At 56.6% G+C, this 70,546-nt stretch overlaps 1 long non-coding RNA gene across 1 annotated transcript; it reads right to left on the bottom strand.

Moving 5' to 3' along the window:
• Positions 1-48,031: 48,031 nt before the first annotated feature.
• On the bottom strand, positions 48,032-50,831 carry LOC129626553 (uncharacterized). Its single transcript, XR_008702011.1, has 2 exons — positions 50,750-50,831; positions 48,032-48,926 (listed from the first exon to the last, which is right to left on the bottom strand). It is a non-coding gene; the product is annotated as an uncharacterized LOC129626553 (long non-coding RNA).
• Between the last annotated feature and the right edge of the window lie 19,715 nt (positions 50,832-70,546).

Genomic DNA, 70,546 nt, shown 5'->3' with positions numbered 1-70,546 from the left:
CCTCTACTTCCCTGTGGCCAGCCAGCCAGATGCGGAACACGGGAGTGAGGCCAGCCGATGGCACGCACACACCTGAACCCAGACATCAGTGGTGCAGAGACGGACCTTCTGGTGGAGTCCTGTTCACATGGCCCACTCACAGGATGGTGAACAAACGATTGATTGTTGTTCTAAGCTACTTAATTTTGGGGATAGTTTTAAAGCAGCACTTCACTTTCACTTTCCACTTTCATGCATTGGAGAAGGAAATGGCAACCCACTCCAGTGTTCTTGCCTGGAGAATCCCAGGGACGGGGGAGCCTGGTGGGCTGCCGTCTATGGGGTCGTACAGAGTCGGACACGGCTGACGTGACTTAGCAGCAGCAGCAGCAGCTGACTGATACATCTGAGTTCCCACTGCACTTTATTCCCACATCGCTATCACTGCTTGGATAATCCCTGTGATAGTGACATCACCGTGGTTAAAAGAACAAGCTTCAGTTCTGATGAATGCTTGTCTGTGGCCTGAACATGTGAATGAACGTCTCTGAGACTTAGATTCCTCATCTGAAAACGAGGACTAGAAACACGAGACCCCAAGCTCACTGGCCATTGCAATGGTCAGACTTAGGAAGGATTTGCAGTCTTAGCACACGGTCAGCAGCTAGTATCCTCCCCTCGTGGCTCGTCCCACGGTCTCTGGGACCTGGACAGGCAGGGCCTTGTCTGCCCACAGGGGTGCTGTGTCAAGAACGCCCATGGCTCAAATATCCTTGCTCCTCTGAGGCCCCTTCCCCCACACCCCAGGGACTCACCCGTCCAGGGCGAGCTGCTCTCCCAGGATTTCTGGGAAGACTTTTATTCTTTGTTCATCTTGGCATTTATGGTTGACATTCCAAGAACAGTCAGACAAGATGAATGTCCCATCTCCAGGACCCAGGGGTGACTTGCCTCCCTCGCTGTAAATTCAGTTCTACCTCTGGGCACCGTCAGGCATGCCTGCATCGGGTGGGGATGAGGGGCGGCAGGCGCTGGTCTGCAGGGGACCGGCTACTGGAGGCAGATAAGCCCCTTAGACCGGCGTGATGACGCCTGGCTTGGGGAGCCCGGCGTGCATGCACCACCTGTCCACGGCGGCCACGCCAGCCTGTGCATCACTGAATCTCGGGCCCGAGTCAGTCTGTGCAGCCTGGCTGGAGGTCGAGGGCTCAGGCCTGTCGCTGTTACCACTGCTCTTGTGTTGTGACCTCTGACTTTGGTTGCAGTTCCTGCTGGACGGGGTGATACCCTGTGGCTTGCACTTAGCCTTCACCCACCCGCACACTTGGATCTGGGCTGGTGGTGCAGAAAATGCATTTGCACACACATATGTACTCATAGATTCAGATACACACATACGTAATCACACATACAGAAACATGTGCCGTTATGTGAGCACAGTTGGTGGCCGTGGAGAGCCAGGATGCAGCCTTGCAGTGCCTGGCACATGTGCACAGCACGTGAGCCCACCTTGTAGTCTTGGGGGCAGCCTTTCCCATGAGGTTTGTGGGGTGAGGGGCCCTAAAGTTGCCTCTGGCCTCTCCCAGGCACACCTGCTTGAACATTTCCTGGGCCAAGAGGCCACCTCCCGTGCCAGCTGACTGTCCCTCCTGTTGCCAAGGGCAGGAAGGGCTCCTGAACCCTCCGAGCTGGCCTTTCCAGCCTTTCCCCGCCCAGCTGCCGGCCCCTGGGCCCTTGCCAAGCCTGGGCTGGCACAGGCTGGCAGCTGATGTGTTTATTTGCCTGGTGGCGGGGGTGGGCGAGAAGGCCCGGCGGTAATTGGTACATTTTGTAAGCAATCATCTGCTGGCACCTTCTGCCTCAGCGTGTGGGCCGCCCAGTCCCGTTAATCATGGTCTGCGGCCCCAGGCCCCTCTCCTGACAACCTCATTTCTCTCCCCTGGAAGGATAGAGCCATCCTGGCCCCTAATGGTATTATCTGTTATTCCTGGCCACCCTGCTCGCTCCGGGCATGTGGCCAGAGCCAGGGCCTGTGCACAGGGTGGGCAGGTGGGCGTGTGGGTGGGTGGGGGGTGGCAGGCAGGGGATGGCTCTGGACCGGGGCTGTGGCCGGCCAAGCCTGGCCGGGGTGTCGGAGACCTTGTCTTCAAGATTCTCTGCACAGCACTGATCTGTTTCTGCAGGTAGACAGGTGGGAGAAGCAGAGGCCCCCTCCCCACGAGGTCATGCAGCTGGGCAGGTGACATGGACCCCTGGTCCCCCTGATTACAGCCCCTGTGGTCAGACCGGCTCTGGAGTCTGCTCTCGCTGCAAAGTGAGAATCGTATTAATACTGTGCAGATGGTGAAGCTCCCCCTCAGCCTCCTCACCCCTGAGAGGGACCCAGGACACAGCCCAGAATGGGACCTGGGGTCCGGGGGCAGTGAGTCCTGAGGAAGTGTGTCTGGCATCGTTGTCAGTGTTGTGTTTGTGACGAAATGAGGGCATGTGTGGGAAAGACAAATGAACCCCATGCAATTAACAAGTAGTCCAGAGTGTTCCCATGTCATTAATTCCTTCATGCCTCTGCCAGGCACTCACACACACACATCAGCATCAGAGGTGCCAGGTCTTTGCAGGGTGTAGACCCTACCCACCCTGGGCCCCTCCTGGGTTCACTCAGACTTCTGTGTTCTCTTCCTGGACCACAGAGGCTGGGCGGGGGGTTAATAGGAGCAGAGAGAAGGAAACCGGATTTGTATTTCTGGGTGAGAAGTTTCCCACATCCAGCTGGCTCTCCAGGCTGAGACCACACCCAGCCTGGCTGGGTGCTGGCTAGACCCCTCAGCTGACCTCCTTGGGAGCCAGGGTGGCTAGGCTGATGGCCCCCAGGAGCCAGGAGAGAAGGGGCAACAGAGAATGAGATGGTTGGATGGCATCGTCAACTCAATGGACATGGGTTTGAGCAAATTCTGGGAGGTAGTGAGGAACAGGGAAGCCTGCTGTGCTGTGGTCCATGGGGTCGCAAAGAGTCAGACATGACTGAGCGACTGAACAACAGCAACAGCAGCAAGAAGCCGTGGTTGAGGGTTCAGCAGGCGTGGAGTTGAGGCTCCCCGAGCCTTGCTGGGCAGGCCCCCTGGGCTTCTCCCAATAGCCTGCTTCACGCACCCCCCACTGGGTGATGCCTCTTGGGGTCCGTGGAGCAGGCCTTCTGGGACAGCTTTGCTCCATGGGGCCGGTGGGTGGTCTGACGCATGCAGTCCCTCCCCTCCACCTCTGGGCTCTGCCTCAGTTTCCTCTGTGAGGACAACCACTGTGGCTTCCTCAGTGGTCCCCCGCCTGCAGCCTCATCTGCCCCCTCCACCCGCAGCCACAGCATCTTTACCTTTACCATCTGTACCTTCTCAAAGCTCCACTGTGCTGTTGTCCCTCCCTGGTCTGAAACCACCAGCGGCTGCTTGATCCCAACCTGGCGGCATCTGAAGGTGTGGGTTTCTGGAGCCGCTCTCCTCTTCCAGCCACTTCCTCCCCAGCCTTCCCCAGTGCCCTGCCCTGATGCTGGGCCCCCAGCTCCCTCATGCACTCCTGAAGCCCCTTTCTCTGTCCTGTGGGAGCAGATCTGAGTCATCTATAGCTCCCTAGCACCTTGGTCCTCAGACTGGACTGGAGGGACTCAGGTGACAGGCTCCCAGTGCTTCAGCCCCATCCCCCATCAGCTGCCTCTGCCCCCAGACCCTACCACAGCAGGTTCCTCAAACTGTGCTCTGGGTGGGAGGAGGCAGGGAAGGTGGGGCAGGTAAGCTGGGAATCACTGCCTCCTGGGGATTCAAGTGCTATCAGCCTGGTGCAGCCCTGCCAGGCCTGCAGTGGGAGTCCCACTGGAGTCAGTACGTTCCAGACCTCGAAATCCTGAGCTTAGGGCGTTTCTCTCCTGGCATAGTGGGTGGCTTGTGGCCCTCAGACCTACACACATTCCTGTGTCCATATTCCTGGGCTCCCTTCTCTCCCCAAATGGTTGCCAGGGGACTCCTGGGGTCACCTGTTGGAGGCCCCCAGAGAGTCCTTGTCTGTAGCTGAATCATCTCAAGAATTGAGTCCTTCACATTCCTGCTGGAGGCCTGAGGGTCCCCACTGGCCACAGGGGTTGATACTCTGGCCCTTGAAAGTGGGCGAGGGTGTCTCTTAGCTAGGAGTTTTCCCACTGTACCCAAAGATGTTCTAGGCCTGAGCTAGGAAGCCTGTCTTTGAGAGAGACAAAGGTCCTTTTGGTCCTGGCTTTGTCAGAGGGGTTCTAGGGAGCTGCTGGGGGACCAGGTCCCAGATCTGACCTATCACTGGTGTGACAGAAACCCCGACCAAGAACCTGGCTGCCTGGGTTCAAGCCCTGGGTCCTCCAATCACTACTGTGCGGCTTTTGGTAAGTTACTTAGTCTCTCTGAGCCTGTTTCCCTATCTGCAGATCTGGGAATCTCTACATTTGTTGTGACTTTATAACAGGTTCAAGGTGCTTAATATATAAAAGGCTCTTGGATTTAACTAGTTCTGTTGGTGGGGCTTCTGGGTTCCATCCCCAAGTGTGATGTGGTCCCAGCCACCAGGGCCAGGCCTGGTGTTTGCATGCCCTCTTCTAAGAGCTGTGGTCATAGCCTCCCTTTGGGGCTTTGAAAAAGAAAGGGACCTTGCTATCCTTTTGCAGAAGAACAAGGCTTTCTAAGATCAAACCGCAAGGCCCTGATACAGTCTCAAAGGAGTATCGATCTGTCAGACACGCAGGCTGGCAGCAGGCAGCTCTCTGCAGTGAGAGCCCCTGAGGAGGGAGATGAAAGCCCCACCTGGTTGCCTGTCTTGTGTTCTGAGTCGTCTCTTTGACCCTGTAAAGAGGGTCAGGTTCCAGTGCTTTTGAGGGTGGCTGCTGCCAAGCCCTTTTCCAGAACACCAGGGAGCAATTGTGGAGGTCACCACTTCTCACTGGTGGTCCGGGCAGGGTGGACGTCGGCCACCGGATAGCCTCAGAAAGAAGGCAGGGTTAGATGAGTCAGCACCATGGACAGCGCCATCAGAAGCCCGAACTTGCTGCTGGCTGGGAGCCGGCTGCCTCAGAGGGGGACAAGATGCCCGGGGCAGCAAAGGGTGGGACTGAGTGTGCAGGCCGCTTGTGGGGCTGTCGCAAGTGTAGAGATGCTGGGCGACCGATTTCTGGTCAGATGACCACTGGGGCAGGCAGAGTATCCTGCACCCTCCTAGGACTCCGTGAGCACAGTTAATCTGAGGCTGGAGGCCCAGGGCAGGACTAGTGGGGGAAGGTGCGTGGACGCCCTGGCTCAGTGGCCTGCAAGGGCAGTGTCTGTGTGCAGAGAAGCAGAGAGGGGGACCCCCTCAGCTGGAACATGCACTGTCGGTTGGGGGCAGGCTCCATGGGACCCCTTGGAGGGGACTTTCTTGCCCTGCACTGTACCAGCTAGGTCATGCTTATCCCTGGAAGCCCCCGGGACACCCAGCCTGCACACGGGCAACCTGGAGGATGGAGGGGTCATTGCTCCTGGGTGGGGCTCCATCTGTGGGCCAGGAGTGGGCAGACAAATGTCCAGCCTCCTGTCTCCAGGAGACACTTCTGAGGGTTGCTCAACTCCTGAGTTATAGCCTCTGAGACCTTGTGCATCCAAGATGACATCTCTGCTGAACTTGGCCAGCCCCTTACTCATGGCATGAATGAGAGTCAGACTGTAGATAGTCTAAGTGTGAATGCACCAGCTGGGTGATCTGAGCCTACTCTTGGCCTGTCTGAGCCTCGCTTGCCACATCCGTGAATTGGGGCAGTGACACTTCACACCCTGGGCTTTGCTGAAGCGTGAACAAGGTAAGGGGCTTCGCTGATAGCTCAGTTGGTAAAGAACAAGGTAAGACTGGATGAACAAGAGACTCTGCAGTTTGAGAGCTGTGTGCGGGGCCGGTGAGGGCTGACCACAGTGCTTATTCAGCCCCGGCGTCTGTTTTGCTAGGGGGCCCTTATTCTCAGGCTCCCCTCAAAGTCTCCCAGCAACTGTACCATGGAGGTAACAGCCTCCGCCCCGCCGTTTCCTCCTCCTCGCCGCTGCCGGCTGCCCATACTGCCTGGTCAGTCTGGGAGGTGGGCCCTGCTCTGGGCAGAGCTGCTTGCAGGTGCCGTCTGGGAGGGCGGGCTGGCTTGGATGGATGACTCGGCCGTGCTGCGTATGGAGAGGGGCCTGTGGGGAGACGGAGAGAAATATGGCCTCCCCTCTTAACGACCGCGTGGCTGCAGCAGGGCGCGCCGACCACGCAGGCTCTTTATGTGCCCTCATAAAACAGGGGCTGTAATTCTCTCCCGTCTCTGCCTGATGCAGCCTCGGGGATCGCACGTGCTCTCGGTCACTTCTGGGGGGCACGATTCCTCCTTGGAGCCGAGTGGCCTGGAGAGTAATGTCCTCCCAGGGGATGGCAGTGTCAGTGAGGGGGAGGGTCCGCTGAGGCCAAGGGGGTTTTCCAGTGGGGACAGACAAGGGGTGTGCCGAGGACCCGAGGGGTGTGCGGCCGGCTTAGCCAGCGGGGCTGGGAAAACCACAGAGGGGACAGCAAACCCGCTCCTGCTGCATGGCCCAGGGCCTGGCCCCTCCCTGCCGCGCTCAGGTGTGCCTGGGGTCTGACAGTGCAGCTCAGTGTCCGGGGTTCTGGGGTACACCTTCAGTGCCAGGTTGTTGCAGGGAGGGTCCTGCCCTGACCCAGGAGGAGTCCGAGTGTCGTGTGGTCTCACAGTGGGGTGTGCGTGTGTAGACGTCCCCAGGTCAGACATGTTTGAGCAGATGGTTTACGTCCATGCGTCTGTCCAGGAGAGGAGATAGGAGGCAGCGTCATCTGAGACCATTTCGACCTGGAGTGCCCTGGGAGTCTGTGCTTTGGAGGCACTGCTCTTCGTGCACCTTTTGATGACGTGGTTACTCAGAGGGGTGGTTGAATCTGTGCAAAGTCATGCTCTCTTCCTTGCCCCATCGCTACCACCCGGGGGTCAGGGGGGCCATGGGGCAGGGGCAGCCAGGCTCGACCCTGGGCAGAGGCCCCAGACGTGCCCAGGCAGAACCAAGGCAAGGGAAGGGGCCAGCATCCCCTAGGAGTGCGGAGGGGCCCAGCCGGGGGTGGGGGGTGGGCAGTCTGGAGCCCACTGGCCAAGCAGAGTCAGGAGAGGTGGCCAGGGGTCTGGGGTAGAAGCCCCTGCCAGGACCAAGTGCTGACCTGGGTGTGGCCACTGGGTCAGGGGCCCTGGAATGGGTGGGATTTGCCTGTGGAAGCAGGGAGGCCCCACCAGTTTACCCAATACCTTCAAGAGGCCCTTCTCAGCCTGTTTTTATGGAAGAGAAGGGTTACTCACACCATGGACTAGGTTTGGCAAGGTCAGGGGTGGTGGTAGTGAGGTAGGGCGGCCAAGGGTGGTGGCCTCAGCAGGAGGGCTGCAATATGTCAGGTCTAAGTTGGAAGCCTGGCTCTGTCCTAGTTATAAAGACCACACTCTTTTTTTTTTTTTTTTAAGATTATTTGATGTGGACCATTTTAAAAGTCTTTATTGAATTTGTTACAACATTGCTTCTGTTTTATGTTTTGGTTTTTTGGCCCCAAGGCATGTGGGATCTTAGCTACCCCCACCAGGAGTCGAACACTCACAGTGTGCATTGAAAGGCGAAGTCTTGACCACTGGACCGCCAGGGAAGTCCCGAGACCACACTCTCGATGCAGACCTGCCTGCACTGAGGCCTTGACCCAGGAGGCCGGCGCCCGGGTGTCTGACTTCCTGACCGAGCAGCTGCTGGATGTGTTGGGCTCAAGTCCCCAGTGGACTCGGTCTCCTCGATCCCCCGCTGTGGGGAGGCGGGGATCTCGCAGGTGCCCTGTGGGTGGGGGATCCAGCGTCTGCTCTCCTTTGGCACTACCTCACCTCCGTGGCTGCTCCTGCCTGTCTCGTTCTGCTTGCCCTTTCTGCTGTTGGCTCAAATGCTGCTCTTCCCAGGACTTTGCCTTCCATCTCCTACGACAGTTCTCCTCTCCTAAGACAGTTCTCCTCTCCTAAGACAGTTCAACCACAGCAGCATCGACAGCCTCAGGCTGCAGACCTACTATGTGCCAGGCACATGCTGGGTCCAGAGTGTAGGCTCCACAGCAACTGGGACGTGTTCTCTTGAGCCCCTAAGAACCCCTTTCTTGGCCGCAGGGCCCAGAGCCCAGGGACCCTCAACCTGAATTCTTGGGCTATCAGCCTTCCAGAGCTCTCATCTGAGTGGCTCACAGATGGTTCAGAGCGTCCAGGACCACCTGAAATCGTCTGCCGATTTCCTGTGTGTACTGTCTCGGGGGAGGTTCCCAGATCTCAGCAGGAGCTCAGAGGGGCTCACGCCGAGGGAGGACCAAGCATCCTTGTTCCGTCCGCTGGCCCAGGTGGGCACACCCACACCTGTGTCTTCAATGGCCACTGTCCTGCCCAAGCCCCTGATGCCAGGGCAGACCCCCAGCCCACTGCCCAGCGTGAGTGCCGGAGTTCCAGACAGCTTGTGGAAACCTCCAGACACTTGACTGGGGGTCCCCACAGCCTTCCAGGCAGACAGGTACAGTCTCAGGACTGGAGTCAGGCCTGAGTTCACCGCTGGGGCCTATTTGCCAGAAATGTGTTGGCGGAGGGCTCCAGGGTTTCTGGGTCCCTCCCCAGTGGGTAATGTCCAGTCTGCTCTGAAACATACTGCAGACAGGCCTTCCTGGCTTTTCCAGGGCATGGGTCAGTGGAATGCATCGACCGCCTCCGGGAGGCACTGCCCTGCTCCGTCTGCCAGTGTGCTGCCTCTTGGCCTTTTCATGGCCTCCAGGCCCGCGTTGGGGACGGGTGATGCGCTGAGGTCTGAGAACAATGCAGGCGTGTGCAGGGTGGGGGCGGGGCAGGGAGGGCGAGAGGGAGGCAGTGGCCTGATTATTATGGAGCTGGCACTGCTCATAAAGTTCAATCGATTTAAAGCCGTTTTCTGGGTATTAAACTTCACTGCCTGCCTCATAGCCTGGTCGTGAGCGTGGGAGCAGGTGTCTGAGCCTGAGCCACCCCCTAGAGGTGCCTGGCCTGAGGCCAGCAGGGGGTCTGAAGGTGCCAGGGCCTCCCGCGGGGATGCTGGGACCAGGTGGGCTGAACTTGGCCCCAAACCAAGGATGGGGAAGCTAGTTCTGGGCCTCCCTGCTGACCACTGTTGCTTCGAGCAGGGCTGGGCAGGTGGTCCAGTCCTCAGTGCCTGGGGAAGTCTGTTGGGAGGCAGGTGGGCAGAGCCAGTGGCTCCCCGGGGGTGGCAGCCCCTGCCCAGGCTCACTGTGCCCAGCAGCTCCTCCTAGCCTCCGCAGGGGCCGGGGAGGAACCTCCTCCCATCTGCGTGTGGGACGCGCAGGCTCCGAGAGACCACGAATGGGTGCGGGTCACAATGCTGTGATAGCGGACTTCGGTGCCCAGTGGGCCCGCATATCACACACACAATCACATGGGGTCCTCTCCCCACCCCTGCCCCGCGGAGTGAGGCAGCCCCGAGTCTGGGCAGAGGTGAGCACTCCTTTCATGACAACAGGAAGCAGCAAAGCTGCTTGCTAGTTCTGTTCCTCCCCATGGACATGGGGGCCCCTCTGAGCAAGGAGACTCCTGGAGTGAACCCACAGCTCCTGGCAGGGGTGATTCATAAATAGGGGAGGGATGGCTTTGGGGCCGTGGGGTCACCTGCTCCTTCCAGACCCTGGTGGTGTCCATCTGTCGACCCATACCAGTCTCCCAGCTCTGCTTCTGGTGACCTTGACCTGCTAGTTCACGGAGCCTGGAGTGGACCTGCCTCAACCCACTTGGCCTGGGCTAATGCCGTTTCCCGAGGAGGGGACGGGCCCTCATCCAACCTCTGGGGGGAGTGAAGGGGACAGTTTCCAAACTGGGCATGGATCAGGCTCAGGGAGGCAGCTCCAAGGTGCCCCATGGGCCCCCTCCTCCTTTCCTTCATGTAGCGAGCTTTCATTAGCCACTGCCTGTGTGATAGACCTGGTGACAGGAGGCAATGAGTAGGGGACATGTCTGTCCTGGAGGGAGAGAGGAGCAGTGGCCAGCCCTGGCCCAGAGGGGAATTTCCTATGATGGGAGAAGCCCTGGGGCTCATGGGAACCCAGAGAGGACTCTGGAAATGGGTGTTGAGGGATGAGTAGGAGTTTGACAGGAAGGGACAAGGAGGGGCATTCAGTGCATATTGACATGCCTGTGCAGTGGCAGAGGCACCGTCCAGCTGTGTGGAGCTCCAAATAACCCCACGGAGGAACTGATAGGAGGCAAGTGCACTGAGGGAGTCCAGAGCGGGATGAGAGGTGTGTATCTGGGAAGAGGGTGTGTATCTGAGAAGGCTTCCTGGCGGAGGCAACTCTGATTCAAGGCACAGAAGGGTTGGGAGTGTTATTGGTGGATCTTCCAGCTGAGGGACTGCATGGCCTTTCCCCAGATCCCTTCCCCTCCAGGTTTGTCTTCCCACAGGATCACCATAGCATCTCACCTCCTTTGTCTTTGCAACACAGCCTAAACCCACCCTGGTGGGACTACATCAGAGGCAGCTGAGACCTCGTGGAATTACGCACATCCTGCCCAGGAAACAGAGGGGTTTCCCTCCCCAGCTGGGGTGCTAACACCCTGCGGCTCAGCTGTGGGGGTCCAGGCCTATGGACAGGCCATGGGACGCCATTGTCGCTTAGAGGGGTGCATGGCCCAGCGACCACAGCTGGCTCTGTCCGCAGATACCTTATTGAACAACCACTGAAACCAGTGACGCGACGTGTCTCTAGGGCACGCGCTGGGCCCTGGGCCCGGGGACTCTGCGGTCCCCACTCTCTCTGATCCTCGATAACTGGTGTCCTAAGATGCAGAGGAGGCTGGATGAGATTGAGTGGCCAGTGAGGTGCCAGTCACACTGAGCGGGAGCGTCAGGACCTGAATCCGGTTCTCTGGGGCCAGATGCCATGTTGCTTCCAGGCTCCTGGGTGGACTGGGTCATGCACTATGATCTGTCATCCCGGGCCTTGGTTTCCCCACCTGTCAAGGGGGAGGGGGTGAGCTGGTTGCTCTCTGGGCCCCTTGCCAGGGCCCATCTGCCCTCACACCCCGGGCAGGCCCTGCCTGTGCCCCTCAGCCAGAGCCTGGTCCCCGCGCAGCTGGCAGTGTCCCTCTGCCTCCAGAGCCCAGGCTGGCCTCCTGCCTGGGCCTCTGTGTCCCCCGGAGGAGAACAGGCATCCCAAACTCCCTCCAGGAACCTGCCCTGGAGCGGGGAGAAGGCTCTGCTCTCGCTTCCAAAAATCCTGGCACACTTGCCTGGAGTCATGGGTGGCAGATGGAAGCTGACATGTTGAATAAATTAGGGCCCGATCACTTTTTAGCAGACGTCACATTAAACAGCTTGAGGCCCCATTAGGAAGGTGTATCAGGCAGCGTGTTGGGCAGAAGTGGTCTCTCTAGGGTCCACAGACGACTCTCGAATGCCAGAGTGTTGCAGTGTCTCCTGAGGCTGCTAGGATGGTGTTGCGGTGGGGTTTCAGCTGCTGGCCCCTTGGTGGGGCCTGGTTGCCATCCCTGCTGGGGGTGCAGCCCAGAAGCTCCCCCTTTCACTGACCCACCTGCTTTGACAGCTGGGGACCCTCAGGCAGGGCAGCACCCTGGGACGTGTCTGCCAGGGGCGAAGTTGGCCCAGGGGCCCTGTGGCTCCTGCCCCGTGGCTAGATGAAGCTTTTCCTCGTGAGCTGGGGCTTATGGTCTCAGGATTCTGAGAATCCAGGTTTGTCCACTCATTTGAGAAACGGTTCCTGGGGACTCTGGGAACCAGACACTGTTCTGTCCTGACAGCCGTCACTGCAGCAGAGAGAGGACTGTCCTTTCCATTTCACTCGGCCCTTCCCCTGTGCCCAGCCTGGGGTGTGCTGTGCTGTGCTGAGTTGCTCAGTCGTGTCTGACTCTTGGAGACCCCATAGACTGCAGCCCACTAGGCTCCTCTGTCCTTGCAGACTCTCTAGGCGAGAATACTGGAGTGGGTTGCCATGCCCTCCTCTCAGGGATCTTCCCAACCCAGGGATCGAACCCAGGTCTCCCGCACTGCAGGTGGATTCTTTACCATCTGAGCCACCAGGGAAGCAAGCGCTTTGAGGATACGTAGGCAATCAGTCCCGGTAATGACTCTCGAGACAAGAATGCAGTCTCCACTTCACGGGTAAAGAAGCTGGGAAGTCAGGGAGCTGTCCTGTGAACCTAGGCAGGCTGGTTCGGAAGCCCCTGCTCCCAAACCCCACGGGATGCAGGCAGAAAGCAAACAGGAACATGGCCCCCAGAAGCTCTGAGACACAGGGGCAGAGATGCTATGTGGCTCTGCTGGCCTGGCGGCTGCTGCGGTGGCTCTCAAGGGAGCGAGGCTTTGAGCCGAGACCCTGATAAAGTGAAAACATGAGCCCCTCTGAAAGGGGGCAGAGAGCTCCGGACAGAAGGGGCCCCAAGCAGAAAGGCCCTGCCAGGAGGGTGTGCTGGAGAGGGGACAAGGAGGGCGTCAGCCCTGAGCCCCAAGGAGGGGGCAAAGGGGTGAGCGCAGGGAGGGCTGGCCCTGGAGGGACAGGCGGACACAGCCAGGAGCCTGTCCACGTTGGCACAGCTGCTGGGGCGGCTCCCAGTCTTCGACCCGGTGACACAGCCCACTGGGACCCCGCGTCTCCTCTCAGACAGGGCCTGACTTCTCGGGGACACGTTCTGGGATCTGTCCTCCGCAGACTTCCAGCCTCATGCCCCACCGTTAGGATCCCATCACCTTGACTTGTGGTTCCACAGGCACCCCTTCTCTCCAGTGAGTTAGCGGGTGCCAGGCTGTGACCACGTCTCAAGAGCCTGCTGTGTGTCCAGCATCTCCCTGGACACTTGTCACTGTTGTCTTGAATGCTCCCGCATCCCCTAAAGCAGTTCTTATTAAGGTTGCCCCAAGGGGAATCAGAAGAGCTGTAGGGGTGGACAGGCTGAGTTTGAGGGGCTCGTGAGATCCCCAGGAGTGGGGCCGTCTGGGTCTGGAAGCTGGTGGGGTGGGCCAGGCTGGAGGTGAGAGCCCCAGGGATGGACTGGTCACTCCCCAGGAAGGGGAGCCATGCCTTTGGCCTTCTCAGGATGCCTGGGTCAGCCTCGTTCTGATGATGGGCAAACCAAAGTCTGTGGTCTCAGGGTGGTGGTCTGGCCTGGACCCCAGTGCATGGGCCTCAGCTGCCGCCATGAGCAAGGCGCTGGGTTCTTCTCTTTGGTCAAGTGGCTCTGGAGACGGCTCAGGGTGCTGTGAGAATCCTGATGAACTGGCTATTTGAATTCAAGCCCCAGGATGGAGAAAAAAGGAGTCAGAGCTTGCAGTGGGGCATGGCAGGGGCGGGGTGTTGAGGGGGCGGGCAGCTCCTGTCTCCTCTTCTCGTGGGCCCCCAGAGAAGGCTGCTCCAGCTGGGGGGCTAGGAGGGACTAGGGGCTGAAAGTGGGGGGCCTGCAGGAAGGGCCCCTCGAGTGGACACAGAGCAAATGGTGGGGGGCTGTTGGGAGGGCGGGTACCAAAGTTTCTCCCAGTTTTGTGGAAGTTTCCCCTATAGGAGGTGCTGAGGTCACTAGCTCCTGAACCTGGTCACACTCTGAGCTCCGATCTAAGCCCCATGCTGAGCGCTGCCCCCGGTCACAGGCTGTGTCTTGATCCCTTCTCTCCACCTCCACCCCCACTGAAGAGATCACAGTCTGGCCCCAGGGATGAGGTGGACGTTCCAGACATAGTTAATTATAACACAAGACTCGGTTAATCTGTGCTCAGCAAGTCCGGGAAGCCATCCACTCAGGACAATCCACGAAGTTTCCCTGGAGGAGGAGGATCAGTGACGTTGAAGCTGGGCCTTGACAGTCACGGAGAACAGCCAGCTTGGTGGTGAGAAGCATTTGTGAATATGGAGGTTGCACAGACGGGGGTTTCTGGTCCCCAGATGTCAGGCTGAGGGAAGGAGTGTGAGTGCAAGTGGGAAGCTGCTTCAGTCGTGTCCTTTGTGTGACTCTTTGTGACCCCGTGGACTGTAGCCTGCCAGGCTCCTCTGTCCATGAGATTCTCTGGGCAGGGATACTGGAGTGGGTTGCCATGCCCTTCTCCAGGGGCTCTTGTCGACCCAGGCATCGAGCCCGCATCTCTTGAGTCTCCTGCATTGGCAGGCGGGTTCTTTACCACTAGCACCACTGAGGGAGGGAGAGCCACACGAACTCTGTCAGTCCCTTGGACAGCGCCACCCTGCATCCACCAGCCTGCCTCGAACCTCAGAGCCGCAGCCCCACCCCGTCCACCTCCAGTCCTGCAGCTCCAGGAGGAGAGGCCTCCAGCCCTACTCTGCAGCCGGCCCCCCTCTCTGTGAGCTGGCGTGGTGGGGGATGAGGGGCACATGGCTGGCATAGGATCCTGGCCCTTTTCCCGGCTCTGGGAGCTTTGGGAGAACTCCTCCCCCTCCCTGGCCCCACTTTGTAATCGGGCGGTTGGACTCAGCAATGTCCAGCCTAGTGTTTAGTTAATCCCACCGTCTCCCACGTGGGTGGGTGTGAGATACAGGTCTTGTGTCCCAGGCTCTGCCCTGGATCTGAACCCCCAAGTGCAGTCCTGGTGCCTGAGACTCACCTTCAGACCTGGCTCCACTCCAAGGTTTCCAGCCGTGATTCAAGCAGCCAGGAATGCTGGGTCCAGAGGTGCAGGAGTTGGGGCTGGCGGGGTGTGGACAGGAGAAGGCAGGGAGGGGGGTGGGGGGGCCTGGCTGTCCCCTGCGACCAGGGAAGGAGCATGCCTGCCTGTCTGTCGCCGCTCCACGTGGCACTAATTACAGGGACATCCCAGAGTGGGGTTCATTGCTGAGCCCATCAATACAGGATCTGTCACGGAAGAAAAATGTTGCATTTTGTTTCAAAGACCTTTGCTTGATCTCATCTTGCAAGGAAGAAATAAAAAAAAAAAAGAGAATCACATAACAAAACAAGCAAAACCGAAGGTGGCCAGAGAATGAGTTTACGAAGACCCTGGGACGTGCCACCTCCTGGGGTGACTGGGCCCCCAGTTGCCTTCCCAGGTGTTTGTGCTGCTGAGAGGCGGCCCTGGCTGGACCCCAGTCTGTCCCAGAACACAGTCTGCCCCTCCTCCCCGCTTTCCTGCTTGGGGCCCGGGGGGTGAGCCCTCTGGGTGCTAAGAAGTCACTTGTTGGATGGAACTGCAGGGAGCCCATTGCAGGCCAGCCGTTTCTCTGAGATCCCCAAACCCCAGCCCTGTGGCTCCCTCCATGCCTCCTTACCGCAAATGGAGGGGTTCAGATGCGGGTCCCCGGGAGTGGCACCTCCTCTGGGCCTGTTCCACAGTTCTACGACTCAGCTCCGTGGTTAGACCTAAGTGTGCAGTGATTCTATTCTGGGCGTCTAGGGCTCCGTTTTGGTTCCCGTGATCCCATTACTTTATTCTATGATCCAGGCGCATATTCCATTACTGTTGTCCTTGAGTCGAGGACTCTGTGGGTCCTGCATAGAGGCTGGGCTTCAGGGGGAGGAAGGGAATGACGAGGGGCTAGACCGAGCAGCCCCATCGCTCGACCCCTGCGGGCTTCGCTCCACCTCAGGACGGCTCCTGGGGCAGCTGGTGTCCTGCCACTGTTCCACCCAGTGGGGGCAGATGAAGCCTCTCTGGTGGCGGGAGTGGGGATCTGCACCCTGAGGTGGTGCACGTCTGTGGGGTCCATGCTCCCTCCTCTGTCACCTCCCAGCATCACCACCCTGCCTTTTGGGCTCCGGCCTTGAAGGCTCCTCCCACTCCGAAGGGATTAAAAACTTCAGGTCATTTTTCTGGCTAGGTGAGGGAAGGCTGGGCGACTTACCCTCCTTGGCTCTCACAGGTGTCGGTACACTGGTGGAATCTGGGGTGCAGGGTGGGCTGGTCCAGGGAGCCGAGGTGAGGAGGGTGCACACCCCCCGGCAGGAGCTTCCCTGGGGGCTCGGGAAGTCTGGGTCTGGCTTCCAGGTTCAGTAGGTGTCTCGCTTCCCATCCCCAGGGGAATGGTCCCCTGCTCTGCAGACGGCAAGGGCACCCCTTCCTTCCATCTGCCGAGGCAGCCTCCTGGCCAGTCCAGGGGGGCTACAGGCTCTGTGTCCTGAGGGGTCTGCAGGAAACTTCTGTCAGTGGCCCCAGAACCGTTTTCTTGGGGGTCTTGGGCTCGGCTCTTCACGCCTTTGCATGACCTCCGTCCCGGCTCCCTGGGGTCTTTGGGGAAGGATCCCTCCAGGGCTGTAGACTTCCCTCCCGCCTCCACCGCCCTCACAGAGCCCCTGAGCAGTGGACAGCCCTGCTGCCCACAGGTGGCCCTCCTCTCCCCCAGCCAGGTCCCCTCCTCATCTGGGAGGCCAGGCTCCCCTGGCATGGAAACTGTCCCCATCACTTCCCCCAGCCAACAGGTGGGCAAAAGCACAGAAGGCCGGCCTCCCAGCCAAGAGGGACCAACGCGGGAGCCAAGGGCATCCCAGCTCCGAGGGTTCAAGGCTCAAGTGTCTGTGTCTGGCGCTTCCTCTGGCCCTACCCCCAGCCCCTCTCCCTCGTGGATTCCCACTCCAGGGAACCAGACCAGAAGAGGCTGAGGAAGTGGCTGGGAGGGAGGGGGGTTCCGGGGCGTGAGAGCACGGCCTCCTGGGGGCGGTGCGCTGGGGTGGGGGGGTGGGAGGCGGTGTGTGGATGGCCAGCGGGCTGTGGCAGCGGGAGGGGACGGGAGGGGACGTGAGGGGGCGGGAGGGGGCAGGAGCGGGGCGAGCCCCTGGCCGGGGAGCCGGCCAGACTCATATAGCTTCGAGGACGAGCAGACAGGCAGCTGTTGCTAAGAGCCGTTGACGCACGGAAGAGAGAAAATGACAGGCTGGGGTCTGTTAATCACCAATTTCAGGCGAGTAGTGAGGGTCAGAGGCCTCCTTGGAAGCACTCGAAGAGAAACTCATTTCCTGCGGTCGGGGGCAGAGTGAGTTTGGAAGCTTAGTAGGAGGCGGAGGAACGCTGATGGCCAAATTCTCAGGCCGCGGGTCCCGCGTCTCGCGGGACATGACGGGGTTGGGGGGGCGGCCCTGCCATGGGGGTTTCCGCGCCCTGTGTTGGGGAACCCGAGTCCCAGGCCTGCCCCTGCCAGCAGGTTACTCAGAGGCGCCGAGGGCCACCCCTCGGATCTGCCCACCAGTCCCAAGGCTGGGTCACGGCTCGGAGGAGCCAGCCTGGGCGTGCGGGCCCTGCTGGGGGTGGGAACACACCAGGAGAAGGTACCGGCCAGGTAGCTGCAGGGCTGGGGAAATGGGGAGGCGGGCGTGAACTGGATGAGGGGCCTCCCATGACATCGGATTCACCCCCCTGGCCAGACCAGGCTCCCGTGTTCCTGCATGGCTCTTGGAAGCTTCCCGTTAAGTGAGCTGCAGGCGCCAGAGCCCCGCGGTGAACCAGGAGGGAGGGGTCGTGAGCCCTGGGGAGGTGGGCAGGCTGGGCGGGGCCGCACCAGAGGACCGGAAGCCCGCGGGCCCCTCCCCACGCTAACCCGGACTGCTCATCTCTGAGGAGACCCAAAGCCCGCTCCTGTAAGAGCGGTGGGTCCCCCGCGCTGAACAGTGTCACGCACCAATGATGTCTATGGTGGGGTGCCCACTCTTCCCAGAGGGCCTGCACACACTCGCTCGCTCACACGCACGCGCACGCAGACACGCTTCTGCTGGCCAGACTCAGTTGGGAAGGCCCTCACTAAGGGCGGCTCAGGAGCTGGAGGGCGTTAGTGCGGGGTCAGACGATGCTGATGCCTGGGCTTCCAAGGCCCCGTCCTGACCCCAGTTGAGAAGGGGCACGTGGTGTCACCCTCATCTACGACCGTTCTACTGTGGTGCCCACGCCTGCCTGCCCCGCGGTCACTTCTTTGCTTTTTGAGTTTGGACGGCAAGGAGTACACTTGGCGGTCAGCGGAGCATGAGGTTGGTCCCAGCAGAGCCGGCTGCCCACCCCTGGAGACCCCCGCTGGATGGCCCCTCTGAGTCCACTCTGCCTTGTGCCCTGCCTGGGGCTGTGGGTGGACCCAGCTCTCTCTGTCACCGTGTGTTTCAGGGTCTGCCTCCCAGGGACCATGGATGTGAAACAACAGTCGTTCTCCGCGGGGAGTGGGGCTGCTGGGGGCTGGCTGGGCTGCTGTGGTGGGGGTGTAGACTCGCTCCATCTCTGTGACCACCCTCTTTCCCGAGTCCCCGCTGTCGACCTGGCAGGCCCTTCCCTCATTCACCTCCTGTCCAGGGGGCTGCCTCTCCCAGGGACCCAGCTAGAGCTGCCCGGCTGGTGCCCACAGCCTCACCTCTGAGACCTGTGGGGTCAGGAGTGGACCACTGGGGGCCCAGTCCTCTTGTCCATGTGCAGCCCAGCTCCCCCAAGGGGCACCCCAGCTCCCTCTCCTCTGGGGTGCCCCAGCTCCTCCCCACTCTGGGGGCACCCTGGCTCCCTCTCCTTTGAGAGTAGCCCAGTTCCCTCCCAGCCCTATGAAGACGCAGGTGCTCCTATCCCCTCCTCCCAGGGGTTCACCCCACTTTCCCATCACCCCATCTTGGCAAGACTAGAATCTTCACAGGATCGCATGGAGGTGGCCCTTCGCCCCTGGCTGGCCACTGGCACAGAGTTGACTTGGCCTTTTGCGGGGTGGGGTGAGTCCAGGCCCCACCTGTTCCTCCTCCTCCTTCCCCACCTCCCGCTCGGAGCCCGAGCTCTGCACCCCAGACGTGTGTGTGTGTGTGTGTGCTGCTTGGCTTGGCCGAGCGTGTGTCTGGGGACAATGCCTGCCCTGGTGTGTGTCTGAGTCCCAGGCGTCTGCTGTCCCCATCCCCACCCATCCACCTGCCAGCTCTGTCTTCTCTCTGCCCCGGAAAGCTCTGGGGTTGACTCTGCCGCCTTCCTGTGGAGATGGTGAGTGATTCCTCTCACACCAGCCCCGGTGGCGAGACCTACGGGCTCACACCTTCCGGGGACCCGCCGCTCTGATGTCTTCACACCATTTCATAAACCTGATTCTCCCCCTCCTCCCAGGCAGCCTCGCCGCCTCCATGGCGACCTCCTCTCTCGGAACCCTGGGGACCCAGCACGTCATTAATCATCAGGACTGGGCGGTGCCACCATGTTGCCCTCTGGTAGCAGGCAGCTCCCGAAGTGACCACACTGGATGGGCACATGGGGGAAGGACTGTGAAGGTCAAAGCCTGTGCCCATGGCCACGTGGGCATTGCTGCTCCCAAGTGCCAGGCCTGGACCTCCAGGAGACTCCAGCTCATCCCTGGACAGCTCATGCAGGGAGGGCAGGCCAGGGTGTGGGAGCACATGGTGGGCAGCCCCCCATCCCAGGCACCCAGCAGGGATTCATGGCGGGCAGCCCCCCATCCCAGGCACCCAGCAGGGATTCATGGCGGGCAGCCCCCCATCCCAGGCACCCAGCAGGGATTCATGGCGGGCAGCCCCCCATCCCAGGCACCCAGCAGGGATTCATGGCGGGCAGCCCCCCATCCCAGGCACCCAGCAGGGATTCATGGCGGGCAGCCCCCCATCCCAGGCACCCAGCAGGGATTCATGGCGGGCAGCCCCCCATCCCAGGCACCCAGCAGGGATTCATGGCGGGCAGCCCCCCATCCCAGGCACCCAGCAGGGATTCATGGCGGGCAGCCCCCCATCCCAGGCACCCAGCAGGGATTCATGGCGGGCAGCCCCCCATCCCAGGCACCCAGCAGGGATTCATGGCGGGCAGCCCCCCATCCCAGGCACCCAGCAGGGATTCATGGCGGGCAGCCCCCCATCCCAGGCACCCAGCAGGGATTCATGGCGGGCAGCCCCCCATCCCAGGCACCCAGCAGGGATTCATGGCGGGCAGCCCCCCATCCCAGGCACCCAGCAGGGATTCATGGCGGGCAGCCCCCCATCCCAGGCACCCAGCAGGGATTCATGGCGGGCAGCCCCCCATCCCAGGCACCCAGCAGGGATTCATGGCGGGCAGCCCCCCATCCCAGGCAGGGATGAATCCCCCAGCAGGGATTCAGCACTGTAGGCATTTGCTCTGTCAACGGGGAGAGGGCAATGCGGGCCGAAGGACCAGTGTGAGCAAAGGCAAGGATGGGGGCTGCTGGACATAGCGTGTGTCCATCCTCGATCCTGAAGCAGCAGCCACTGCAGGATGGCCCCGGGGGCATCAGTGAGTGGCAGCAGGATGCCTTGCCCCTCTGGGTGGACCTCAGTGAGGGAGGAGCTGCTGGGCAGGGCAGACGCGACTGGTTTCAGCGGGGTCCACTGGCAGCGGCGGGGGAGGAGTGGGGGGCAGGGGCAGAGGGAGGAGCCTGCAGAAGACCAACTTGAGGTCAGGGCTCAGCCTGGCCTGACCTGGACCTCCCACCTCTGTCTCTCTTTGTCCCCAGAAGTGCCTGGGGGCCAGCTGGGAACCGGTGTGTATGTGTGTTTGGGGGGGTGGTGGGGGTGGTGATGCTTGTGGTGGTATGTGGGTGGGCTTCCACGTGGGCCTTGGAGGGCCTGGAAGGGGAGCCTTGGAGGCCAGAGCTGGTGGCTTGGCTGGCCTCCTGTTCTCACCCACAGAGGAGCTGGCTGCCACAGCCGCCAGAATTTTCCGAGCCCTTCTTCCTGATTGGGTCTTTCTGGCACTAATGTTCCATGTCTGGACTCACCACAACTGCGTGTTCATCCAGTGTGGGAAGTCCTGCTCCTACCCCATTTTGCAGACGGGAGCCTGCATGAGGCTGTGAGTCCTGCGCTTGGCTCCCTGCCCTGGGGAGGGTCTTTGAGGGCCTGCGTGCGGCCAGCACACGGAGAAGCTTGAGTTCCATCTATAGGCCTGTGTCAGTGTATCGTGGGACCTCCAGGGTCCACACTGGAGGGGCCACGGACCTGCCCGTAGCACACACGCTTTCTGGAACTCAGAGAGGCAGACCTGGGGGTCCGCACACCCTCCATGGGACCCGGGTTCCAGTCTCAGCCCTGCACCGTGAACCCTTCATGTCCCCGAGCCTCGGTCGCCTCATCTGCGCAGTGGGGCTGCTGGGATCTGCCAGCCTGCCTGTGGGGAAGAGACTCAAGGCCATTAAGCGTCCGCACAGGCCCGGCCCGGAGCAGGCAGGGGGCCCAGGGAGTCTCCAGGGGTGCCTACAGCAAGGGTGCGGCCGGTCAGCACCCTGCGCTCGGGGCCCCGGAGAAAGATTCCCTACGCCTCCGCTTCTTTGCCGTGACATTTAATCCATGCAGGGGCTGGCAGATGCTTTATTTTTGGAGCTGGCTTTTTATTTGGGGAGGGTATTGTTGGCTTTGGTCCCAGGGAGTTGATTTAAGAAGCAAATATTACCGTTTCTTATCAGAGGCATTGTGGAGCCTCAGCCAAGGCCCCTCCCTTCTGTCAAGAATTCTAGGCCTTGCCCGCTTGGCAGTCCTGCCTTGCTCGCTCTCTCAGGGAAGGAGGAAGCCCTGGCTTGGGAGTCGCTGAAATGCTCTGCCTGGACATGCCGGGTCTACCCCTCCTTCGGGCCTCGGTCTCCCCATCTGTGGGGTGTGAGGGCGGACGGGGAGGTCCCTCCTGGACTTCCGTCTTCACAGCTGCTCCGGTGGAGCTGACCCTCCTCCCACCCGCGAGGGGGAAGGATGAGACAGCGACATTTTCCTCCAGCTGATCTGGGGGTGGTGTGATTTGCATATGATTTGCATGAATATGCATGCCGACTTCATAAAGGCCCTAGCTGCAGGCATTTAAGACAATTCCAACAAACAGATCCAGGCAAAATGCCTGGAATTGTCTTGGGCCCTGAAGGCAGCTTCACTGAGGACTGTCCCTCCAGGGTGTCCTGCATGCTGGGTCCCCTGCTTGTCTCCTGGGTCCCTGGTCCGAGTGTCGGGAGGGGTCAGGATGGAGTCTTAGGGTCCCCTGGCTTGGCTCAGGCCACTGGGCTCCAGACCGACCTCAGGACTGCCAGAGTGTTCCCAGCAGTCAGGGTGGGGGTGGATTCTTGGGCAGATTCTTGGGTCCTGAGGTTGGAACTCCTGAGGAGTCTCCCAGGCACACTTGTCCCTGCAGAATTCCAGAGGGGAGAGAGACGGGCCATTTAATTCAAGCCACGTCTGCCCTCCTGCCCTGTTCTCCCCTCTCCCCATCTCGGGAAGGGCAGCTCTTCCTCTGAGCCTGGAGTCTGGAAGCTCTCCTGACCCAACCCCTTGTCTTGTCCCTTTTACCCTTAAATGGCTCTCACATTTCACATCATGAGGCTGATCACACCTCCTCCCCCAAACCCCACGAAACAAAACAATAAAAACCAGATACTCCAGCAGTTTCTTCCCTGCTCTTGGAATAGAGACAAAACGCTGTCTGCGCGAGGCTCCTTCCTGGTTCTGCCGCCTCCACAGGCAAGCCAGGCTCTTCCTCGCCCCCCGGCCCATCCCGCTTCCCCCTTCATGGGGCATCTGTCTGTGCGGTTCCGCTGCCAGCCAGGCTGTCCCCTGCCGCTTTCCCAGCAGAGCTGCGGGGAGCCTGCTTCCTCAGCCAGGTTCTCACCTCACAGATGCGCTTTGACTCTGGACTCAGGGACCAGGCCCGCCCCTCGCTCCCCGGTGTCGGCACCTGGTGGGTGCTCACTAGACAAGTAAATGGACGTATGGGTGATTGGACACACGGTTCCCACCTTTGTGTTGGATGACCCTGCAGACACAGACTTCCCGACACCAGGGCTGCGTCACCCCTGCTGGCATGCCCCACCGGGCAGAGCCAAGATGAGCACGCAGTCGAGCCAGTCCTCATGTGAAGGGAGCCTGTCCGGACACTATTGGTCCCAGTGACCCTGTTACTGCACCGCAGCCTGGACCACACCTCCAGGTAGAACCGGGGTGGACTGGCCAGGTTGGAGCTGCAGGGCTCCTGGCTGCTTTTGGCCCATGGGAAGCCCTGGTGGGAGACGGAGAGCGGGCTTCCTGGAGGAGGTGATGTCTAAGCCACTTGAAATCAGACAAGGCCTGCTGCGGCTTTGGGAGATGGGTATTCCAGGTAAAGGAAGAGAGGTCGCAGAAGGGAAGGGGCTCTGTTTGCAAATTCAAGTGCGATCGGCTGTCACCGTCTCTGAAACCATGATGAATGCGCCTGAGCCCGCAGGCCGGCCCACGCAATCCCCAGCGAGGGTGATTTATGATGGCTGAGATTTTTCTTAAGCAAGTGGTTTTCGGAGAAAAAGAAAGGTCACAGCCAGTTAGGCCCAACATATCTTATCTTGTTCTCCGCCCACCGGCAGTTCCCTGGGAAGGTGGCAGAGCCCATGAGAGTGTCTCGTGCCGGCTGCAGGAACGGGTGGTAATTCCCCATAAATGTAGGCAGGACAGCCTGATGATGCACCCAGCTGAGCGGGACGCTGGTCTTTTTCTTGGGGTTGGTGACAGAAGGGGCCTGGCTCCCGGCAAAGCCCAACGGCTCAGATGAGAAAACCCAGGCTGACCTGGGGGTCCTGGCTGGAGGTGGGGAAGAGACAGGTGCGCAGCCGGGCCTGGCAGATACCGGAGGTGGGGACTTGATCCTGGTCAGAGCTGCAGCCAGGTAAGCCCTCCACCAGTGACAGGAGTGCTCCAAGTTCTGGCTCTGCTCCTTTCAGGCTGTGGGCAGCTTGTTCACCCTCTCTGGCCTTGGAGTCCCTGACCCTCGGAATACATATAACATACAATGTGCGTGCGTGCTGCCTGCTAAGTCACTCAGTCATGTCTGACTCTTTGTGACAGCGTGGACTATGGCCTGCCAGGATCCTCTGTCCGTGGGATTCTCCAGGCAGGAATTCTGGAGTGGGTTGCCATGCCCTCTTCCAGGGGATCTTCCCATCCCAGGGATTGAACCAGATCTCTTATGTCTCCTGCATTGCAGACAGGTTGGGCTTCCCACATAACTCAGTCAGTAAAGCATCTGCCTGCAATGTGGGAGACCTGGGTTCAATCTCTGGGTTGGGAAGTTCCCCTGGAGCAGGAAAATGGCAGCCCACTCCAGTATTCTTGCCTAGAGAATCCCTTGGACAGAGGAGTCTGGCGGGCTACAGTTCATGGGATCGCACGTCAGCACGACTTAGTGCCATCTTCCTTCCTTTCTTTACCACTAATGTCACCCGGAAAGTACAGTCCAGTAGCGTTAAATGTTCCTCATTCCAAACTGTGCTGCCTGTCTGGTTGTAGTCTCTCTCTCTCTTACCTGTTCTCGGCTGGATCCAGTGCCCAGCACATGCAGGGCACATGGTGGGTAGTGGACACCTATCTGTCAGATGAAAAGGGATGACGCAGAGGCGTGAGGGTGAAACAAAACACTCCAGGAGTGTGGTGCACCGTCAGGGAGGCTTCCTGGAGGAGGTGGTTCCCATGGGTGTCATCTCCCCACAGTGTGGGCCACGTTCCCAGGATTGGGCCCCAGGATGTCATGTGTAAGAAGAGGAGTCTGCTTAACGGGTAGGTCCCGTGCCAGCGTTAACCAGGCCGTGGCAGCTGTGAGAGAGGACGGCGGTGTGAGGAGGGAGGAGGCAGGCCCGGCCCACCTGGAACCTCATCACAGCACTGACGACCTCGCTGCACGGGGCGGGGCCCTGGTGCTGGAGAAGAACGAGGTGCCCGATAGGACAGGGTGGAGGTGAGGTTGCACTGTGGTTTATCTGATTCTAAAGCAGGGAAAGCTAGTCAGCAGCTGGGGGCCTTTGAAGTTGACCAAGGGGACAACAGGGCTTCAGAATTCAGGAATCAGAAGGCGGGTCTGGGAACTAAGATCCCACATGCTGCAGAGCAACCAAGCCCACTTGCCAGACTGCAGAGCCTGTGTGCTGCCACTACTGAGCTGCTCTGCCATAGATAGAAAGTCTGTATCCTGCAGTGAAGACCCTGCATGATGCAACCAAGACCCAGCTGGCTGGGCTGAAGTCGTAGGTTGGATGGCTTTGGAGTTGGCTAGTGTTTAGTTAGGGTGAAGACGTATTTAGGTTTGTGAGGGTGGGCAGAGGAGGGAATTAGGCATGGGTGGGCCAAGGTAGAGCCCTCTGCCATAGAGGACCAACCAGGGTACAAATGAGATGGGCCAGAGCCTCGTGGATTCTGGCTGGCTGTTTGAGCTGGGCTGTCCCTGGTGGGATAATCAGTCACCATAGAAAACTCTGTTTTCTGCAGGGCTGACATTAGTTTGCAAGTTTTCTTGGACACTGATCTTGCTTCTGCCCCAGGGCCTTTGCACCTGCTGTGTCTGGCTTGAGCAGCCTTCCTCAGATCCTCCCTGGGCTCTTTCCTCCTCTGAGTTATGTCACAGCATCTCTGAGGATCTCCGTGGCCAGATGGCATCTGTCTCCTTGCGACCACGTTAATTCCCATCCCTGACCTCGCTAGCTCCACCTGAGATGTCTTGTGTGTGTTCATCTGTCTTCCCTACCTGAACGTGACTTCCTGGGGGGGCAAGGGCTCTGCTATGTTTGACACTCTATCCCCAGGGCTAGTTTAGTGCTAGGCACTCAGTGGGTACTCAATAGTCATAGTTGAATTAATGAATTAAATCCTGCATCATTCCACAAACATTTATGGAAAATTTCCTATGTGCCCGGCACAAGTCTGAGCCCTGGGATGAAATGCAAAGATGAACAATAGCTATGTGGTCCCTGCCCTTGTAGAATTATGTTCTACTGGGGAGAGTTATACAGTTAAGAAGCAGGTACTCACAGCAAGGTCAGGTGAAGGGCATGGGAATGGTGGAGTGGTTTCTAGGAGGTGGTCAGGAAAGTGCTCCTTGTTACGAGGACCTTGAACCAGTTGGGGATGAGGGTCCCTGATGAGAGGTGACCTGGCGGGGGGAATGGAAAAGGAGGTGATGAAGGGCTGGTCCCAGCTGGAGGCTGTGTGTGTTGGGCGGGCGGGGCTTTGGGTTCAAATCCCGCTCATCCAGGCTTGTGACTTTTCCTGCCTGGCCTTGGAGTTGTCATCTGTGAGATGGGCCCTCAGAGGCGTGGCTGCTCTGCAGCTGATCCAGAAGCGGAGAGTGGAGCAGCAGCAGCTTCCCAGCTGCGGTGAAGGTTTGCTTCCCTTTGTCCTTTGCTGTGATAATTATAACCTTGGCAGCCTCTTTGGTTGCGGCCTCAAGGCAGACATCTGAGATGTTCGGAAGCTCCAGGTTTCTGTTTCTGCTGCTCACGACCCTCCTCCTGACACCAGCCTCAGGCGGGAAGCTCATGCATTTCCTGCCTGGCCAAGAGCCAGCTCCTCCATGGCCTGCCCCGGCCACCCCGTGCTTCAGCTTCCTTCCCACCTGCCCTGCAGAGTGATGGAGGTCTGCCAGCAAAGGCACACCTGATGGTTTCTGGATGCTTCTGAATCTCAGCTTTCACTACTTCCTGCCGGCAGAGACGGGGTCGGGGTGGGTGCGATGTCTTTGGCATCAGGACAAGGATTGGGCAAGTGGTGACCTCAGCTGAAGCTCTGGAGCTCCTGGAGGGGCCTCTGGCTTGTGTCTACAGGGGCAGCAGACCTCACGGGCCCTCATGTTCAGGCCCGGGTGAGTTCCAGGTTGAAGAAGCTCTGAGGCCCTATCTGGGTTTGGGTGATGGGCTCCCAGGGGAGGCTGGGGCAGAGAGGCTGGGAGGCCTGCTGAGCCCTGGTCCGGCATCCGCCAGGTCTCCAGCCCCCTGCCCAGCACAGCCCATGAGGGCATCCCAGAGCATAGGAAGGGCTTGTGCTGGCCTGGCCCAACCTCCATTTCTGCCAAGGAGACTGTGGCTTGGGGTGGGGGAGGCTACAGGCAGCACACCTGCCCAGACGCCCCCGGGCCTCAGCCTGCAGGGGCCCGGCTCCCTCCCGGGGCCGCCTGTGGAATGCACCTGGCGGCTGGTTACTCCCCCTCTTGGTGGTCCCTTCACCCAAGACAGTCCAGCTATGCTGTCTGCCCTGCTGTCTCCCTCCCTCTCCTTGGTCTGCCTCTCCTCCAACTCAGGATAGGCCCCGGGGGGTCAGGGAAACCTCTGAGGACCCTAGGCCCACGGGGAAGATAAAGGCAAAACTCCAAAGCTGGGCTAGGGGCGGCATCCAGAGGTGCGGTGGGAAGAAGGGCACGTATCCTGATGGGTGGGGGTCACCTGGGAGCTGGCAGGGGTCAGGGTGGTCCCCACTTCCCCCACCCTGCCGCCTTGCCGTCTGCCCACCTCCTGTGGTTCCCAGGCCCTGCCTCAGAGGCACCAGAGCTCTGTGACTTTTCTTCTCCCTGCAGTTTGGGTGTTACCCAGCTGGCGGAACTGGGGGTTTGGCTGTTCATTTCCTCAAGGTGAGTGTAGCTTCCTGGTGGATTTTTAAGCCACTGTGCACCCAGATTCCAGGGCTTGGATCTGTGAGCGGTGACTGGGAGCCCCGAGGCTGGAACTCAGGCTATGCAACCCTGAATGACTGTGGATTGTCCACCTTGTAGTGGAGGTTGGGATAAGATGGTGGGCATTCTCTGGCCGTAAAAATACCAAAGTAGACTGACTGCAGACCCCAGAATTAAGCTAAAACCTGCAGCTCTTGATGTGTTAAAAAAGATAGCACTTAGTAAGAGGCAGGAAGATGTTTTTCTCTGTAGGCTCCTTTTTCTATTTTCTGGGTGCATTTTATTGATTTCTGCCCTGAAATAGTGTCTTCAACATTTTAAAATAGAATCCTTGGCGAAGGGATCCCAGGCTGGGGATTTAAGTGGAAATTGACATGGCTCTTCATAAAATCACCGTCAAAACCAGACAGTCCAAGGCCCAGGCCTCTCTGCACCCTCCAAGTCCTTTGTAAACCCTGTCTCCGCTTTTGCTCTAGAAGAGTCACTGGGATAATTGCTCATCCCAGTTTCATCACTCTGCTGTGGATGACTTTCCTCTGTTCTCTGTTGCTGAATGAGGTGGGAGAGAGAGTGACGCCCTTGGGTCAAGCACCAGGAGTTGCCTGTGGAATCACGATCTCGCTGCCTCCCTCACCTGAAGGCCCGTCTGCCCAGGTGTCCAGGTGCCGGGCAGCCGCCATGGCCTCCCTCCATCCTCTCTCTGTCCCACCTGCCACTGGGCAGCGCCTGCTTCCAGGCAGAGGGAGGCCTGGGGAGGCAGGGCAGCCTTCAGGAAACTCCCCCAGCTGTGGGGAAGACAATCTAGAAAGGGGCGGTTCCAGTGCAGAATTCAGGTCCCCAGGGCAGCTTTCTGTCCCAGGGCCCTTACCTGCCGCTGTTGCTGCTGAGAGGCATCCTGAGAGGAAGACAGAGGCTGGGCAGCGTCTCGGTCACACCCCTCATCGCCATGGAGGTGGTCGGGGCTTGGGCGGAGGCCAGAGGGCTGGGGCGCCTGATGGTGAGCACGACTCCCTCCCGAGCCCTGCCTTTTGCAAGGTTCTGTGCAGAGCAACGTCAGGCCTGGGAACCCTCCTCCTTTGTCTAGGGGCTCAGGAACCACCCCCTTCCTGGTTCCTAGCATGGGCTGAGCACCCTCCCAGGCCATACTTCTGCTGCTGGAGGCAGCTTCTGGCCTATCTCTGGGGGGTGAGCAGGGCCCGGGTGCAAGCTGAGCCCTCCTTGGGGGCCCCTCTCGGGCTCCTTCAGGGCACGTGTGGCCCCCAAGGGGGAGCTGGCCCTGGGCCCCTCCTTACTGCCCCTTCATCAGCCGCCTTGTTTCTCCAGCTCTCAGTGCATTGAACAGGGTAATTAGCCTGTCAGCTGGGACCACAGTTTCTGAGCAGATGCCAGCAAGAAGTTAGTTGTTCCGGAGCTGGAGTTGCAAACATGCAGATTCTTTCTAAAAAATGTATGCTGTCCCAGCTTCCTCCTTTTCCCTGATTCCTTTCTTCCAGCTGTTGGTGAGGGGGTGGCGATGGCAGGGCCGACCTAAGGTCACTTTCTGCCCTGCGGCCGAGGGGCTGGGGTCAAGGCGGGCTTGGTGAAGGGGCCCAGCAGGACCACGGGACCCCGTGGGAGGACAGGGCAGCCCAAGTGACCTCCCAGCAGTGTGTGAGGCCTGCAGGGGGCCCGCTGGCCTCCCTGAGCAACTCCCCTGGGCTGGAGACTGAGTCATGACCACTGATGTTCAACCGTGAAGTGTCCCGGTCACAGCAGGTCCTGATCCCTCACTCCAAAGTCTTCCCAGAGCCCAGTCCTCACCGGGATTTTGATGACTGAGACCCCAGGACAAGTCTGGCTCCTGTCCGAGGCATCTGACCTTCAGAGGGAACCAAGATCTAATCAACATGGCCCACAGGGGTGAAGACAGGACCGCAGACCTGGATGGGCCGAGCTTGGGGAGCTTGTTGGCCACCCAGGCAGGGCATCCAGGCCTGGGGAATGGCCCATGGACCCTGACCTCAGGGGGGTCCTAGATGGGCTGAGAGGGTGCTGTCAGAACCAGCTTGCCACCAGAACCCTCCACCCACCTGAAGACCCAGAGTCAGAGAATCAGCCGGGGTCCCCTCTAGCCCGGAGGGCCGCGGTGAGTGTGAGCTGGTGGTGGTCACTGCCTGCCCCGCCCTCCACCAGCAGTCAAGCTCTGGGGCAGGACTCCCACTGCTCCCCTGGGGGGCTGTTGTGCAGTCCAGCAACGCCTCTCTCTTCCTCTGGGAGGAGGTGCTGGAGGCTCGACTCACAGCGGCTGCTCAGGCCTTTGCCCCGTCCGTCCTCCCCTGACACCCGGGCAGCAGAAAGGGACTGTCTCCCTGGACCCTCATGAGTGGAGTTTCCCGGTCAGTTGCTTTGCGCCTAAAGGCAGTTTCTGCTGATGGGAGCCTGCATCTTACTGGCGCCCAGCCCAGCTCCCTGATTCCACGGGCTTGCCCTGCCTGTCCTCTCCCACTCCTCCCCATCATTTCTACCTCCTCTTCAGAGCTGCATTCAACCCTGCCGCAAAAGAGACAGGAGCCCTGCTGCTCAGAATGGGAGACTTTTCTCCCTGGCAGCGGGAGGCCTCACATCATGTTAGAAATAGAGCAAATGTCATCGCTGGGACGTGGGGTCAGGTGCCGGGAGAGCTGTGCTTCAGGGCAGGTACCAGCCTCCCCCTCGAGGGCCCCTCGGCCTCACGGGAAGGGCTGCAGACTCTGCGGCTACTGGGGGGCAGCCTGTGGGCCTCGTGGACAGGAGTGACATGTCAGGGGTGCTTCCAGACGTCCACCTGCTGGAGCGTGGCGAGCAGGGAGGCCAGCATTGGGTCCTTGCCGGAGCCCGAGGCCCCCCTGGCTCAGCTGTCAGGGCAGGAGAGGAGCTCGACCACCATGATGGGAGCCTGGGTCCCGGGCAGGCTGGCTGCTGCCCCAGGCTCCTCCCTCTAGGGTCCTCTCCCCCGGCCCAAGAGAGGAGTCAGGCTACAGTGCATCCACGTTTCCAGGCTTGGAGTCAGAGGACGGTTGAGAGGTTCGGGGAAGGTGGGGTATCTGAGGATCTTGGGGGGAGGGTGAGCTTGGGGGAGGGCGTCTGGGGGAGGGGAGCTGGCCTGAAGACAGAGGTGCCTGAGCCATCTTCCCTGCTGGGCTCCTCCTGGCTCATGACAAGGGGAACAGGGAGTAAGGAGAGGTCAGGGCCCCGCTGACTGGTGGGGCTGGTGGCCAAACCGGGGCAGGGGGGAAGCAGGCTAGGGGACAGAGCCCCAGGTCTGAGTCCCCTGGGCCAGGTCTAAGCCCCATGGCCAGCTGGCCTCTGGCATCCGACTCTCATCCATCCAACCCCACAGATGATAATTGTTCATCTACTATGTGCACCTGTGAGCAAACAGCAGAAGACGGAGAGGCTGCGCTGAAAGGAAACATCCACACGCGGAGAAGGAGGCGGCCTCCGCTGTCGGCATCAAGGAGCGGGGATGGGGCGGTGGGGGAGGCGGGTCGTCATTCTCCCCACGGATGGAGCCTCGGGGACACGGCCCGGTGCTCAACCCAGCATGAGTCGCAGCAGCCTAGAGCTCCCATGAGGGTCGTCAGATAACATGTAGGGTGCTCAGTTAAATTTGAGTTTCAGATAGTCAAGAAATCATTTTCCAGTATAAGTATAGCCTGTATTTTCTTGGGTTCCAAAATCACTGCAGATGGTGACTGCAGCCATGAAACTAAAAGATGCTTGCTCCTTGGAAGCAAAGCTATGACCAACCTAGACAGCATATTAAAAAGCAGAGACATCACTGTCAAAAAATTTGTGAATAGTCAAAGCTATGGTTTTTCCAGTGGTCATGTATGGATGTGAGAGTTGGACTATAAAGAAAGCTGAGGGCCGAAGAATAGATGCTTTTGAACTGTGGTGCTGGAGAAGACTCTTGAAAGTCCCTTGGACTGCAAGGAGATCCAACCAGTCCATCCTAAAGGAAATCAGTCCTGAATATCCATTGGAAGGACTGATGCTGAAGCTGAAACTCCAATCCTTTGGCCAGCTGATGCAAAGAACTGACTCGTTTGAAAAGACCCTGATGCTGGGAAAGATTGAAGGCAGGAGGAGAAGGGGATGACAGAGGATGAGATGGTTGGATGGCATCACTGACTCTACGGACATGAGTTTGAGTAAACTCCAGGAGTTGGTGGAGGACACGGAAGCCTGGCGTGCTGCGGTCCATGGGGGTTGCAAAGAGTCGGACATGACTGAGCAACTGAACTGGACTGACAGCCCATGTAACATTGGGGATATACTAAAAATATTCATTGAGTATCTGAAACTCAAAATTTAAAGTTCTTGTCACTTTATTGGATAAATCTACCAAGCCTGGCTCCCTCTTTGGGAAAACCAAGAGGAGACTCTGGAGAGAGGCTCCTTGCCCCCTTCCCCAGCCAGGGCTGCAGGAAGGTGAGGGGCAGCGCACGGTGTGTTGAGCCCTGCCCAGCACACTTAGAGCTTGGTGGGTGGCCCTGGTGAGCCTTGTCCTGAACTAGTCTGTGGTTCCTGGGGGGAGGTCTGGCCTGTATGACGCACGTGTCCCCCCATAGGGATGGACCTCAAATCTTGGTGGCCCAAGTGTTTTGGCCAAGCTTCTTCTCACATATTCTTCTGGGAATCAAGTGACTCTGAGTGTGTTTTTCCACTGCTTTGGTCACTGGCCTAGCTGAATGTGGTCTCCCCTTTGTTCACTGCACGGAGCAGACAGGCTGCTTCAGCATCAGGGCCCAGGGGACCTTCACTCCCCCGTGTGTATCTCAGTTGCCCTGTCCTGCTCCCTGGGCAGCCGAGGAGGGAGGTGTGTGGTTATCATGATGGAGTCGTGCCATCCGCTGTGTGACGTGGGCGATAGTCTGCTCCTCTCTGGGCCTGGTGTCCGGATCTGTGGGCTGGATTGGCAGGTCAAAGGGACTTCCCTGCTCAGGGATGCCGCAGTCACACTCTGCATCTGATGGGCTGCCAAGGACAGTTTGCTTTATGGAGCTGGAGGTCTCAGGCCTGCCTCTTGGAGGGGCAGTTATATTTTAATCAGACTGGTTAAAGGTGTCCAGTCCTCACTGAGATCTAAAAGCTGCTGTAGAGGCTGAGGGTCAGGGAGGCTGAGATGAAAGAGAGCTCCCCACCCTTCGCCGTGTTGTCTCAGGCCCCGCACGCCCGGTGGGCCAGCCCGGCCTGCAGGTCAGAGATGGGGCTGTGGGCAGCTAGGAGGAGCTTGTGGATTTCAACAATCCCAGGGTAGACTCTCCACCTCTCTTTTTTGGAGTCAATCCTTTGCATGAATGATAAATAACTTTTAAAATTCATGTTGCTCATTCATCCCTTGATGGATTGAATATTCCTTAATACTTACTTTCTTTGTGTTATGACCAGGCCCTGAGTTACAAGAAAATCTTCAGATGTTTGAAAATAAACATTGATGGGAGAGCCCCCAAAGGCGCTCCAGTTATAGTGGAGTCCTGGGCAGATGGGGTGGGCGGCTCCCGCTGAGCCGGGTCTTGGCCAACCCGGGAGTGATGGCGGCTTGGGAAGACCCCTTGCTCTCTGAGGCGAGGGCTGCTCTTCTCCCACGAGGTGTCCTCTCTGGGCAGCCCTGGGTCTCCCAAGCACTGCTACACCCACCTCCAGCCCCCGTCTTCCTAACCCCAGAGAAGGGACTCCAGCTGGTGATGCACCATAAGCCTGAGTCCTGGGTGACCACGTTAGGAGATGCCCCGTCCACCCCATCAACCTCCGTGGGCACAAAGAGGCAGCAAGAAGCCAACTCCTGAGATCCAGCCATGCCTACCTCCCATACCCAGGTTGGCAACCCCGGGGTATTTATTTAAAAAAAAAACAGACTTGAGGGCTTCCCCAATGTTCTGCTCTTCTCCAGTAACACATTGGACACTTTTGGGAAAGATTGAGGGCAGGAGGAGAAGGGGGCAACAGAGGATGGTTGGATGGCATCATCAACTCGATGGACGTGAGTTTGAGCACCCTCTGGGAAAGAGTGGAGGACAGGGAAGCCTGGTGTGCTGCAGTCCATGGGGTTGCAAAGAGTCGGACATGACTGAATGACTGAGCAACAATAGCTGGTGCTCCAGTAGTTAAGAATCCGCCTGCCAATGCAGGAGACACGTGTTTGATTCCTGGTCCGGGAAGATCCCATGTGCCGCAGGGCAACTAAGCCCACGAGCCACAGTTACTGAAGAAGCCTGCACACTTACAGTCTATGCCCTGCCACGTGAGACGCCTCTGCAGTGAGAAGCCCGAGCACCACAGCTAGAGAGGAGCCCCTGCTCGCTGCACCTGGAGAAAGCCCTCGCAGTGCAGCGAAGACCCAGAGCAGCAAAACAAAACAAAAGAAAAAACCAAAACCAGACTTGAACTTTGGAGCAGCTTCAGGTTCACAGCCAAACTCAGGGGAGGGCGGAGAGATGACCCACACAGCCCCGACTCCCATAACCTCTCCCATGTCAACAACCCCAACTTACCCTGACACGGCGCTATCACCCAAGGTCCATGGTTTACTTTGGGATTCACTCTTGGTGTTGTGCTTTCTAAGGGTTGGAAAAACATGTAATGACATGTATCTGCCATTATAATAGCATCCTGATTAATCCCACTGCCCTAAAATTCCTCTCCTTTCTGCCAATTCATTTCTCTCCTCTAACCCCTGGCAACCACTGATCTTTTAACTGTCTCCATGGTTTTGACTTTTCCAGAATGTCATAGAGTTGGAGTCAGATAGCATGTAGCCTTTTCAGATGGGATTCTTTCACTTCGTAATATGCGTTTAAATGTCCTCTATGTCTTCATGGCTTGATAGCTCATTTCTTTTTAATGCTGAATAGCATTCTATTGTCTGGAAAGATATTCATGGTTTCTTTATGTACTCACCTATTAGAGAACATGTTGGTTGCTTCCAAACCTTGGCAATTATGAATAAAGGTGCTACAAACACCCATGAATAGGCTTTTGTGTGGACAGACGTTTTCAGCTCCTTTGGGTTAAGTACCAAGGAGCACATTGCTGGATCCCCTGGTTTCGTAAGAAGCCACTTGGCTTCCACAGTGGCTGCACCACTTGGATCCCAGCAGCCGTCGGTAGGCTCCCTGAGGCTCCACACCCTCGCCTGCATCTGCTGCTGTCGGGGCTCCGGGCCTGGACCGTTCTCATTGGGGCGTCGTGGTGTCTCAGTGCTGTTTGAATTTGCATTTCCCTGATGACATGTAATGTGGAGCATCTCTTCATGTGCTTATCTGCCATCTCTGTGTCTTTTTTGCTGAGGTGTCTGTTCAGGTTTAGGCCCATTTTTTTTTTTTTTAAAACCAGATTTTGTATAGTGCTTTTGGAGTTGGGCTCTGTCTCTTGCAAGCATATTAAGCACCAGGCAGTTGTGGGAGGGGTGGCGAGGCTTCAAGCCTGGCCCCACCGCGTAGCCGATGACTGTGAGTGAGACTCCTGACCGCTGAGCTGCGTGTCCTGCCCCTGGATGCTGATGCCGGGTGGAGGATGGAGACGATCTCTGCGAAGACGATTCAATGTGTTCCGAGCTGTTAAAGTTACACATGACCCTGAGTTTGCTTTGTTCACGCCTTCCGACCACCCGTGTGGAGGGCCCACTGCGTGCCCTCTCATGGTGACCTGTGCTGGACGCCCTCCACCCACCCCCACCGCCACCCACCTTGTTTGCTGGGATCTTATTTCATTTTCTCTGACGTCAAAACCCAGTTCAGGAATCGCCTCCTCCAGGGTGTCTGCCAGGGATCCTCACGATTCCTCACAGTCACTCCTGTGGGCGTTCCCCATGTGGCACTTTCCCCAGTGGATGCAGTGCCCTCCATCCCCCACCCAGCAGCTCACCGAGGCCAGGGACGGGTCTTGCCATCTCCCTAGCCCCAGGGTTAGGCTGGCACGTGGTGGGCATTTAGCAGTGATTTTAAGTGACTGAACACAAAAACAGGGCCCCTGGGAGCTGGGCACTGGAGACAAAGGGACATGCCCTCCTCCCTCCCCAAGGGAAGGCACTTGGCAGTTACTGAGAAACTTCTGGGTTCAAAGTGCTTTATCCATGCTGATGTGGGTCCCTGCAGCCCAGCCCAGAGGCCCGTGTTGGTCTGCACTTGGTGTGTGGGGTGCTGAGGTCACCCAGGGGGTGAGGGGCCAAGTGCGGTTCCAGCCCTCCATCCGGCGTCCGAGGGCCCTGGGAACATCCCTGCAGGGGCTGCCAGGGGCTCATGCCCCCAAAGGCAGGGTGCTCTGCCTACTTCTGGCTGAGCCCCCGGGTGGGGCCCCTGCCGGCCCCTTACCCCTCGGTGGCCTTGGGGTGGCCCTCAGTTTTCTCCAGGTGTGAGACGGGCATGGCCATCTTCGATTAGGGGTTGTGGAAGAGACCGAATCAGAGGTGGACGCGAGTTTTGGGCTGGGGGCTGCTGCAGGGAACCCGCTCCCCGCCCCACCCCCGGAGGGGATGAGGGCTCACAGCAGGGCCCCGTAGCCGTCCTGTTCGGTGTCCGCATCACTTGGGCAACAGCACCAGCCACTTAGCAGCCTTTCCCAGCCACGGCTGAGCCGCCCCCTGCCTCTGTTTCCTGTGTCTTCTGGGATCCTGGAGGCTGAGGACAGGGTGTTACTAGAGAGCTGTTTTAACAACTAGGTGCGCCTCTGCACACAGACCGCAGCGCTGCCCATGCCCGCCTGAACCCCATTACCCACCCATTCCCTTGGCACCATCTGGAAATCCGGCTCCGAAGTGAGAAGAGGAAAGATTAGATATTAATTTAATTTACTCCAGGTTCTAATTGTCTGGAGAAACTTCTTAGGCACTCACATTAATTTATTTCCACTTTGGGCCAGTTACGCTAATTCAAATCCTCCTTAAGTATTAAAACACTGATATTGCAGATCAGATAATAGGACAGATCGAGGGAGCCAGGGGAGGTGGGGAGAGGAGGCTCTGCCCACGATGCCTCCAGCCAGGATGGACGAAGGGCCGGGGGAGGGAGAAGGCACCGTCCCTTCCTGCGACCGTGAGCTGGGCTGAAGGGGTCCACACTGGGACCTCTCGCCTCCTGGGGACTGAGCGTTGGCCCCGTTTCCTCTGTCTGAGCCACAGTGCTGCCTGTGGGGTGTGTCCGGCCCTGAGCCTTCTGGGATCGCAGTCGCTTATCTCTGGATGAGGTGAATGTGGGGTGGGGTGTCAGGAGAGGGGCATGGTAGAGGAAAGCCCTTGCCCGGCGCAGGGGTCCCATCTGGAGTCATACCCCAGTGATGGTGAAGACAACAGAGGCACCATGGACAAACTCCCCTGGTGGCCCTGGTGGACTCTGCTCTGCGATGGGCCCCTTGTGAGCTGTGTGGCTTTGGGGCAGTCAGTCCACCTCCCTGGGCCTTGGTGGCCTCATTTGTCAGAGCGCCCCTGGGGATGAGCTTCTTGTGGGTCGGGCATGGGCTCCAGAGTGCTTGACATTGAATCCCACCCACGGACAGGACGTGTCCTCCTCCAGGCCTCGTTTCCAGGCCGGGAAGTGCTCACTCAAGGCTGTGCCCGGGGCGGGCTGAGTCCTCGGTGTGGGGGTGGCTGGAGCGTGCCCCCTACTTGCCAGCAGCCGTGACTCATCAGGCGTTGACAGGCTGAGTCATTGGAGAGGCGAGGAGTCGTTTCCAGGTTCTGGGATGTGGGCCTGGAGCAAGGCTGACTGACAGCACAGCCTGACAGCTGGTCCCTGGCTCCTGGACCCAGAGCATGTGCTCGTCGCCCCTGCCTGCAAGCAGGGCAGGTAGGGGAGGAAGAAAAAGTCCCGAGCCCCTGCCCTGCTGGGTGAGAGGGTGGTGTGGAATTCCGAAAGTGCTGCTGAGGGCCCTGGGGCAAGGACGTGGTGAGGAGCTCCATGGGGGCAGGGGTGGCTGGTGAGGGCTTCACCACTTTACCAGTGATTCTGTTCCCTCTTGTCTCCACCTGCCCAACCTTGCTTCTTCCTGGGCATAATGGGCAGAATCGAACATGCTGTGTTTGAGGTCTTGTTCCAGTTGCGTGTGACTCTAGTTGAGTCAGGAGCAGACTGTAAGCAGCAGACAGGCCAGGTTCTGTGATCCTTCCCAGCACACTGGGAACAAGCAGGTTTGTGCTCACAAATGACCTTGGATGGGTGGATCTGGGAGAGGATGGGTGGGCGGGTGGATGGAAATGTATAGATGGATATGTGGCTGAATACGTGGATGGGAGGAGGGCAGGAGGATACATGGATGGATAAGGAAATGTGTGGGTGGGTAGATGGGTAGGTGGTTGGGAGGATGGATGGATGGATGGATGGATAGTGGATGAATGGACGTGGGTAGGTAAGATATGAATGAATGAGTGGGAAGGTAAGTGGATGGATGGATGTGTGGGTGGATGGGTGGGTGCATGGATGGATGGATGGATGTGTGGGTGAATGGGTGGGTGGGTGGATGGATGGATGGATGTATGGGTGGATGGGTGGGTGGGTGGGTGGGTGGTTGGATGGATGGATGGATGGATGTGTGGCTGGCTGGGTGGGTGGGTGGATGGATGGATGGGTGGGTGGGTGGGTGGGTGGATGGGTGGATGGGTGGGCGGGTGGGTGGGTGGATGGATGGATGGATGGATGGGTGGGTGAATGGATGGATGGATGTGTGGGTGGATGGGTGGGTGGGTGGATGGATGGATGGATGGGTGGGTGGGTGGATGGATGGATGGGTGGATGGGCGGGTGGGTGGATGGATGGATGGATGGATGGGTGGGTGGGTGGGTGGGTGGGTGGATGGATGGATGTATGGGTGGATGGGTGGGTGGGTGGGTGGATGGATGGATGGATGGATGGATGGATGTGTGGGTGGATGGGTGGGTGGGTGGTTGGATGGATGGATGGATGGATGTGTGGCTGGATGGGTGGGTGGGTGGATGGATGGATGTGTGGGTGGGTGGATGGATGGATGGGTGGATGGGCGGGTGGGTGGATGGATGGATGGATGGATGGGTGGGTGGGTGGGTGGGTGGATGGATGGATGGATGGATGGGTGGGTGGGTGGATGGATGGATGGATGGGTGGGTGGATGGGTGGGTGGGTGGGTGGATGGATGGATGGATGGATGGGTGGGTGGGTGGATGGATGGATGGATGGATGGGCGGTTGGGTGGATGGATGGATGTGTGGGTGGGTGGGTGGGTGGATGGATGGATGGATGGATGGCTGGGTGGGTGGGTGGGTGGGTGGATGGATGGATGGATGGGTGGGTGGGTGGATGGGTGGGTGGGTGGGTGGCTGGGTGTGTGGATGGATGGATGGATGGATGGATGGGCGGGTGGGTGGATGGATGGATGGATGGATGGGCGGGTGGGTGGATGGATGGATGTGTGGGTGGGTGGGTGGGTGGATGGATGGATGGATGGATGGCTGGGTGGGTGGGTGGGTGGGTGGATGGATGGATGGGTGGGTGGGTGGGTGGGTGGCTGGGTGGATGGATGGGTGGGTGGGTGGGTGGATGGATGGGTGGGTGGGTGGATGGATGGATGGGTGGGTGGATGGATGGATGGGTGGGTGGGTGGGTGGGTGGGTGGATGGATGGGTGGGTGGGTGGGTGGATGGATGGGTGGGTGGGTGGATGGATGGGTGGGTGGGTGGATGGATGGATGGATGGATGGATAGGTGGGTGGGTGAGTGGGTGGATGGATGGATGGGTGGGTGGGTGGATGGATGGATGGATGGGTGGGTGGATGGATAGATGGGTGGGTGGATGGATGAGGTCCGTGACCTTTCTAGTGCTCAAACTTTATGTTCCCTCTGCTATTAGCAATTGGATATTTGATAGGCCAAGTGCACAGCAGAAAACCCTGGGCTAAGTGTTCAGCCTGTCACTCTGTGACCTTGGGCAAGCTGGTTGCCCTCTCTGATCAAAACAAAGGGGCTGGAGTCATTGGCTCCTAAGTCTCCTTGCTTTGGTAAGTTCTGGGAGTGTCCTGCTCACTCTGCCCTCTGCCCCTCCTCCCACCCTCCTTCCTGGGGCGAGGCCTGCTGCTTTCTCCTTTCCTCAAGGTTCAGGCTCAGGGCCCTCCCAGGGCAGCGGTTCAGCTGGCCGGTGGTGCAGGCCCAGCAGGGGCCCTGCTGGGATGCCTTCTGGAGCGGGGCCCACCGATGCCAGCTCCCCAGCTGGATTTGGATCGATGCCCGGCCCGGTTTTGAGCTTGTCATTTAAGTGCTACGGGAGGCCGTCTGTCTGCATAACCTCCCCGGCTGAAGACACTGCCCCCTCCAGGGCCCCAGACAGCCACCATCTGGCCGGGGTGGTCAGTGGTGGCTCACATAATATTGCGATTTTTCTTATTTTTGGAGAACTGAAGTGTCAACCCTCACCTGGGGGCACTGTGGGATGCATTGCCCCCTCTGGACCTTTGCCTGTCTTTCCACCGGCCTGCAGTCATCTCGTCAACCACAGGAGGCCACCCAAGCTGGGGAGTGTCAACAGGACAGTTAGGAAAAGGAAGAAAGCGGACATTTCCTGCCTGGTGATCACAGCGTTAGTGCCGTGACTGAGCGCTGGCTGCGTGGCTCTGCACGTGCTCGGTCTCCCGGTGACCCTGAGCCTCAGTCTCCTCCTGTGTTCTTCAGGGAGAATGTGACCCCTCCCAAGGCGGCGGCGGTGGGGATGGAAGGAGTGTCCACTGAGGGTCAGTGCAGTGCCAGCCATGGTCTTGAACACAATGAGACTGTTGCCCCTTCCTTTCCATCTGTGGATGCTGCATCCTATGGCCCTGGTCCTCTTTCTGGGCCTTGAACCCAGTTCCTAGGCTTCCCTGGGGCCCAGAGCACAGAGTGGACCATCATAGGCCAGAGACCAATGTGCTTGATGGGAAAAGTTGGGGACCAGGTGAAGGGCTACCACATCCAGCTCTGAGTGTAACTTCCCATCTGACAAATGTGCATGGGAGGGCTTGCTTTAATGATGTTTCTTAGATTCCTCTCAGCCCCTGTGTTTGTGAGTCTAAGACGGGAAGGAGGAGGGATCACATAGTACGTCACATTGTATGCATCCTTGGTGCTCCAGACGTGCAATGTGGGCGCAGCGGCAGCCTGGAGCAGCCCCCTGGAGGTGTGCGGGGTGGCGGCCCCAGCGACTCCCGGGAAGCTTTCATCGTTACGCAATCAGGGCCAGGCTCCCAGGGGCTGGGGCACAGCTGAGGTCGGTGGTGGGACGTGAGGATTCCTGGGGGCCGGTCCTGGCTGGCGAACTGGGAAGCCAGAGTCAGCGTTACCAGATGGGAGAGTACTCTGAAGCCCTGAGGCTGGCCTGGAGATGGCAGAGGCCGGGTGAAGCCCCAGCTGGGCAGTAGTTTCCTCGGATGGGCAGTGGCTGCTGCTGCCAAGCCCCATGGTCCCGTGGCTGAGCCTGCGGTTGCGGGGGGGGGGGGGTCCCAGGGATCTCTCCCCTCCCCACCCCCGTGCTGGCTGCTGCTTTTGGGGACTCTGACTTGGCCACCGCAAAGTCACTTTCCTCCGTGGGCCTCTGTGTCCTCATCTGTAAACTGGTGCTGGTCAGGGCAGGGAGGCTCACCATGCCGGGCACTGGGGGCTCGCCCCCCAGCTGGTGTGTGGGTGAGCAGAGGTCCTGAGTGGCAGGCAGAGCTGGGACGTGCAAGTTTAGAGGTCTGTGGGCACGGAGGCCTGGAGAGGCCGCAGTCCAGTGTTCTCAGAGGCCACGCCCTCTCCTTCCCGCCCACCTGTCCTCGGAAGACCAGCCCCACCAGCCCTTGCCTGGAGGACAGGCTTATGCCTTTGCTTTTATGACTTTTTTTTAAAAACTGGGAACTGAGACAAGCAGGCAGGTCCTGGCCCCGGAACGGGTCGGGGTTGGGGCGGGAGCTGCCGTGGCCGGAGCGCTGGGTCTGTGATGAGCTGTCCACAGAGCCCAGGTCACTGGCAGGAGGAGTGAATGACAGACTGGAGGTGAATGGGGGGAGCGCGGGGCTTTGGCAGCATAGAGAGGGTCTCAGGCTCCGGGCCCTGCCCAAGCGAGTCTGCTGGGGCCCAGGGGGAGGATGACTCGCCCGTGGGGACCCCCTCATCCCAGCCATCTTCCCATGTGGTAGAGAAGCTGCCGGGTTGCTTGGGGTCAGTGGGTAGAGCGTCCTGAGGCTGTAGCCGTCCTTCGTGGTGCTCTGGGCCCTAGGGTGGCTCCATACCCTTCCCCGGCCTCAGGCTCTGACCTGAAGCCCCTGAGCCTGCGAAGGTAACTGCTGGGACTCTCCGTGCACCTGTCTCCCAGCTGTGGGCCTGGGCCGGGTTGGTTGGACAGGATCTGGGGCTGTCCCTGTGCCGGGCAGCCTGGCTCACGGCCAGCCTCTGGGTGGCAGTGGAGACCCAGCTACCTCCCTGCAGCCCCGCACGGCCTCAGCCTGCTGCTGTCAAGGCTGCTGGTGGCCACCGCGGGGCATTTCTGGGGCTGCCCCGCCTCCAGGGGAAGCGGGAGGCGGGCCCGGGTGAACAGGGAGGTGTGGCCGCAGCCAACCTCTCCATCTGCTGGGGCTCCTGACAGGTCTGTGCCGCACACCTGAGGTTCTGCATGGCCTGTCCCAGACCCTCTGTCCCCGAGGACTCTGCCCTTGGCCCCCTGGAGCTGACCGAGCAGCTGTACCTGCTCTTCCTGTGCTCCCTCCTGTCCCTGGTGACCGAGCTGTGCCATCGGGACCTCAGAGGTCCTTCGAGAGCCAGAGTCTTAGAGAATATTCCAGGACATTCATGCCAGGTATGCCTGAGGCCACAGCTTGGATGCCTCCCATGATGGGGAGCTCACTGCCTGTCCCATGATGCAGACTTTACCACTCCATACAGGGACAGTCTAGCCTGATTACTGAACAAAAGGCTACAGACAGTCATGCCTGCTGGTCCCCGCACATGGCAAGACAGGTGCTGGGCACTCTCCCTTCCTCTCTGCTTTCTTTCTGTTGTGAGGATGTTTCCTGAGACCAAACCAAGGGCAACCCCAGCAGGCCCTGCCTCTCTTCTGGCACCAGCCCTTCAGGGGTTTGTGAACAGTGACCCTCCTGGCCTGGCAGGGCTCGTGGCCGTCAAGAGGAGACCGTTGTCCACATACACACACAGAGCCAGGTTGCTGCTGAGAGCTGGGCCTCCCTGGGAGCGCAGGGTGCAGGGTTGGTAAGGGCGGCCTTTCGATCTGGAGCTCAGGGATGGCCTCGGGACAGTGGCCCCCGAGAGGAGGAGCCCTCAGGCAACACGTGGATCAGGGGGATGGCTCAGGAGCCTGGAGCAGCCAGGGGGAAGGCCCTGGGGCAGAGGACGATGAGCTGCAAGTCGCCCATCGTGGCTGGAACTCTGAGCTCTCGAGTGGAGGGCTCGGGACCCTGGGGGTGCAATCAGGGTTTGGGCTTTATCCTGAGGATGCGGAGACCCCTGGGGGCTCAGGTGCTGCTGGATCTCACAACCCTCTTTTGCCTTGGGGATCTGCCCTGCCCATGACTGGTTGCAGTGGACACTGCGGCCTCTTGAGCGTGCTGGAGGCTCAGCCTGGGAGTCAGCAGGGAGACTGGCTGGCGAGGGGGAAGATGCTGGGCTGTTTCTCCTCACTGTCCCCCTGCTGGCACCACTGGGGGCTCCTCCAACTCCAGGGTCTGCCGCCCACCCGCCCCGCGAGGCCCAGTTCTCACGGGTGTCCCCCCAAGGGCGTGGCCTGCACCCCAGCTCTGGAAGCTCCAGCCCCTCTCATTTCCCCTGCTCAGCGTGGTGGCCCTTTCCTGTGGTCGCTAATCTCTGGGCAGACTCCAGGTCCCCGGCTGGCGTCTCGGCTCTTTTATCCCAGGTATTCACACCCCGGCGTTACGGCCCCTCTGAGGGCCCTGGAGTGTTCTCTGCATTCAGACGGAAACCCATCTGATACCCACCCTTTTCTTAAGTGGGATTGAGCTGGGTTCGTGCCACTTCTAGCTGACAGCACCTTGACCTTCTGCCTCTCAGGGGGCTTATGAAGAGGTGGGGAGAGGGCAGCCGCCTGGAGAGAGGATTTAGGAGGAAAACGCTGCTGTTTAAAGAAGATGTCACGGTTAGGACATCAAATCTGGGGATTTGGCTGAGGGCTGTGCAGGGACGGCAAATGTTCCTTGATGTGTCCACCGTCACATAAGAAGCCACCCCAACACGGGAGCGGCGGGGTGTCAGCAAGAAGACATCCGATGGGCTCATGCTAGGGAGTGTGGTTAGGGAGAGAGCCGGGGCAGAGAGAGGTCAGAGGCATTCTCATTCATTTGACCGTGTTTATGAGTCTCATTCTGCGGGCTAGAACCTGTGCAATCAGAGACAACCCCTGTGCTCCTTCAGCTGCTGTTTGGTCTGGTTGGTGATAAGAAACATACAGACCCAAGGTGTGATTCTGAGTGTTCAAGGGTCGAGGGAGAGCAGCAGGGTCTGAGACAGGAGCACTAGAGGGAGTCATCCGGGAGGGCTGCCTGGAAGAGGAGACAAGGACATGCAGTGACTTCAAAGTGGATAAAGGGCCAGCAACCCTATAAGGAGAGCAGGGAAAAGCATTCTGGGCTGGGAAGCAGCGTGTGGGAAGACTCTGAGATGTGAGATCCTGGTGAGATTTGGGGGAACTGCCGCTCGAAGATCACTGGGCACATTTGAAAATGTTTCCAGGAGGGCGCTTGTGTGCACAGGAGTCTGCACAGGGAATTGAGGTTAAAAGCAAGCAGGCTGTGTCTCTGGGAGACACAGTCTGGGCCTCCACCTGAGGTGGCCAAAGCTTGCCGTTCCCCTGTGTAAGGGGGGCTGTAACCCCAGGAGACAGGGTGATGCTCTGGCAGGGGCTCCGGTCGGCCTTCGCTGTGGCCCCCGGGCTGGAGGCAGAGGACTGCTGCGGGGCTGGAGCCAGACGGGGGCCGTCCAGGCCCCGCCCCCACCCTTGCCTGCACTCCCACTGCAGAAGGTGACTCGGACTGTAGGCATGCTCCGTGAGCACCTTTGGGTGAAGGCCAGGAGGAGCATGGATGAGGGAGCTAGCCTGCCCTCGAGGGCCCCACTCCGAGGGCTGGTGGGAGCAGGCCCTGACACCCAGCCAGACTTCATTTCCCCGGGGGGCTCATCCCCACGGCCGGGAGTGCCCGAGGTCTGCAGGGGCGTGTTGGACCTTCCATGGCACCCTGGGGCCCTGCCGTGATGTCTTTCTCAGACTGGAATCTGCGCAGCGTGTCTTGTTTCTGCCATCAAGTTGGGGCTGTCCCGAAGGCGTGGTCCTGTCTCCCTGTCAGATTACAGGCATCCGGAGGCAGGGCCACGCCTCCACTCTAAATTTTTGACTACGTGGGGGCTGGGACTGCATCATCTCTATCCAACCAGAGATGGGACATGAGATGCTGCTTCCAGAACAAGCATCCCGTCTGCCTTCCCTGCCTCCTTTTTTTTTTTTTTTTTTGACTTTCCATTTTCCAAGAGCAAATCCGCCTCCTGCTGCTGGTCTCTTGGTTTGATTAGAGCAGTCACTTCTAAGCTTGAAAATACCCAAGTTGAGGGAAGAAGAAAAAGGCAGAAAAAAAAAGAAAAGAAAAAAAGGATGAAAACTCCATCCCACAGTTGTTCTGACGGAAGATTTTCTTATCTCCCGGCTACAGTCTGTGGGTCTCTGTGCTTAATAACCCAGCAGATCTTGTCCTCCGCAAGAGAACATGACAGGCTTTCAGGCTGAAAGCCCTGCGCGGTGGGACTTTTCTCCTGTGAGGCCTCCCCCATCTTCCCAGGCTTCATCCTTGGAGCTAAGGAGCCAGGCCTGACCTGGGAGGGGGGACGGAGGGACCTCGTTTACTGATGGCCACTGCGTGCCAAGCTTTGCTCCGGGCCCCAAACATGCACGGTCCACCTTGGCCTCCCCCCTGCTGTGTGGTGGGCCTAACAGACCCATTTTACAGATGGGGAAATTGAAACCCAGGCAAGAGGTGGGGGTATCCCAAGTGAGGCCCAAGATCCCTTGAGGATGGGCACCCAGAGCAGCGAGCCTGCACCAGGCCTTCACTTTTCTCCAGACTCAGTTTCCCCGTGTGTGTGATAACCAGGTAGGCTCCGAGGGTTGCAAAGATTCAGAGGGCCCCAGTGTGAGTGCACAGAGAAGGAAGCCAGGGCACCAGTTGGGGCATTTCGAGGAAGTGCTGTGGACGGTGTTGCTTTGGATGGAGGGTGGCGGGGTGCCTGCTGGGCCACCCTGCAGAACACACCTCCACACACGCTCGATGAGCACTTTCTCACTCGTCTCCCACCTGGTGAGCTGCCACGTCTCCCTGAGCCCCACCTTTCTCATCTGTAAAGTGGGGCCTGTGACCCCAGGGGATGGGCCTTCGTGTGACTTCTGCAGGGTTAATAGAGGCTGGGTGCCCAGCACTTGGGGACTGGAGGGCCATCCTTCACTCCGCTCCTGGGAGTAGAGTCAATTAAAAGTGAAATCCCCTATGAGCCCAACTTGCTCTCACTCTGGGAGATTGCTTTTGGTGTGGAAGCTCATGAAGTGGTCCTCTGTGCGATTCTCCACTGGCTGGGCCATTATCTGAGCTGGAGGGTCTGGACTGGAAGTGGAGTGTGGGTGACTCAAGAAGGGATGGAGGGGCCTCACAGGAGCAGACCCCAGATTGGAAGATGCCTGTGAGGATGGGCCATAAGGTGCGAGATTTAGCACAAAGATGAGAGTGATGGAGAGAGATTTAGCTGGAGACTGAGAGCTGTTGAGAGGGTGGAGGGGTGGTGCTCTACCTCTGGGGCAGTGGGCCCTGCAGGCAAGAGCCCGCACAACCTGACCATGTGGGCTCCATGCAGTGCAGGGTAGGAACCCCGGAGAAGGAAGCTGGGCCTCTACAGGGCCAGGGCATCGTGTTCTGGGGGCGGAAGGGGTCAGCACCAAGGACAGTGGCCAGGCCGCCACACCTGGAAGACCTGCCTGCTCCCGGCAGCAGCAGTCCCCAGTACAACCAGAGATGACTTCCTGGTGGTGCGCTAGGCACCGCCCAGCTCCCAGACGCTTCTCAGGCCAGCAGGAGGAGGACAGGTGGACAGCACAACGTGGAGTGATGAGGGGCTGGGGAGAGGCAAGGGCCCACGGGGGACTGACAGAGGGGCTGGGCTCAGAGATTGGGGGAGCTCTCTCATGGACGCGAGCTCCCAGCAGCTGGGGTGCCTCCTCCGGGCCCTCTTCCTCCTCCATAGCAGCCAGAGGGCCACCTGCCAGGTGGACTTGAGAGGTGATTCCTGCTCTGGGTGGGCCATGGGGCCAGAAGTCCAGCAGAGTCACTTCAACTCTATCTGGCTGTACTTTTTGCCTGGTGTGAGAGGTTGGGGTTGGGGTGGAGACAGGGCTGCAGCCCCTGCCTGGGAAGAACAGGGAAGACTTGTTCACAATTTGCTCTTCATGGGCCAGGCATGGGAGGACTGGGACTCCGGGAAGGTGTTGGACGCGTTTCACACCACGTAGCTCTTCAAAGCTGCTCCTCTTTTTAATTGTTATAAATCGTGTTATAATAACTGGTCACGATGGAAAAGTCCCCCGCCCAGACTAAGGTAGTGAACTCCACCCCGACCGTCACCCCAGGGGCCCTTCCTGAGTCCCCTGGGCTGGCCCCGCTGCCCACTCACTGCTCGGACTGCTTTGAGGCAAACCCCTGGCTTCCTCTCATTTTATCTCCACCTCTCAATATGTGCCTGTAAAACCTAAGATTCTTTTAAAACACAATCATGATGTCACCATCACCCCTAAAATAGCAGCGATTTCTTAGTATCAAACATCCAAGTGTTCGCATTTCCTCATTGTCTCACATTTTTTAAAACAGGGTATTGGATTCCAGATCCAAATAAGGTTTAAGCATCAAAATTTCTGGCAGTAAGTTATTTTTGAATCTATAGATTTCCTTTCCTCTCTCTTTTGTCTCTCCTACCATGAAGCTGCTGAAGAAACTTGTCTGTCTGTCTGTCTGCGGCTTGTCTGCCTTCTGGGTTTTGCGTGTTGGATTCCTTGGTTGTGGCTCTGGGAAGGTGGCTGGCTCTGGAGCTGGTCGGATCTAGGTCTGGCAGGACTAGGTTGCAGGTGACACGTCGGACATGGTCTTTTCTGCGGTGCTGACGGCCAGATTGGTACCCACACCCGTTAACTCACAGAGGTGGCCAGGTGGTGACTCGGTTGCTCTGCACACATACACAATGCTGCTGAAAGTCAAGGGTGAAAGCCTAGCCCCCTCCTCCTTTGACGCCTGGCGCTTACCTGCTTCTCAGAGGGGGCCAGCATCCTGTGCAGTCCTTCCAGATCTTTCTCTCCAAAGAAGCACACACCATGTCATGTGGACATCCAACTCTGCTCTTTTCTTTACGAAACAAATTGGATCACATTCGACGGATTAATCTGTAGCTACATTCGCTTAGAGTCATAAATTACGAACATTTCCATGTCACCACCCAGAAAGCTACTCATTTTTATCCATAAACATTTCAGAGTGTGTCTGAAAGATGAGGGCTCTTCAAACAGCCCAACCACAACACCATTCTCCCACCCAAAGGAAAGTCGGATATTTCCTCAATTTTATCTAATGGTCCACTCAGAACTCAGTTTCCTCTGATTAAAGCATACACGTTTTGTTACATGGTTTTTATTAAAATTATTTTCAAAGGAAGGTCCACATATGCAGTGGAGAGATCGCTCAGACTGCTTACAGATGTCCCACCCCCAGCTGTCTCTCTTTCTCTTTTTTCTCTGTAGTTTATCTGCTGAGGACCCTGGGTCTCCCTTCTGCGGAGCCTCCCAGCCTGGACACCCTGGTGTCACTGCTCCTGTTCCTCCGAGCTGACCTGTGTCTCTTGTAAACTGGCGTCAGCGTAGGGTGTCTGTCCATCCAAAGCTGCACGGCGCTCGTCTGTCTCTATGACGCCTTGGCCGATGACGGCCGCTGCCTACATCCATCAGTTCAGGGGGGAATTTCAGAACGGTGGTGACAGAGACCCGTCACTCCTCTGCCTCTCTTGGCTGGAGTACATCCCCACCCCATGCCGCTGAGGAGGTGCGTCTGCTTCCTAGCTGTTGGTTACTGGGGCGGGCAGTTAGAGAGGATGGACGGTCAGGGGACAAGCTTGGTTCTCTCCCTTTATTTGCTAGTTTTCAAAACAATGAGCTGGGTTTCTTGCATCCTTGGCAGTTGTGAGGGTCCCCCCAGTCATTTTGAACTCATGATTTGGACCTGATGTGTTTCAGTCTGTTGCTGCTATAATCTGCATTGATCCTTAAACTGTCCCATCTTCAGCTTGTGGAGACCTTTTCGTCGTGACCCCCGAGTCCTTCCACATGACCCAGGGCTTCTCTGACCGCATCTCGCTCTCCTGCCTATGGTCTCCCAGCCCCTGGGGTCGACCACTTCTCCAAGGAGTTCCAGGTCCTTTGAATGACAGATGACATCAAGAGGCTGTTTTCTGGCGCTTTGATCCCTGGTTTGGTCTTTGTTTCTGAGCCTTTCATTTGGCTATGAAGTTTTCTTCTTTAAGATAAAAAAAAAGCCAAATTTAAGCTTACAGAATTTTATTTAATTTCCCGACTTTGTCTCTCCTTTTCCTCACATTGACAGACTTGGTTCCTAGTGACATTAAAATAATTATGTATTCATTTCATCTTTATACAAATATAGTTTCAGAATATCACTGCCAATATTATTATTAACAATACGATTACTGAGAATTGTTACAGACTTTTCTTTTTGAAATTCTTTCTGTCCTCATGGTATAACCCTTGGGAATGGATGGTAAAACAACGGTTTAAACTCCCTTCAGATGACTCCTTTCCGTGTTGTTATGCTACCAATCCGATACCCTGCTAGCTTCATTGGTTTTGTTTTGCTTTTAGCTTTTAGAGATTGTTTTTTGAAAATTCAGTCTTGTGTAATTACACAGAACGTTGGCACGTTCAGGAGATTCTCGCTTCCTCCCCCGGCTCCCGGCTCCTCCATCCTGTCTGTTTCCTTCTCGGGGTGCAGACTTTTCCCTCCTCAAGTGTTTGCTCTGAACTTCCATCATTTCTTAAATATGTGCATATCATGGACAGATTCCTCTCCTTGCGTTCTTCTCCACACATGTTCTTCACCCCGTTTTTCTAACAATGTATCTCCGTGGTCACCAAGAGTGGGTGTGGTCCCATCTCTCGGTCCCCAGTGCCTGGTGGGGTTTGAGGCATCCTGGGTGGGGCTACATATCTGTCCGAGGATGGATGGAGGTTACCATGGAGCTGCAGCCAAGCCTGGGAGGGAGACCCAGAGCCTCCGAGAGAAGGCAAAGCGGGGCGCCAGGGACTAGAGGGCTTGAGGGAGGGGGAAGGTCAAGCAGGGTCTGCACTCAGGGCAGAGCTTGGGAATCCATGCAGAGTGCAGCTCCTCAGTTGGTTCCTAGCAAGGGCAGGGAGGCAGAGCAGGGCAGTTGGGATACAGGACGTGTGTGCCACTCAGAACCCAGGCTCTGTGGGTGACTTGGTCACCCTTGTGGGTGGAGGTGGCAGAGGGCCCCCCTTCCTCTGTGCTCCAACAGCCTGCTGCCCCACCCCTAAAATATATCTTGGAGTGCCATCGGTAGGGGAAGCGTCTGCTCTCTGCTCAAATGGTGCACCCCAAATGTCCAGTCCCCCCCACCGCCAGCACCTGGCAGGGCTGAGCAGAGAAGGAATGCTTCTTGGAAACCCAGACCTGAGTTCAGATGTGGTTTCTGCCACGGTGTCCATCTGGGTAATGGGCTCGGTAGGTGTCAAGCTCCTTAGAGAGTTGGTGTGGGGATGCAGGAGCCATGAGTGGGGAGCTCTTTCCCTTCACGTGGGCAGGGGGGACCACCCCCCTGTACCAGCACCACCGCCCCCCAGACTGTCTGCACCAAGTCCCAAAAGGCGGGGTCGGTTGCGTTTGGCTGAGGGGTGCGTGGGGCCCAGGAGTGAGATGGGACGGCCGGGCGTGTGTGGCCCCAGGGAGGGGAGGAGTGTGGGGTTAGGGATGGTGAGCATTCCCACGTGGGAGTCTGTTGTGTCGGTTTCCCAGAGCTGCCTCACAGCAGGAGGCTTAAACCTGGCATTCATTCTCTTCTGGTTGGGCTGAGAGTCTGAAGTCAAAGGGTGGGAAGGGCCACACTGCCTCACGAGGCCCCCGAGGAGGCTCCTTCCTGCCTCCGTCTCCTTTCTCCACTCCGCTCGGACATGTGTGGCCTCTTGCATGCAGCCCTCCTGGCTGCGTTCCTTCTCACCCAAGCCACAAGTTCCCAGCATAGTAATAGTAACTTGATCCTGACAGTGGACCCCCAACCTGGCCCCCACCTGCCTTTTCAGACTCACCTACATCACTCTTCCTCTCTTACTGTCCAGAACTCGGTGTTTATCAATGGTCCCAGGAGATACCAGGCCCCTCCTGTTTCTTTGCAAGGGCAACACCCTCCAGAGCCTCACCTGGCCACTCCTACACATCCTGCAAAGCCCTACTCAATCAACACCACCTCATCACGCTTCCCTTGACCTCTGCCTGCCTCAGCAAGATGAGTCACGCTGCCTTGAGCACAGGCTTGGACTCGGCCGGCAGCCTACGCCTCTTAGGAGCTGTGTGGTCATGGGAAACTCTCTGAGCCCCAGTGCCCTCATCGGTAGAATGGGGATGATAGTACGACACTGCCCACGTGCGCTGTCGTGGACGTAACGGGATTGCGTGGTGCTGGGAGTGGTGAGTACTCAAGGAGGGTTGGGTAAGTGACAACAACATGGCTCAGAGCCCCGAGCACCCTCGGGCACCCTGGGGACGCTGCTGCTCACGGTTTCTTGCTGTGTCCACAGACGCTGGTGACTTCAGGGTAGCCAAGTCCAGGTCTGCAGGCTCTAGCGTGCTTCGCTCTCTCTGAGTCACTCACCCGAGGGCCTGAAAGTCATGGCAGACAGGGTTGGGGGGCACCAGGGAATCTGGAAGTCTGCTGGGCAGTCTGCTGACACCTGTCCTCTCCGGCCAGCATGGGGGCCCGGGAGGTTTAAGCCACTTAGCAGGACGGAGGTGCCTGGGGAGGCCCTGGCTTCTCAGCTGGCAGGCGACACGAGCCTTTGGGAGCCCCGGGGGACTTGCCTTCCACACCTGCAGCTCAATGCGCTCGTGTGTACAAACACCCTATTTACGTCTGATTACAAACCATTAGTGCAATTAGGTTAGCCCCTCTCCCATGTGCTGGGCCTGGAGCCAGCTGTGCTGGGGGCCAGGATAGAATAGCAAACAGCTTCCCGCAGAGGCGGCGCCTGCTCGGCCGGCTCTTGGGGCTCCGGGAACCCTGCTCTCTTGGGCCGGGGAGCCGGGGCTGCAGTGTCCCTGGGTCGGGGGCTGCTCTGTGCCTCCTGAAGCTGGGATGGGGGGAGGGCCGGGTGGGCTCAGGCCAGGTCACCTGATGGGCACGGTCCTTCCCCAGGAGTGCTGTCCCGCTCAGGGCCCTCATCTTCGCTCGGCTGCTGTTTGGTGCCAGGTGACCCTTCGCTGTGGGGGCCGCCCCGTGCTCTGTAGGGAGTTTAGCAGCACCCACTAGATGCCAACAGCACCTCCTGAGCCAGGTCTACGTTGCAACACTGTCCCCCGCATGTGTCAAGTGTCCCCGGGGCCTGGACCTTGCTTTGGCATTCGGCCGCGTCGTCCTGCTGCTACGCTGCTCTGTTTGCGGTGTGGCCTCGTCAGCGCGAGGCCGCCCCTCCGCCTGCTCCTGCCCCAGCGCAGCAGCCTTTGAAGCCCAGACACTCTGTCACCTCTGGCCCTGTCGCCCCCAGGGGTGCCCGAGTCAGAGAGATCCCACGCGCTGCTCCCCTGACCCTCCACGTTGAGCACAGCCCCAGCCTGCTGGACTTAAAAGGGCCATCTGAGCTGAGCACTTGACCAGGAGAAAGAGAAGAGGCCGCGGGCTGTTTGTTCTGGGAGTCAGGAGAGAGCGCGCGGTTCTTCAGAGCCTGGCTGGAGGCGTCCTCCTCCTAACTGCCCGCCCGCCGAGTCCTCGGCTGCTCCTCCCAGCAGGCACCCAGCCCCAGCTTCCCGCTCAGGACTGTCGTGAGCATGTGCCCCGAGCTTCCACTCCCCGAATTGGGGACGTGCATTTTGGGTGCAGAGGGCTCACAGCTGCTGTCACCTGGGGTGTATCCAGGATGCAGCTGCTCACGTGCAGACCCGAACTTGGCCACAGCTCGGGATTGCTTGAAGCTATGCCAGGACTTCCTGCCCAGCTCCCCTGCCTGCAACGTGCCTCCCCTCCCTCCCCCTGGCAACGTGACTTCGCTGCTTCTCCCCCGAGAGTGTGTCTGCTCCTATGGTGACCAGTCCTCATGGTTGGCCTGGGGCTGGGACTCTGGGGACATGGGACCTTCAGTGCCGTAGTTGGGAAAATTCCAGGAGAAATGTGGAGAGCCAGTCACCCATTTGTTTCCCATCCCTTGATCGGTCTTGACCTCGTGACTCATTTTGGCCAATGGGATGTGGCCAGTGGGATGCTGGCATAACAGATTCCCCCCAGATACCCCGTGCCCCAGGATCTGTGACATTTGCCAACTTCCTTGGTGTAAATTCTCCTACCATGGCTGCCAGCATGACGTCACTGCATGTAGAGTAAGGAAGAGAGGAGCACGGCCGCTCTCCAGCTTGTCCCAAGGGTGTGGTAGAGCCCAGTGTGTGTTACACAGCCCTGAGGGTCCATGAGCTCTGTTCTCCCCCTAGGACTGCCCTGGCTGGCCCGTGGAGGATGAGACCACAGAGGGGGCAGGTGGTCCCAGCCATGATCCTTCCAGATCAGCCCATAGCCAGCTCACTCCTAAGCACAGGAGAGGACTCAACCAAGGCCCATAGAGCCACCCACCTGATTCAAAGCTTACCTCACATGTATGGGTGAACCTCCTGGGGCCAGAAGAACCAAATGTCACTCTACAGACTCACAAGCTTGTTGTGAAATTCTGTTGTTTTAAGCAACCGCCTTGCTTTAATGATATTGTTTAAGCAATTCTTCATTTTTGGAGAGGTTTGTTACAAAGCAGCAGCTGGCTGATACACAGCTGTTCATATTGCTTTCCCTCTAGTTGAGGTGTGTGTACTCTTGGTACATTGCTTGCGTTGAGTCTAATTGTTATTTCAAATCACTTCGAAAAATTTACACTCTGATTCTGCAAGCAATGGGAGTCATCACTTACAGCAGAAGCAGAGAGGCAGGGTTCCCTCTTACATTAGCAAAGCCAATGTTCATCCTTGACGAAATGACCTCAGTTCCATATTTTCATACAGAGCAACACGTGTGCGCTTTATGGCCTGGAGAGAGGAGATTGCTCTGTTTTGTATGAAGATGAATGTCTTGCACAGGCCAAGCCGTGCGGCTGAAGGCAGGAGAGACCACTAAACCCCTCCGATGCGATGATGGTGATTACTGGGATAGATTGGCATGGCTGGGCATGGCCATGCAGGCCTGTCGAGGGGCAGTGTGTTGCAACTGGCAGTGTTTTTTCTTAATGTCACACAAAAACCATGGTGTCTTAGAACCCATGATATCTTCAACTTGACAAAATAAAGCATCATTTTTTATCACCCCTACTAGACCACCAGGCCTCTATAGGCACTTGGTTTAGTGCTCTGCTTTGGCCGTGTTGACATTTTCATTTTTAAGCATATTTTCATTTTCCACTGGGCCCTGCAAGTTATAAAGCTGGTCCCATTAATCAGGTTTCTCTGGAGGCTTGTAGCAGGATGATGGTTAGACCCGGGCTCTGGGTCCAGACCTGCCCCTGGCCCTGTGACCCGAGCTTGTTGCTCAGGACTAATTACATGCTTGTCTCCAGGGCCGGCCAGCTCCGGGGGCCTGCTGACTGTGCGTGCTCCGTTTTTGGTGGCCGTGTCCCTCTGGCCGTGACCTCCCTCCTAGCAGCACCGAGAGAGCCTGCTGGCGACACGCTGTGTGAACAGCCCAGCACCAGGCTGACTCCTGTGTGGCCATTACTGTCACTAGGCATGATATCCTGAGCCGCAGCTGTGGATGCGTGTGTCCTGGGGCCAGAGAAGGGGCTGAACTTGACCCACAGGTCTGGCCACTGGCTGCTTGCTTCCCTCTCAGGCCCCGGGCGGACCCAGAGCCTGCTGAGCCTGCCGACCTGCTCGGGACCCCTGGGGTTTTACCACCCCTGACCCTAGTGTCCAGGCGCCGCCTCACTGGGGAGCAGAGGCGAAGGGCTGACCTTGAGTTGGGCCGCAAGGTGAAGAGCGCTGACAGATGTTTATTTCCAAAATAGAGCTGACTATCTGGACAACTGCTTATTAACTGGGGGGAAGGGAGTGCTACTTCAGGCCCGACATTATAAAGGCATTTTCCTTTAAGAGCTTTTCCTGAACTTTTCACACCGGCTTGGCTGTAGGGAGCAGGGCAGAGAGATCAGCCCCTCATCCCAGGTCCCGGGAGGGCTACGGCCAGATGAGCCATGAGCCTCCATGACGGACATGATGTCCTTCAGAGGGCTCCGAGGCCCTATCACGCGGCTGCAGCGTCCCACACTGTGGTTGACAGGTTGGGGACTCTGTCTGGCCTTCCACGGCCCCTTCCACTGCCCTGGGCAGGGTCTTCACATTCCTCAGATGGCCGGGCCTTAGAATGTATGTTCACGGCTGGGGCCAGGGCTCAGCCGGTGATCAGAGCCAGGGCTTAGCCTCTGACCGCCATCAGGGCTCAGCAGGACTTGCAGGGGTAGGAGGGCTGGGCCAGGCATCATCTGAGGCTGGGGACCGGAGCGGGCGTCCACCTTGGGGTTCCTCCCTCTGGCCTCTGGGCCGAGTTTGTCCCTGAAGCTGGCTCGTCCTCAGCTCCCTGCAGCATAGGCGGCTCTGGGAGAGCAGAGGCCTGCGAGGTTCCGGAGCATCAGCTGAGCGAACCAGTGTGTCTGCAGAGAGACTTCCTCTCGGCTGCTTCCCTCCCCTCCGGCTGCTCAGCTCACGGTCTTGGGATGGATCTGGGCAGGTAGGGGGAGGGCTCAGGGCTGCCCGTAAGTGGGATCCAGAGCAATGATGCCCTCCCAGAATCGAGGAAGCTCACGGGTCTCAGCTTCTGCACTTGGGCCTTTGCTCTGGGCTCTAGATCTCCTTGGGGGCAGCTGGGAGCTTAGCAAGATACCTTAGCAAGTTCCTTCAGGAGATTCTGTTTGTACATTCTCCCCCCACTTCTTCAGATATTTGCTGTGAAGCTCACATTATGCCTCTTTATTAAAACTGTTAATCAAAGGAAAATGCAAAAGCTGGAAGGAATGGAAGTGAAGCTTGTGGAGGGTGGGATCATCCTGGAGTTGGGTCAGAATGCCTCCTTCTGGCTAAACCCAGGCAGAATTGGAAGGGCCTCCTTGTGTACAGGCAGCTTTCTGCCTCAGTTTCCCCAGGGTGCTTAGTCTCCAGAAGGCCCAGGACCAGATGTTCCTGAGAACAGTACTCTCCCCTTATCTGCATTTCACTTTCTATTTCAATTACCTGTGGTCAACTGCAGGCTAAAATATTGAAAGGAAAGTTCAAGAAACAAACACTTTGTAAATTTTACATTGTGTGCTGTTCTCAGGAGTGTGATGAAATCTCCTGCTGTCTGTCTCCATCTGGCCTGGGTGGGGAGTCATCCCTTTGCCAGCATGTCCACACCGTATACACAATCCTCCCTTTCATACAGGAAGAAAGAAAGTGCACACATATAGGGTTCCATCCTGTCCAGGGTTTCAGGCATTCATTTCAGGGGTCTTAGGGTGTGTCCCCCTTGGATAAATGGGGGAATGACTGTAATGGTAACTGAACATGTGTACAGAGCTCACCATAACTCAGGGACACTTCAGTGCTTTATGTCCATTCAGTTCAGGTCAGTCGCTCACTTGTGTCTGACTCTTTGTGACCCCATGAACCTCAGCACGCCAAGCCTCCAGTCCATCACCAACTCCCGGAGCCCATCCAGACCCATGTCCATCGAGTCGATGATGCCATCCAACCATCTCATCCTCTGTCGTCCTCTTCTCCTCCCGCCTTCAATCTTTCCCAGCGTCAGGGTCTTTTCAAATGAGTCAGCTCTTTGCATCAGGTGGCCCAAGTATTGGAGTTTTAGCTTCAACACCAGTCCTTCCAATAAACACCCAGGACTGATCTCCTTTAGGATGGACTGGTTGGATCTACTTGCAGTCCAAGGGACTCTCAAGAGTCTTCTCCAACACCACAGTTCAAAAGCATCAATCTTCGGCGCTCAGCTTTCTTTATAGTGTATCACTCCTAGAGGAAATTAACCTTGAATATTCATTGAAAGGACTGAAGCTGAAGCTCCAATACTTTGGCCACCTGTTGTGAAGAGCCGACTAATTGGAAAAGACCCTGATGCTGGGAAAGACTGAGGGCAGGAGGAGAAGGGGACGACAGAGAATGAGATGGTTGGATGGCATCATTGAATCAATGGATGTGAGTTTGAGCAAACTCCAGTAGATAGTGAAGGACAGGGAAGCCTGGTGTGCTGCAATCCATGGGGTCACAAAGAGTCGGACATGACTTAGCAACTCAACAAGAAATTGTTAACTCAATTGACTCTCATAACATCCAGGGACCATTATTTTCATTTCACAGATGAAGAAACTAAAGCACTCAGCTAATCCTGCAGCAACCTGAACAGAGGCAGGGGCTCCTCTATGGAGGAAGCACAGCCCCCTGAAGCCCTGCTCCAGACTCAGCCATGTCTACTGAGCAAGGGTGGGGACAGGACCAGCCAGCCCTGTTCTGAGCCTGCCCTGTTCTGAGCCTGTCCTGCTCCTTGCCGCTGGGAGACCTTGAGCAAAGCACACTCCTTGATTTCCTCACTGCTAAGATGGACATGGGTGCTTTGTCCATGGTCCAGAGTTGTCCCGATGTTTCAGTGAGATGCTGGCACAGAGGTGTCCTGAAGACTGTGAAGAGCTGCCCAGGGACCAGCTTACCTCTGAGAGGGCAAGAGGAGGAGGTGAGTCTTCATTGAGTACTTTAGAGGTTTGTCAATTTTATTGATCATTTCAAGGAACTAGCTTTTCATTTCATTGATTTTCTCTGTTGTTTTTCTGAGTTTGGTTTTGTTGACTCCTGCTTTTATTTTTATTATGTCCTTCCTTCTGCTTGCTTTCACTTTATTCAGTCTCCTTTTTCTGGGTTCTCAAGGTGGAAGCTTATTATTGACTCGAAACTTTTCATCTTTTCTAATGTAGACAGTGCTATAAAATTCCCTCTCCGCTCTGCTTTAGCTGTGTCCCACAGAGTTTAGTATGTTGCACTTTCATTTTTATCTGGTTCAATGTATTTTTATTTCCCTTTGGACTTCCACTCTGATGCGTGGATTAAGTGTTTGGAGATTTTCCTGTTGCCTTTCTGTTGTTTATTTCTCATTGGATTCCCTGGTGCTGGAGACTACACTACACTTCCAATTATTTTTAATTTTTTGAGGTTTTGTTTTATGGGCCAAGAGATGGTCTATCTTGTGTTATGTTCTGCCGGCACTTGAGAAGAAAGTGTGTCTATTGTGGTTGGGTGAAGGGTTCAGTGGATGTTGGTTTGAGCCTGTTGCTGAGGATGTTGTCACATTCTTCTCTGTCCTCCTCGTGTTCTTTTGGGTTGTTGTGCTGTTGTTGGGAGAGCAGTGTTGAGGTCTCCAACTGTACTTGTGGACGTGTATTTTTCTCCCTTAGGTTCTCTCAGTCTTTTTCTTCATATACTTTGCAGCTCAGATGTTGTTCCTATTCATTTAGGACTGTTACGTATTGTTGATGTATCGGCACTCACACGAGTGCTCTTGATTTTGATTAATGTTTGCATGATATAACTTCTCCTGTCTTTTTCCTTCAGCCACCTATATCTTGATATCTGAAGTAAGTCTCTTGGAGGCTTCATATAGTTCAGTTATGTTGGTTAATCTACTCTGACAATCTCTGTATTTTAATTGGCATATTTAGGTCATTTATATATAATGTAATTATCGGTAATGTTGTCTTAAAAAAGGGATGCTGTTTTATTTTTTGTTTTCCATTTGTTCTTTCTGATTTTTGTTGATCTCTTTTATTTTTCTTGCCTTCCTGTGGGTTACTTGAAAAGTTTTTCGTAGGCTTCTGTTTTGATCTATCTGCAGTGTAACTGAGTGCATCTCTTTTTGCAGCTATTTTAGGGGCTGTTCTGGTTGTTATACTACACAAATGCAGCTCATCAGAGCCTGCTGGTGTTGTCACTTAACCAGTTCAAGCAAAGAGCAGAAAACTTACCTCCCTTTATGTCTCATTACCATCTTTTATTTGTAATATAATAAAGTATTTTCTGTACATAAACTTAGAACCTCAGACAATGGTATAATATTTGCATCAACTGTCAAACATAACCATAAAAAAGTATTGCATTTAGCTGTATTTTTATTCTTTCTGTTGTTCATCCTTCCTTTCTGGTTGTGGGGGTTTAGATGTTCCACAATTCTTGGCCTTATTGTTTCCCTTCTGTCTAGAGAACCACCTTTAGCCATCTCTAAGGGTAGTTCTGCTCACAAGACAAATTCTCTGTTTTCCCTTACCTGAGAATGTCTTGATTTTCCCCCTCTCTTGAAGGATGTTTTCACTGGATATATGATTCTGGGTTGACAGCTCTTTTATCTCAGTACTTGAAACATGTTTTCTCACTTCCCTCCAGCCTCCATAATTCCTGATGAGAAATTCACTGTCGTTCCAATTGCTTTCCTCCTCTGGGTAAAGTGTTGTTTTTCTTTGGTTGCTTTCCAGATTTTCTGTTTGTGTGGTTTTCAGAAATCTGACAAAGATGAATCTTTGTGTGGATTTCCTTAGTTCTCCAATATGGGGCTCTCTTGCCTTCTTGAATCTGTATGCTTATGTTTCATTTAATTTAGGAGATTTTCAGCCATTCTTTCTTGAAGAACATTATCTAGCTCCTCACTCTTTCTCTGGGACACTGATGACAGGAATCTTTGTTATAGTCCCACACATACCTGAGGTTCTGTTAGTGCTTTTTTTTGGGGGGGGGGGTGCATTTTCTCTATATTGCTCACATTTGGTGTGTGTGTGTCTGTTAGTTGCTCAGTCATGTCTGGCTCTTTAACCCCATGGACTGTGGCCCTCCAGACTCTTCTGTACATGGAATTCTCCAGGCAAGAATACTAGAGAGGGTCGCCATTTCCTTCTCCAGGGCATCTTACTGACCCAGGGAATGAACCCAGGTCTCCCACATTGCAGGTGGATTCTCTATCGTTTGAGCCACCAGAGAAGCCTAATTTCTGTTATTCTATCTTGAGGTTCACGGATTCTTCCTTCTATTCCTCCATTCTGCTGTTGAGTTTGTCCACTGAGTTGTAAAATTTCAGCTATTGTATTTTCCAGTTCTAAACTTTCAATCAGTTTTTTAAATTTCTTTCATTTCTTTGCTGATATTTCTTATTTCATTTGTCACAAGTTGCAATTGTTCTTAGAACATTCCATGAAGGCTGCTTTAAACTCTGTGTCTGATAATTCTAACTTCTCTGTCAGATCACTGCTGGCATCTATTGATCATCTTTTATCACTCAGTTTGAGATCATCCTGCTCTTGGTGTGGTGAGTACTTTTCAATGGAAACTTTGGACATTTTGACTATTACGTTATAGGCTCTGGATCTTACTTAAACCTGTTGGAGCTGACTTCTGATGCTATGATAAGAAATGGGTGGAGTAGGAACTGGCAACCCACTCCAGTATTCTAGCCAGGAAAATCCCCTGGACAAAGGAGCCTGGCGAGCTCCTACAGGGCTACAGTCCATGGGGTCACAAAGAACTGGGACACGACTTAGCGACTAGACAACAACAAATGTAAAACTCAACCCACCCACCTCCCCCAGCATCCTAGTTTCCCCTCCCCACCCCTTCTTTTCTTTAGTTAATGTCCCCAGGGTTCAGTCTGGCTAGAGCTGGAGGCCAGAGTAACTTTGGGAAGCAGGGTGGTCTCCGGAGCCTCTGCAGAGAAAGGCTGGAGGTGGCTGTGTGCGCCACCCAGACCCTGCCCCTTCCCCCAGTTAGAAAGTAAGTCCCTGGTGTCTACTGGGAGAGCAGCGCCGTGCCTTGGACTAGCGCAAGCTGGGGCCTGCCTGGACTGGCCATTCCAGCGACCTAGCCCCTGCATCACCCGGGGCAGGGAGGTCCCAGGAGTGCTGCCTCCCGCCCCCACTTCTATATCCAGAGGCAGGGGTTTACATAGTTTCTGAGTGCCTCCCTTCTCCTGCGGGAGTGCATGGGCTGCAGTACACTCCATGCCAGTCCCTCAAAGCAGGTTGGGAGAAGGGGTAGCTGGCTGGACCAGACTAGTTTCCCAGATGACTGGGAGGTAGCGCCAATTAAAAAAAAAAAAAAAAAGAAATGGGGTTACTGATTTCTTATTGCCAGGGTGCCTTGACTGGCGAGGCAAGTTCAGAGCTTACCTGGAGTCCTTCTCCAAGTCCTTCCTGCTTCATCACTGCTCCTCCACCTACTCATCAGCTCTTTCATCTATGACCTTAGCTGCATCTCTCTTCTGTGCCTGCCTCTGGGGGTCATGGTGTCAGTAGCAGGCCCAGTCTCCTCAGGGGAGGAGGTTAGCCCAGGATGGGGAGCTGTAGGGCAAGGTGGCTCCTGCAGACCCTCCCCTATTCTAGGCTCAGAGGCCTTTAATGGGAGCACAGGTCCTGGCTACCATTTTCCTGGTGCACCTTAAGCTTACTGCAGTGATATGGAATTTGATTGAATGCTTCCCAGCCCAACTCAAATCACTCATCTTTAGGAGCCTCCTGGACAGCTCTCTCTCATGCATAGAAGGTATAGAGTCATGAGAAAAGGGGACAGTATGATCTGAGGGATGGTACCCGAGAATAGAATGATGAGAGAGACTCACTGCTTCCTAATTTCAAAACCGGGCTCCATGCCTCAGGGATTGTAGAGGATTTTCTTCATTATCAACACCATCATCATCATCAACACTAACAGCATCATCCATCAATGTTGTCCTCATCACCGTCACCATCATAACCATCACCACAACCACCATCATCACCACCATCACCACCATCACCATCATCACCATCACCACCATCATAACCATCACCATCACCACCATCATCATCACCATCACCACCATTACCATCATCACTATCACCATCATCATCACTATCACCAGCACCATCACCACCATCACTGTCACCACATCACCATCATAACCATCACCATCACCATCATCATCACCATCATCATAACCATCATCACCACCATCATCACCAGCACCATCACTACCATCATCACCATCACCGTCATCATCACCACCACCACCACCATCACCATCACCACCATCACCATCATCACCATCACCACCATTCTAACCATCACCATCACCACCATCATCATCACCATCATCACCATCACCACCATTACCATCATCACTATCACCATCATCATCACTATCATCACCACCATCACCACCATCACTGTCACCACATCACCATCATAACCATCACCATCACCATCATCATCACCATCATAACCATCACTATCACCACCATCATAAGCATCACTATCACCACCATCATCACCATCATCATAACCATCATCACCAGCACCATCACTACCATCATCACCATCACCGTCATCATCACCACCACCACCACCATCACCACTATCACCATCACCATTATCACAATCATTACCATCCTCACCACCATCACCATCACCACCACTACCACCATCATCACTACCATCACCACCACCACCATCATCACCATGATAACCATCACTATCACCATCACCACTATCATCACCATCATAACCATCATCACCACCATCATCACCATCACCGTCATCATCACCATCATCATAACCATAATCATCACCATCCTCACCATCACCACCACTACTGTAATCACCATCACCATCATCATCATCACAATCATCACCATCCTCACCACCACTACCATCATCACCATCATCACCATCACCACCATCACCATCACCACCACCACCACGACCACCAACACCACCATCAGCACCACCACCATCACCATCATCACCATCACCACCACCAGGACCACCACCACATCACCATCACCACCACCACGACCACCACCACCACAACCACCACCATCACCATCACCACCATCACCATCACCACCATCACCACCACCACCACCATCACCACCATCACCACCACCATCACCACCATCACCACCACCACCACCATCACCACCACGACCACCACCATCACCATCACCACCACCACCATCACCATCACCACCACCACCACCACCATCACCACCATCACCATCACCACCACCACCACCATCACCACCACCACCACCATCACCACCACCACCATCACCACCACCACCATCACCACCATCACCATCACCACCACCACCACCACCACCACCATCACCACCACCATCACCATCACCACCATCACCACCACCATCACCATCATCACCATCACCACCATCACCATCACCACCACCACCATCACCACCACCATCACCATCACCACCACCATCACCATCATCACCATCACCACCATCACCATCACCATCACCACCACCACCATCACCACCACCACCACCACCATCACCACCACCACCATCACCATCACCACCATCACCACCATCACCATCACCACCACCACCACCACCACCATCACCACCATCACCATCACCACCACCACCACCATCACCACCACCACCACCACCATCACCATCACCACCATCACCACCACCACCATCACCACCACCACCACCACCATCACCACCATCACCACCACCACCACCATCACCACCACCACCACCACCATCACCACCATCACCACCACCACCACCACCACCACCATCACCATCACCACCACCACCATCACCATCACCATCACCACCATCACCACCACCACCACCACCACCACCATCACCACATCACCATCATCACCATCAACACTATCATCATCATCACCACAATCATTACTGTCATCACCACCCCCATCACAACAGTAAAATAGCAATGATAACAGCAGGCATTTTTTGAGCACTTAATATAATTTCTTTTCCTTATCACCACAACTTTAAGAGGAAGGAGATATTATCTTACATTTTTCAATGAGCAAAGTCAAACTCAGAGAGGTTAAGTAACTTTCCTGACCTCACACAGCTAGCTAGTGGTAGAGCCAAATTCTGATCTGTCAGATGCCAAAGGCTTGGCCCACAGAGCTGGTAATTGAGGCCCTGAGTGGGCTGGAGAGTAATGGCTTTATCCCCTTTGTAAGCTCCCCACAGTTGGGCCACGCTCTGTGGCCTCTGTGTGGTCCTGGCCCCTGACCACACACACTCATGCATGGTGAGAAGGTGAGGAGCCAGATGCTCCAAGGAAGCCTGGCCAGATCTCCCACCCACCCTGTCCTGCATTTCTTCCCCGTGGCTGCCCATGCACACGATCGCTCCTTTACTTCCCTGGACACTGTGCAGCCATGTGTGCTGGGAGCTGGTCTCCTTCCTGCAGCTCCTTTTTTTCCATTTATTTCATCACAGTAAACGCTCCACATTTTCAGGATGTCACGAACATCAGAATTCCCTCTCCCCATACATGGAAAGGGATTAGCCAGGTGACTCAGATGGTAGAGAATCTACCGACAATGCAGGAGACCTGGGTTTGATCCCTGAGTTGGGAAGATCCCACGGAGAAGGAAATGGCAACACTCTCCAGTGTTCTTGCCAGAGAATCCCATGGACAGAGGAGCGTGGCGGGCTACATTCCTGGCGGGTCACAAAGAGGCGGATATGACTGAGTGACTAACACTTCCATGGCACAGACACGCTGTCTGAGGAGCACTGGAGCTGCCCGGTCAGGAGACGGGTCCTCAGCCCACGTCCATGCTGGAAGGAAGGGAACCCCTCTCCTACGTGTCCACGAGAGACATCTCAGTGAAGACGTCTCATCGCCTCTGGTTGGGCCATGTGACTTGCCCGCCGTGCCAGGGCTGGGGCCGCTAGCAGTCCTTCCTGGGTCCTTGTAATGAGGGAAGGGGTCACATGACCAGCAGCCCCACTGGACCAGATGGAGAAAGAACGTGTGCCCCCACAGTGCAGACGGACACAGACTCAAGTTCTGGCCAATGGTTTGTGATAACAGGGTGATGGACTTCACACCTGGGCCTCACTTTCTCCCCTTCCAAAGTAAGAATAGTAGTGACCACGTTGGGGGCCATCATGAGGGCCAGGTGACCAGCACGTGTGACGTGCTTGGAGCAGCACCTTGCCTGCAGCAGGCACTGCCACTCGCAGTCACCCCTCTCTGGGTCCTGAGGCACCTTCGCCGACGCCTGGGCTGCACGATGCTGCCCATCTTGGGGCCTCTTACAAAGGGCAGGTGTGAGTACCCCTGGTCCTTGTTTGTAACGTCAGACTCTAGTGCCTGCGGTCAGGGCCACTGTTATGCAGCCCGCCACACCGGCAGCTCCTGGAGCAGAATGCTCGGGAGAGGCCGGCAGAGGGGCCCATGAATGTTTCATCACGAGATTCCCGAGGAGCGCGGCTCCACAGGCAGCTTTGCACTGGATCCTTCATCTTGGTGACATGCATCCTCACTCTCCCCTCTTGTCAACAGTGGACGTCCTAAGGAGGCCTTCACAGTTAAGCATCCACAGTGGCAGAAAGAGAAAACAAAGCAGCTGACACTTGTTCCGCATGTCCCCTCGCAGAATCCTTTCTCAGCCATTAGCCCAGCTGAGCCTCCCGTGAGACAGACACTCAGGGGCCATGGTGGCTGTGGTCTACAGGTGGGGAGCCGGGGTCTGGCCCCCATTGTGCCTGTTGGGTCAGGCACCTGCCTTCACCTCGCTTCCAATCCTTTCTCTAACATGGAAAGAGGAAGCCTTAAAGACATCCTGTGGGTGATTAAACGTAGAATTGGAGCAGAGTCTGAGTGTCTTTCGGAGAAGGCAATGGCACCCCACTCCAGTACTTTTTCCTGGAAAATCCTATGGACAGAGAAGCCTGGTAGGCTACAGTCCATGGGGTCGCTAAGAGTCAGATATGACTGAGCGACTTGACTTTCACTTTTCACTTTCATGCATTGGAGAAGGAAATGGCAACCCACTCCAGTGTTCTTGCCTGGAGAATCCCAGGGACGGGGGAGCCTTGTGGGCTGCCGTCTATGGGATCCCACAAAGTCAGACACGACTGAAGTGACTTAGCAGCAGTAGCAGCTGAGTGTCTTTAGGCTGTTTTTAGTTTCTTCTTGCGGAATTGACTGAATCATATCTTTGTCCATTTTTATTTCGGAGTTTATTTAATAGATACTTGGAGCTCATTTCTGAGGGAATAAAGTGGGGGAGGGGAGGCCAAGAAAAGCAATGCTGAATTATAACTGTCCTGAAGTTCACACTCTCAGGGGGAAAGCAGACAATGCTCACTCACGCTTGTGCACACGCTCATACACATACGTGGGCCCACGGGACATGTGTGCACACACATGTGCATACAGGCATAAGTGCACCCACAAATAAGTACCTGAGTATTTGGAGAGGGTGAGCGGCTCCTTGAGGTCCAGAAACCTCATGTCAGATGGCACCCCTGCCCTCTCCTACTTGAAGCTGGTGCCGGGGCTGGAAAGGTATGGGGACCAGGCACCCCACACTCCGAGGGCGGGGGTGCCATCTGACATGTGGCTCCTGGAAGGCCTTTTGGGGCTGTGTCGTGGAAGATTTAAAGTGCTCACACCCTTTGACCCAGCGATTCTCTCCCAGGGGTGGATTGTAATAAAATCACTGGGTGTGAGCCTGTGGGTATGAGTGCGATGATGCTCTTGCAGTGGGCTTTGTGAATGACCAGCCAGTGTGCAGAGCAGGACTGGAGATGAACCGAAGGGGCAGCGGCAGAGGGAGGTGAGAGAGACAAAGGCCCGTCCATGGCGTGGGCTCCTGGGCGGCTCGGAGATGATGCGGACTTGAGTTTATTGATGTGGAAAGCTGTCCGTGGCGGGAGGCACGGCACGTGATCACAGAGCACAGGCAGTGTTTCCCAAATGGGGCCACTTCACACAATCCTCTCTGTCTCTCCCCATCACTCCTGCTCTCCAGCTCTAAGAATAATGTAGAACATGAAGTTTAAAAACCTATTTACCAACATTTTAATGGCTCCACAAGATGAGATTGCCAGTAATTTTCTTTCACTTCATCATTCCTTTAGGTATTGTCTTTGCTTTTTTAAAAAAAATTTTATGATTTTTGCAGTCAATGCTTATTACTTTAATAACAGTAAAAATGTGATTTTTATGTTTTTAAGTGATTCTTCTGTGCCCCATGATGAAGGCAGGGGCCTGTCTGCAGAATGTCCCCTTGACTCACCATAAAGGAGGGAAAGATCCATTTATGACACTTCTCAAGCGCCTCTTAGGCAAGGTGCTGAGTTGGAGGCGTTCACATGGATACTCTCATGGACCCCAGGCAGCCGCTCTGTGACGTCATGGTCATCACTCACATTTCACAGTTAAGATGGTGGGTCAGAGGGGGTAAGCGGTCTGCCAAGGTCACACAGCTGGGGCTCTAGCCACATGGGGAGGAGGTGCATGGAGAAGGGGCGTTGCCTTTCCCGGGGCGTGAAATGGTCTAGCCCATGAGTGACATGTCACCACTAAGGGAGAGCTTCTCAATTGGCTGAATGGACGTGGCCAAGGATGAGTCCTGGCTGGCTGTGAGGAATGTCAGCAGGAAGAAGCGGGTGAGTGCCAGGCCTGGGCCGGGGGGGGGATGGAGGTGGAGACCTGGCCCCAGCAGAGTGGGGTGCTGGAGTGAACTGTGCCCTGAAGACGAGTCACCCACGTTCTTGGGGGCAGTTTCTCCAGCAGGAAGGTGTGTCAACAGCCCTACAGACCCTATGCCTGGGCTTCAGAAAGGAGCAAGGGGGACCCTCAGGGAGAGGCGTGAGAAGGGCTGGGGGTGTCCCGCCCACGTGGTATTTGTGGCACTGAGCCTGGGGCTGTGGTCAGGGTGACCAGTGGAGGGTGAACACAGATCTTTACGGGTGCTCTGCCAAGTAATTTGTGTGTATTGACCATTTAATCTCTAACATCTCCACGAAGCAGGCAGTGCTGCTGGAACTGATTCACAGATGGGGAGACTCGAGGTCCAGAGAGGCAGAGAGACTGGCCTGAAGCCTCACAGCCCATAGGAAGTTGAATGTTTGCGTCCCCCAGTCAAGCAGCCCTCCTCCCCTGTGTGATGGTGTTTGGAGGCAGGCATTTCCTTTGGGAAACATTTAAGGTTAGATGGGGTCACGAGGATGGGGACCCCAGTATGGAATTAGTGTCCTTATGAGAAGAGGAAGAGACACATGATCTGAGGCTACGGCAAGAAGTCTGAAAGCCAGTGAGTGAGTCCTCACTGGACCTGATCCTGCTGGCATCTCCCTCTCAGCCCCCAAGCTGCACAACTGTGTGGGGTAGGTCCTTGACGCCTGAGCCCCCAGCATACAGTATTTTGTTACAGCGACCCAGACTGGTTGAGCCATCGGCTGAGCTGGGTCTGCACCCTGCATGCTGGGTCTTAGCCCTGCCTTGCCTGGCCACAGTGCCATGACCTCCCTGATAGTGAATTTAGACCAGACACTGCTGCCCCAGGCCAGTGGGATGAGGAAGTGAGCTGAGCACTCTTGGGCACATGTCTTAACCTCTCTGAGCTGCAGGCACTTCAGCCATGAATGAGGAATATCGTTGTGTCCCCTTTTCTGATTCCTCCGAGTGTGAAATGAGGAATGAAATGGTAGAACATGGCATGCATCTCGAAGGGCTGCCGCAACAAATCACCACAGACAGGTGGCTTAAAGCAACAGGAGTAGATTCTCTTACAGTCCTGGAGGCTAAAAGTCCAAAAGTTGCGGGCAGGGCCACACCACCCCTAAGGCCTCGGGGAAGGGTCCTTCCTGCATCCTCCGGCTTCTGGGGCCGTGCAATGTTGGCAGCTCCATCGCTGTCTGCTTCCATCATCACGTGGCCTCTCCTCTGTGTCTCTGTCTGTCCCCAAATCTTGCTCTTCTTTCTCTTAGAACGATGCCAGTTCTTTTCTGATTTGTTTTTGTTGATACAACTCACTGTGATTTTAAAAATAAACTTTACATTGTGGAATAGTTTTAGATTTATAGAAAAAATTCAGAGATGGTACAGAGAGTTCCCATATACCCACACCCGTTTCCTGCTATTAATAACATCTTACGTGACTGGGGTGCATTTGCTACAGCTAACGAATCAGTGTTGATAGATTATTATTAAATGAACTCTGTCTTTGTTCAAATCTCAGTTTCCTGCTCCACGCTGAGGCCCCTCTTGGCCGTGGCACGTTCTCAGACTTTCTTTGTTTTGGATGACCTTGACAGTTTCGAGGGAGTCAGATATTTTGTAGAATTTCTCTGGTGTTTTTCTTATGATTAGACAGGGGTGATGTGTTTTGAGAAGGAAGAACACAGAAAAATGCCGTTCTCACTACATTATATCGCTAGCACAGGCTGTCAACACTGTTTTTGACCATGGGTGTTGACCTTGGTCACAGGCGAAGGCAGTGTGTGTCAGGCTCTCCAGTGAAGGTCACTGCCACCCCCTCTCTGTCCTGTTTGCCTTGGAAGGGAGCCACTGTGCAGGGCCCGTGTCTGGAGAGAGGGAGGGGAGGTCCTGCTCCCTCCACGAGGGCAGAGTATCTGCAAACATTATTTAGGACTTTTTGGTGTGGGAGATTTGTCCAGATTTGTTTATTTATTTATCCAATCATGTATTTATGTCAGTATGCACTCAAGGGTAACTAGTTTATTCTTTGGAGTATAATTCCCTGGCCACAGTATTTCTGTTGCTGGAGTTGTTCCAGCCGCAGCCACCAGGAGCTCTTCCTGTCGACCTTGACATGCTCCCTGGTGATGCTCTTGGTTGAATAGATCCTCCCTTTCTGACCCAGCAGGTGCCCCGGGATCATCGCGTGTGTGCCCTGCTCCATCCCAGAGTCAGCTGTTCCTCCAAGGAGTCCCGCCTGGAGAACGGGGTTAGAAGCCAACATCTGGTGCTGGGGGTGCCTGCTGCTACGGGGTGTCACTGCTCCAGGCTCTCAGCCGACAGAGCAAGGACACGTGTGTGCGTCACCAACCCGGTGCACACGCATGTGCGGACGTTTCTGTGTGTGCCCACCTGTATCTCTATTCAGCTAGATGGGCGCTTATCATGGTGTCTCCAGTGCCAATCCATCCCCACAGGGAACACCCCAGCCCCCTCCCCTTCTCCAACAGGGAGAATCCTGCTCCCACTGCCCGCCACCTACTCACATGATTGTCCAGCCGGGTCTGCAGGTGCAGTGGGATCGGAGCTCCAGGCCAGTGCCCCGTGGGGACAGTTTATTCCCCGGAGCACAGAGCTCAGCCCCTCTGCCTTTAGTCTCACGCACGCCCCTTGTCCCCACGTTACTTCAGGCAGCTCCTTTCTCCTCTCACTCTTTGCTGTGGGTTTCTGATCATAGATATTTTCTTTTCAGATGTCAGAAATACAGGAAAGCACAGGAAAAGATTGGAAAGACCCCAGCATCTCCCTCCAGGAGACCCTCTGTGCATGTCTGGGTGTTCATCCATCCATCCCTTTCTACCCTAAATTGTACCCCGAATCAATCTTCTCTAGCTTGCTTAATAATATCATTCATTCACAGAGAACCTGCTTTCCCAAGTTTGTGAACAGGGGTGTGCTTACCACACAGCCACTGCTACGTCAGGCCCTAGAAATTCCACGGACATCACGAGGAAAGGCGACTCTTCCCTTGAGAGGCCCCTGGCCTCGGGGGTGTGGAGACGGATGTGCTTCAAACAGTCATAGGACCAGATGGAAGACTGTGCCTGGGACGCGTCATGGGAAGAACCGGTGTGTGGTGCTGAGTGCTCCGGCCTGGTCCACAGGGTCGGGGGTGCTGCCCTGGGAAGGGTCCTCGGTGACGCTCTGAAGCATGACCGTGACTGGCAGAGAGGAGGGGCGAGGATGCCACCTGGCAGAGGCCCTGGTCCCGGGGCATCAGGACACATCTGTGGGCGGCCAGCATGGCCTAGCGGGGGCTGCAGAGGAATCTGTGGAGACTGGCTGTGGCCACAGGC

Source organism: Bubalus kerabau, chromosome 14, assembly GCF_029407905.1.
Source record: "Bubalus kerabau isolate K-KA32 ecotype Philippines breed swamp buffalo chromosome 14, PCC_UOA_SB_1v2, whole genome shotgun sequence".
Taxonomy (NCBI): Eukaryota; Metazoa; Chordata; class Mammalia; order Artiodactyla; family Bovidae; genus Bubalus; species Bubalus kerabau.
This window is presented reverse-complemented; position numbering and strand designations above follow the sequence as displayed.